This window comes from Carya illinoinensis, chromosome 15 (assembly GCF_018687715.1).
Source record: "Carya illinoinensis cultivar Pawnee chromosome 15, C.illinoinensisPawnee_v1, whole genome shotgun sequence".
Taxonomy (NCBI): Eukaryota; Viridiplantae; Streptophyta; class Magnoliopsida; order Fagales; family Juglandaceae; genus Carya; species Carya illinoinensis.
In genome coordinates this window covers 31,792,813-31,853,760 of record NC_056766.1, presented here as the reverse complement: position 1 = coordinate 31,853,760, position 60,948 = coordinate 31,792,813, and the positions used below count along the sequence as shown (strand labels likewise).

At 34.1% G+C, this 60,948-nt stretch overlaps 4 protein-coding genes and 1 long non-coding RNA gene across 19 annotated transcripts; 2 read left to right on the top strand and 3 right to left on the bottom strand.

Moving 5' to 3' along the window:
* Window positions 1-2,895: 2,895 nt before the first annotated feature.
* Window positions 2,896-9,524, bottom strand: LOC122297672 (disease resistance protein RPV1-like). Of its 3 annotated transcripts, XM_043107812.1 has the most exons (8): window positions 8,795-9,524; window positions 7,043-8,141; window positions 6,461-6,742; window positions 5,676-6,384; window positions 5,159-5,454; window positions 4,393-5,072; window positions 4,015-4,254; window positions 2,896-3,938 (listed from the first exon to the last, which is right to left on the bottom strand). In XM_043107812.1, exons 1-6 carry the CDS (start codon window positions 9,310-9,312, stop codon window positions 4,563-4,565), a joined length of 3,414 nt encoding a protein of 1,137 aa, XP_042963746.1. In that variant the 5' UTR covers window positions 9,313-9,524; the 3' UTR covers window positions 2,896-3,938; window positions 4,015-4,254; window positions 4,393-4,562. The 3 variants fall into 3 exon arrangements, with proteins under 3 accessions (XP_042963746.1, XP_042963747.1, XP_042963748.1); XM_043107813.1 differs by having other exon boundaries at window positions 4,015-5,072; XM_043107814.1 differs by lacking the exons at window positions 2,896-3,938; window positions 4,015-4,254 and having other exon boundaries at window positions 4,779-4,911; window positions 4,943-5,072.
* Window positions 9,525-16,253: 6,729 nt separating this feature from the next.
* LOC122296565 lies at window positions 16,254-18,043 on the top strand. The gene is made up of 2 exons (XR_006238594.1): window positions 16,254-17,030; window positions 17,792-18,043. It is a non-coding gene; the product is annotated as an uncharacterized LOC122296565 (long non-coding RNA).
* A 161-nt stretch (window positions 18,044-18,204) lies between these two features.
* On the bottom strand, window positions 18,205-39,625 carry LOC122296563 (disease resistance protein TAO1-like). Of its 5 annotated transcripts, XR_006238586.1 has the most exons (4): window positions 39,178-39,625; window positions 20,866-23,295; window positions 19,494-20,247; window positions 18,205-18,661 (listed from the first exon to the last, which is right to left on the bottom strand). XR_006238586.1 is itself a non-coding variant. In XM_043106365.1 (3 exons), the coding sequence occupies exon 2, from the start codon at window positions 37,339-37,341 to the stop codon at window positions 36,163-36,165; it is 1,179 nt and encodes a 392-aa protein (XP_042962299.1). In that variant the 5' UTR covers window positions 37,342-37,346; window positions 39,178-39,604; the 3' UTR covers window positions 35,731-36,065; window positions 36,126-36,162. The 5 variants fall into 5 exon arrangements, 3 of the variants coding, with proteins under 3 accessions (XP_042962301.1, XP_042962299.1, XP_042962298.1); XR_006238585.1 differs by lacking the exons at window positions 18,205-18,661; window positions 19,494-20,247 and adding an exon at window positions 20,549-20,766; XM_043106365.1 differs by lacking the exons at window positions 18,205-18,661; window positions 19,494-20,247; window positions 20,866-23,295 and adding exons at window positions 35,731-36,065; window positions 36,126-37,346 and having other exon boundaries at window positions 39,178-39,604.
* On the top strand, window positions 19,605-32,728 carry LOC122296564 (phosphatidylinositol transfer protein 2-like). 9 transcript variants are annotated; one of them, XR_006238592.1, is made up of 12 exons: window positions 19,605-19,747; window positions 19,913-19,984; window positions 20,134-20,202; window positions 28,870-28,930; window positions 30,007-30,068; window positions 30,199-30,342; window positions 30,651-30,735; window positions 30,862-30,869; window positions 31,319-31,407; window positions 31,550-31,586; window positions 31,659-32,220; window positions 32,370-32,728. XR_006238592.1 is itself a non-coding variant. In XM_043106368.1 (10 exons), exons 3-10 carry the CDS (start codon window positions 30,048-30,050, stop codon window positions 32,392-32,394), a joined length of 456 nt encoding a protein of 151 aa, XP_042962302.1. In that variant the 5' UTR covers window positions 20,072-20,202; window positions 28,870-28,930; window positions 30,007-30,047; the 3' UTR covers window positions 32,395-32,728. The 9 variants fall into 9 exon arrangements, 2 of the variants coding, with proteins under 2 accessions (XP_042962302.1, XP_042962303.1); XR_006238591.1 differs by having other exon boundaries at window positions 19,606-19,747; window positions 19,910-19,984; XR_006238588.1 differs by lacking the exon at window positions 19,605-19,747 and adding an exon at window positions 25,943-26,008 and having other exon boundaries at window positions 19,842-19,984.
* Window positions 33,171-33,617, bottom strand: LOC122296821 (disease resistance protein Roq1-like). The gene has a single exon (XM_043106619.1). It carries the CDS (start codon window positions 33,615-33,617, stop codon window positions 33,171-33,173), a length of 447 nt encoding a protein of 148 aa, XP_042962553.1.
* Window positions 39,626-60,948: the final 21,323 nt, after the last annotated feature.

Here is a 60,948-nt window from a genome sequence, read left to right as displayed (position 1 = left end):
GGATCTACATATACGACTGCAAACTTGTGGTTCAGTCAGATCTCTTAGCTACACCACCACTTGGAAGATGGTTGTGATGACCCTAGCAGACTATTATCTGATATGGCTAAGAGGATACTTACCAAATATAGTAAATATTGGGGGCAAGTTGAGAAGATAAATAGATTACTCTTTATAGCTGTGATCCTTGACCCCCGAGTCAAGTTGGCCGTGATAGAATATTGGGCAAATTCCGTCCTCAGGGCAATGAATGCTGCATTGTTTATTACAACACTTAAAACTGATCTCGATGACTTGTACAAACACTACAAAAATAGTGGACAACCTTCATCTGCAGTGGATACCTCACACTCGACTCCAACACCTCCCTCCGATGACCTTAGCCCAGATGGATGATTGCATCGACGCCGTTGGAATTACGATGTTATGAATGAGTATCATCAGCTCGTTGCATCGAAAAATATTATGGGGTGTACTTTGCAGGTTGAACGGTATTTTATGGAAGAGGTCGAGACACCTAGTCCTGCATTTGATATATTAATTTGGTAGAAGGCTAATTCCACGAAGTATCCAATCCTTTCTCGTATTGCCCGAGATGTGCTAGCCATTCCTATTACTATGGTTGCATCTGAGTCGGCATTTAGCATTGGAGGTCGAATATTTGATGCTTTTCGGAATTTATTGTCACTATCAACCATGGATGCTCTCGTTTGCATACAGAACTGCATCAGTGATACCCCCATTAGACTAGATAGCATTGACGTTGATGATGAGAGTTATATGCTTGAAGAAGGTAACCTTATTGTACTTGTTTTTATTATTATTATTGATTATTTAATTATTATTTTTATGATGTTCATAAATCTATTTAATTTATATTTTTTTATTATTTCACAGATGTAATTGTGAACCTTATTATAGTTACCAATGACTGATGGAGTATGGATAAGGATAAGTTGATATCAGAACTAACTTACATTTTATTGGTATTGATGGTAATTAAATTATACTTTTACTATGTTCAATTTTTTGAATCTATTTTGGTTACATTTATTGATTGACCACTTCTTTTATCGTAATTTTAGATACTCCGAATGACCAAGTACGGTGCTGTAGATAATGTTTTTCTTTTTAGCTGAATCAATATGTTTATTCTCATAGACTGTTATATCAAACTTTGAAATGGACTGTTATTTCTATTATCAATTATTTAGGACTTTCTGAATTATGTATAATAATTAATTATACAATCTAACGTGTTCAAACATATTTGAGCTTTTGGGATGAAAATTTGTCCCTAATACTCGTTTATCGAAGATAATTTTCATTTGAACAGTACATATTGCTATATAAATTCCATTTGAAGTTTGAACGGTAAATAACATTGTAAGCTACCCAAAAAAGTTTTGCTTAGATAATGATTACATATTCAAACTACAAAAAATAAAATAAATCCTATTTGTTTAATTGAGAAATATTAAACAAGAATAAAATCTATATAAAGTGAGTTTTCATTAAACAAGAATAAAATAAATTTAAAACAAGAATAAAATGAATGACTTTTTTCCGATCGGAAGTCGGAGCTCCGACTTCCGCCGGAGTCGAGCTTCGATTCCTTTCGAAATCAGAATCGGGGGATGATTTCAGTGTTAGAATTCAGAAGGCCCGGTTCTGACTCCGTCGGAGTCGGAGCACAGGCCTAGCAAAACGGAATGAATAAAGTGGAGTTTGTGAGTTGCATAAGGATAAAAAAAAAAAAAAAAAAAAAAAAAACAAAAATGGGTGTGAGAAATGGAGTTAAAAGTGCGAGAAATGAAAATAAGAGCTGGGAAAGACTTTCATGGCGAAATGGAATTAAAAAAGTGGAGTTGGAGAGAGAGAGAGAGAGAGAGAGAGAGAGAGAGAGAGAGTATTTGCCTGATCCAAATGAATCGGGTCGGGTCAGTTTGTTTTCAACAAATATGGATCCAAATGGGTCGGGCCCAAAAGCGGCTTGGGCAAGTCATGTTGAAGGCCTAGATGGAACCGATGCCTATGACTCGATGGGAAGTGGCAAGGTGATGGCTCTATGCTTGGAACAATACTCTTTACATAAACAATAATCTTGCATGCACATATCCTGTGTGTATATTTGGAATCTTTAATCTCTGATTTATGCTAAACTAGTCCAATCCCTCGTAATAATAGAGGATGTTTGATTAATTAAATATAATATTTATTTTTTATAATATTCACTCTTTTTAAGTCTTATAATATTCCCTTAAATGTTTTAAAGATGCATAAAGTATTTTAGATTTATTTTATATTATATACAGCAAGAAATCAAGAAAAGAGTTGAGGAACTAGGCATGCATCTTTGTGAAATTAAACCATTTTTATTACAATCTCATCTATTAATGGTTTAATTAGATTTAAATTATAAAATCTTTTGGATTCATTTAACAAATGAATAGCTTGTGAAATCAAGAAACAAGTCTAGGAATCCAATTTTATACAATATTATCATATATGTAGTCATGTGTCTATTAATATTCTTTCTCGGTTTTATTTTTCTATTAATTTATGAAACAGCATAAAAAAACAGATAAAGTTCAAGAAATAAGTTTAAAGTTATAGTTAAAAAAGGTTGGACTTGTACGTTGCCCTTGATCTTTAAATCATGGAATGTCGGGTCAAAGGATTCAACCCAAACAAGAAGTTATTTAGGCCCAAACTCAATGGCCCAATCTATCCTCTAGCTAACTATATAAAGATGAAATGAACACAAAAACCACCTTTAGTATCATAAAACCAATTTGAAATTTTCTTTGTGTATTCCTAATTATAATTTTTTTTATGATTAGAGTATTTCTCATTTATAAATAGGTGCTGATGACTCAATCTTAACCAATCCCAAAATATAAATTGGTATCAACATGTGAAGAAGGAATATGTTAATCCAAAGTATTCATTCAACAGACTCAAATAGCACAAATCATTTCTCTTTATGACTGATAAATCTATTAACAAACACGCTCATTCACACGCCTAATACATCAATTAATTAAAAAGCCTTCCTTCCAAGTTAGACGGTCATGCCTTTGGCCAGAAGCTGGGGCTAGCAATATCCCAAATTTCATACGATCCTTAATCCAAAGTATTCATTCAACAGACTCAAGTAGTTCAGGAAGAGCGTAGGCCAATTGAATGAGGTTCAAGTAAAGCATTTTGTATTCTGCTTCAGAGTTGATTTTAGATGAGACCACTGATATATGCAGCTGCCATCGAAACTTGTCGTAGAAATTCAATGACAGAAAGAAACCTTCGAAAATTGAGAGACTCAATGATATATTTCCTCACTACATCTTAGTTCCACTTTATCGTGATCACTCATTTACCCATTTATTGCATTTCCTCTCTTACTATTTAAAAAGGACCATTTGTTGCATAAGAAATTTGCATTTAAGAAAAAACATGAAAACCAGTTTCTTCTTACTTCTACCATTTTCTCTAACCAGTTCTATGCCCCCTTCCACATAACATACAGCCATGGAAGGAAATCAAATAACTATTGTTCAGCAATTTTTTTTTTTTTTTTAATTAAATTTTCTTAAGAGTTAGCTTATATGCCTTGGTCTAGACTGTGATTCAGTTGTCGATGCTGCTGCCGGTTGTTTATGCTTGAGAGGTCGCAGCTGGTGTTGCTTGTTGGGGTCCTTCATTTGGGATGAGCAAACTCCTTCCCTGTGCTACAATGAATAGAACTCAATATAAAATGTTTATGATTTCAATATGTCTAAATATAGTTGTTAAAACTCAACAAATTCCTAAATTGGAGATTGTAGAATATGTTGATATGTTTTTGTTTAGCTGACTTTTGTTCCTTGTTCATCTGCCTCTAGAATCCATACGCTGCTCTCATGTTCAGCAGTTTGTTTGCATAAATCTTCCATGTGTAGCTACAATCCAAGAACAACCAAGTGTCAAAAGAAATTCTAATGGTTAGTTCTCTATATCTGGTCGTTAAATACTTACCATTTATTTATATGCTGGAGACTAGCTTTTGAGATCTTGTTCCAATTTTCAGGATCCGCCTTGCACATTTCAAAGAAATCAACAATCTTGTGGCTCAATGCATCACCATTATAGGTTCAATGTGAAAGCCTGAGATTCCATCAACATTAATTTCTGCGGGGCCTCCTTAATCTGTTGCCAAGGTGGGTAATCTGCTACTCATTGCCTTCACAATTGTTAGTCCGAAATTCTCGTACAATGCTGGATGCACAAAAGCTCCTTTTGTATCAGCAATACAACAATATAGCTCTCCATAAAGAGATAGTTTGAGTTACTACTTACTATCCATCTAATAACACCAATAATCCATCAACTGCTATATCAGAAATGAAGACTTACCAAATGAAGACCCATCTCTCACAGCGATAAACACAACGGTGGCTAACGCGTCTCCATTTGCTAAAGATTCTCCCAATCACCCATATGGCGACCCATCTCTCAAAACAATAGCCACAATGGAAAATCTCACTTGAAATTCCAGAAACAGGCCACTTGGCCTATTATTTAATTCAATCCATTTTTCTTCTTTTATGTGCTCTGCTTTCATACTTGTATACGATATTGGCTCCCCAACTCCTATAATACTGTCCCCACAAAGGATGAAGTTGAACCCTCAAATTGTCAAAAACCTTTAGCTCAAATGATTCTAAATCGGAGTACCACACCATTACTTCATATCCGCCTCCAAATTTATTCGTTACATCACTATTAGACAAATATACCCCTTGATAACTATCGAGTTCGCATATATGATTTGAGCTTTTAATGGTTACCACATAAGTCTCATTACTAGGATCTATTTTAAAATACATAAAGGCATACACCACAAGTCCGCTTATATCCTCCAAATGGAGTGGCCCCTCAATATTTATTACCCATTCTTCATCACCCCTGTTCACAATTTCATCCTCTGATAATTCTTCATCCCCCCTGTCCACAATTTCATATTCTGAAAATTCTTCATCCCCCAACTCTGAAATCTGATTTTCCAGTAACACAGTGGCATTATAATGCCCGGCCTGTTAAACCATTATCATCATCATCATTTATTTTAAAGTCATGCATCCTATATCGAATTCAGAGAGAGGATGAGACAGATACATACCTTCCATAGTAATGGATTTGGCACTTTATAATTCAAAATCTTCTCATGCATTTTGTCGCATCTGCTCAAGTCAATAATACCTAGCGATCTGATGTGGCTTCCATTGAATTCCATTATTCTTGATACTTCTGGAAATCTTTCTAATGACTTGCATCCCTGAGCTTCTACTAATGTTATATTTGGAGGAAGTTCTAAGATTTCTTCAAGTTTCTCACAATACGACAAGTAGAGCATTTCAAGTGCAACAAGGCCTTTGATGCTCGTGGGAACGCTAATAAATTCACTTCCCGATAGATTTAAAATCAGAAATGATTTGTGCAGTCGGGAAATGCAGTCGGCGTGCAGTCGGCTGTAAAAAAAAAATTAATACAGGACTTACATGAAAAAAAAAAATTATTTTTATAGCTTTTTATAATTCATGCAGGTCCCCCTGAATATAAAATAATTTTTTTTTATTCATTCCGTACAGCCGACTGCACGTCGACTGCGTTTCCCGACTGCGTGTAGCAAAGCCCATTTAAAATAGTCAAAGTGGTCAAAGAATTAAACAAAGTAAAGAAGCTTGATATTGGAAAGAAATTTGATTCTGATTGGAAACAATTTTGACGATTCAACACTTGTAATGCACTACTTCCATTACTTGAATTCATTGGAGGCACCAATTCCTGGAGTTGTTCTTCATTCGATGAAATCTCATCTTCCAGTCTTGTAGACCCAATAGCTAGAATGGATTGTCCATCATACCCCATCTTCTTTACTAGATTTGTACAACCACCAAATATCCCAAGATCGGTTAAATGTTGCAACCGAAGAATAATGTTAATTGGGAGACGCTTAAGGTTTTTGCAGCCATGTAGAAATAATGCATCAAGCCTATCAAGATTGCCAATTGATAATGGTAGTTCTTCCACTGCAGTGCAAGACAGAGATAATTTAGTTAAAGATTTCATTTCACACCCAATTTCAGGAAAGCTACGAAGGCTTGAGCAATCATCAAGATAAAGTTTGCGTAAAGATCTCAACTTGAGGCTTGCTGGAAAAATTCTGAGGTTAGAGCATCCGTAAAAACTCAATTCACAAAGATTCTCCAGGGATCCGACCGAATCATGCACCTCAACTAAACTTGTACACATTTCAACAGATAATTCCTTCAAATTTTGGACGCTTGAAAGATCTGGAACTTTTGTTAAGGAATTACAATCATTGAATTCCATAATTGTCATATTCTGTTAAAAAAAAATGAAAGGAGTTTAGCACATAGATTAAAGAAACAAAGTTATTGAAGATTATAATTGTAGATACCTTAAACTTGATGACGCTTAACTCCTTGATGAAGCTGCCACGCATTTTAAAGATAATGAGTTTATTTCCATGGAAATTGGGTGGCAAAGATTGTAGCGGATATTCAAACCAATCAAGTACTCTTAATTCGTTAGAGAGATAATTAGGTCCACTTGAAAAACTTGCATTACGATTGATAAGCACTCTAAGTCTTTTCATCTGTACAAATGCTTCGGAATTCAACCTTATCACTTCCTCGCCTTCGGGCATTTCTATTATCATGCCTGCAACTTTGTTTGTGCCCTGGTACATAACCGAATGCACAAAATTGTTAGCAAAATTACTGCATAAAGTTAAGCATCAATTTTCTAAAAATATATTAGAAACGAAAAATGACATTTAGATATGATACTTTTATTCATTAATGATCTTAGTTAAACAAAATCTATTATACATAACCACAAACTCATTTTGATTTACATGATATATATATGTTTACATATTCATTTATATATTAATTCATAAGGCCAAAATTTTCCATTAGATTTCACTTTTAAAAATGGAAATAAATGTGAAACTAAATATTTTTATTCTTACACTTACCATGCCTTCTTCCAACACATGACGGACATCCTCATGAAAAAACAATCTACTACGTTGACCAGGTTCATTGGGTGATTCTAGACGAACAATTTCTCGGCCCATATCTTGTAGCAAGTCATGCATCCGAACATATCTACCTTCAATAGTAATAAGACACTTGTCTCTAAGCCTGTCCATACCATCATCCGGAAAAAAACCACAACTGTCAAATATTTTCATGATATTAGCTAAAGGTTCTCCTTTGAAGAAACATGCAATATCAAGGAACATTTCCTTCTCATTATTATCTAATCCTTCATAACTCACTAAAGGTACTTTCTGAATATCTCTATTGGGAATGTTTTTATACTTATCCAATGCACTCTTCCATTGATGTGTACTTTTACCCTTTAGATCCGAACCTAGCACTACTAAAGCCAATGGAAGGCCTTTAGCATATTGTATTACTTGTTTAGCGAGGTCCACATACTCATCAGATGGTTCATCTTTCCCAACGGCATGCAAGCTAAAGAGTTGAAGAGCTTCACTGTCATCCAAAATCATCACCTCATGTTTTGAATCAACTTTAGCATTATCTAGTAAACGTTGATCTCTCGTTGTTATGATAATTCTACTTCCCAAACCAAACCAATCGCGATCTCCAACTAATTTTTCTATTTGGACCAACTCATCCACATCATCAAGAATTAGTAGAACCCTTTTAGAGCAAAGTCTGTGCTTAATCACATTGATTCCTTTGTCAGTATCACGAACATCCAAACTTGTTCCTAAAATATCAAAAAGAAGGGTATTTTGCAACTGAATCAGACCTCCTGCTTGTTTTGATGTTTCTCTAACGTTTTTCAAGAAACAACTTCCTTCAAATTGAGAGTAAATCTGGTTATAGATATCTTTTGAAATAGTCGTCTTACCAATTCCACCAGTTCCAAATATCCCTACAATACATATAATATCATTCCTTTCAATATTTAAATGCTGATAAATGTCTCGTTTACGACACTCTATCCCAACTGGATACTTGGCAACGCTTAGAGTTGTTTGGTTTACTATTCTTGAGTTGACCCATTGAATGATTTCCTCAATAAATTCTGACTCTTTCCTATCAATAAAATAGAGAAGATAAATTAATGAGTAAAAGTACTTTTCACTGTAAATGACACATGAATAATAATAATAATAATAATAATAATATAATATATGTTTTCCATGTTTTTTTCTTCATAACAAAGTGATAGTAGTAGTTTACGATGTCAAAGGGTAGCCTTTCTCCTTCCTTAATTTGAATATTTATATATTAATTTGTACATTTCTCATGCCCTTGTTAGACTTACGTTTTCATTCTCTTGTGTGTATAAACAAACTTTTTAATTTTTTTTTTTTTGTCCATTCTTGGATTTCCCTTAAATCTAAAACTTATAATTGAAGATCAGAATTTATGAATCTTTATATCTAGAAACAAATTGCAACTAAAAAGCAGTGCTTATTTAAAGTTGTTTTATTTTTCTAAGAGGGTATGATTTCACCTCATAAGAAATAAAAAAATCCCTCTCCTTTTTCTTAATTATTTTTTTCCACTTCATTTAGTAGATTTAAATTTGTATTTTTTATGTTCTCAGTTTCTCCAATAAACTTTAAGGTGAAATTAATGCAGTAGTACCATATCTTTATCAATGCCCAAATTGTCTGAGTTTTCTTCATAAAGTTCGCTTTAACATCACACACACACACATATATTCAAAGAATTAGAAGTACCTGTAATTCTTTAATTCGACCCCCGATAGATTGGCTAGTTTTTCTAAAGCTGCCTCCCACTTCAGCACTTCTTCATTGCCCTTGAACCTGTCTTTAAGTTTAGCAAATGCTTCTCCAAAACTTCCTTTTTGATGTCTTACATTTGATGGATCTACGTCGTAAAATACTGGTAGAACAATTTGTTTTACTGTTTCCATACACTCAAGGATCTTCAATAGTTCGTTTAAGCACCATCTGGATTCTGCATAGTTTTTAGATAGTACAATGATGGAAATCATTGAACCTTCGATAGCTTGAAAAAGTGCTTGCGAAATTTTATCTCCTCTTTCGAGCTTGTCATCTATGTAAGTGTTGATTCCCCTTTTATACAAAGCATGGTATAGATGAGAAATAAATTTTTGGCGAACATCTTCACCTCTAAAGCTCAAGAATACGTCGTGAGTCCATGGATGGACGAAAGAAGAAGAGGACCGGAGAGAGGAAGAAGCTCCTTGTAAGGCCATGGAAGACGTGGTCATCTTCTCTATATGTGTGATAAATGTTTCACAAGAAAGGTGCAATTATAGAGATGTGGGTCAAAGAAAGGAGAGAACTGGGGATGTTCCTTTGAGTTTGTAATTGAAGGTAAATTTGTAAGGGAAAATGTGTTCTTAACTGATCAATTCGATCGGATAAAATATGGAAAATGTGTTTCCTAGTGATATACTTTTGTGAGTACTTGCCATGTGCTTTGACATGAAAGCAGAGAATAATGAGTCATGTGTATCCAGTCTAAAAGCACTTAAAATTGGAAAAAGAAAGAATTGTTGTTTCCCACTCAAGAGAATCAATAAAGAGAACCCAAAGTTTAGATATTGATAGTAAGGGTTGTTCAGAAACTGCGTATGTAGGGGGTCCCAGTCCTTTATTACTAAACACTACTCTTGCATGCACCTGCCAGCTTGCAAATATTTAGAATCTTTAATTTAGTAAGATGTAGAGAAGTGGGTCAAACGTGTTAAAAGGAAAGATTGAAACTTTTTGGCAACTTTTATAAAGTGTAATTTAATAATTCGGTATAGATGTTGGACGATCAATTTCAGTCTCTATGGAAATAATATTTTATGATTTATTTATTTAATTTTTAATACTTAAAAAAATAAAAAATAACAGGAATTGGATTAAAGTTCACACTGCAAGAAATTGAAAGAAAGTTCCCACAGTTGTACGTACTGTCGCTCCCGCGCCCCCCCCCCCCCCCTCTTCCGTAAACATGTTTGCAATCTTGTTCTTTAAAGTGAGAACTTTTATTATTTATAATAGAATGATATGTTTATAAAAAATTTCTCCACTTAAAATCAATGAAAAACTAAAATATAGTTATTTTTCTTCAAGTTGGATAATAAAAGAGTATTAATTGGTAATTTAAATATTTTATGATTATGATAGATCTCACCAACAAGTTTGCAATTGGCAAAAACTCCGAATATTTAAAAATCGCTAAATCATATCTTCAAATGACGTTACTAGTGTGGAGAGATTGAAACGTGTTGAATCAAGACGTGATAAATCTTCAATCCTCCTACGTCAAAAAATTCCAAAATCTAAAGTTCATGCGGAGAATTAATTAGTGAGGATCTGGTACGAAAATTTGTTTTACGCAGAATGACTTTATTTCAAAACCATGTAAATGGCTGCAAGTTGGCTTACCCAGCATATACTTGGAAGGCATGTTTGTGCTTGGAGAAGATAAAACAAGTTTAGGTATTGTCAAAGAACATTCTTGGAAAGACATAAGAAGCTCTTGTCCTGACTGTGTATTAAATATACTATGCACCATTTGTTGTTGGCATGCATCAGCTTTAGTGTTAAACTATTCAGAAAATGATAATGCATCATATCTTAATCAATTTGCGAACTCTTAGAGCACTCACAATGTATTTTCTATCCTATTCTTTAAAATACATCACCAAAATTCATTTTTTCTATTTTACATATTGACTTTTACAATATACCATACATCAGCTTATCTATTTTTTCTTCATTTCATTTAAATATTATACTTTTTAATATTTTTTATTCATTTCAAATATTTTCTCTATTTATCAATGATATTTTCATATCTCTTGATATTTGTAATATTTCTATATATACAATGTCATATAATTATGAACTATTTTAAATTAATCCAAATTTATAAGCTAAACTAAAATATAAATTATATAATAAAAATATATAATAAAAATATATATTAAAATATCACCACTAACCAAATAATTAATATTCAAATTATTAAAAATATCACATTTCCAAAGACAATGGCAGCCTGACTAAGTTGCCTCCGGTTTGTATATATGGATATGTGAGAAATGAATAAAAAATTGTTTACAACCGTGTACAGGCTCCTCCAAATGTAGCGGCTTCCCTATAGCAAACTGTATAGTCCCTTTAAAATAGAAGATCGGATGGAAGGTAATTTTGAGAACTTTTCTCTATATTTTAAAGAAAAATACATTATAAACATCCATTAAGAGTGCTCTTAGACTCTCCCATAAAATTCTCTTTAACATCATGTGTAAACAAATATAAAAAATAGCTCACTAAATAATTATAGAAACTTGTCGGCAACTTCTTGGGAACAACCACTTCATTCAAAGGGATAATGGGGATTGATTAATTAAAAGTAGACTTCTTTGGTTCTTCCCACTACTACTTTTCATATGCGCTAGCTGGTGAATGGCCCTACCAATACTTTTCATTTGTTTTATTCGTTTTTACTTTTTCAGTAAAACCTGAGCTATACGAAGAATGCATTCATGATCTCAACAAAGATGCATGGGCAGAACTAGTTAAGTTCCCAAACTGCCACTAATATCATGGATCCCAATCATAATTCTGGAGTGCTGAAGTATTCTATTTATTCCATCCAGCTTGCAGAAGATCGACCCTTCATCAAGGCTTGATTTCGAATCCAAGATATACTCAGCTTTGTTTGATTCCATTGCTTTCTCATGACCTCCAAGTTCCTATATTTCGGACCAATACAACTTAACGTGTGGGCAAATGCTTCAATCAGATTAAAGCGTATTTGATACCTATCAACTTGCTTGATCGATAAAGCGATACATTCATTATTGATGATAACTTTATTCGAAAACTGTACTGCAAGTAATTAAAGCTGTGAACAGGTTTCAATTTGTTTTGTTTTTATTTGTTTTTATCTTTTCTTTATTTTTCAAATTCTCACGGCAAATTCAAAGCCCATATTTTTCCTCTCATTGTATTCTCTTGGGCCTACAGGTGACAATTAAGCATATCTAGATTAATAAGATGTATTATTTTTCATTTAATAATTCATACTTAAATGTACATAATTATATTTATATATGATTGTTATAGACAAGTAGGTCAAACGTGTTAAAAGAAAAAACAGAAGGAAACTTCTTAACAACTTCCGTTAAGTTTTATCTAATAATTAGGGATTGATATTGGATGATTAATTTCTGAAATAGCAGTACCAAAGTACATATAAGTGTCAACAAATAAGATGAGATGATTAGGTTTCGTTTGGTTACACAGTTCAAAAGAAATGAGATAAGAGATTTTGTTGAAAGTTGAATAAAATATTATTATAATATAATTTTTTAATATTTTTTTTATTTTTAGATTTGAAAAAGTTGAATATTTTATTATATTTTATATGAAAATTAGTAAAAATTATAATAATTATATAGGATGAGATGAGATAGTTTGGTCTTGTGTAACCAAACCAGCCCTATTCATTATTTGAAGCATAAGAACAAATTAAGTTTATTGAAGCATAAGTGCTAAAACTTTGATTCTATATGTTAAGATAAATGAAACTTAAAAAATGATACAAAGTTTAATAGTTTGTGATATAAAGCATTTCGGTCCCTGTGGAAAAAATATTTGAAGCTTCGGATCATGTCTAATATATTTGGAGTACAGTACTTGAAGAAATCAATAAATTAAGAAGAATCAAAGGTCTAAATGGAATTAATTATCAGTAAACCTGAATATATATATATATATATATATATATATATATATGTATATATATATTTATATATATATGGACTTGTGTTTTTGTTCGAAACCGTGTTGACTACTGGGGATGTTAATCCTGATCAAGTAAGCCGGCCAGGCTGTTGATCATCAATTCGATCCAAAGGATAGAGCTGAAAACTTAGAATATGTGTTGTGTTGACCAATCATTATACTTTTTGTGACTTTCTATGGATGGATGGAAAGAAAAAAAGAAAAAGAAAGAAGGATGATGAAGAAGAGGAAGAAGCTCCTAATTGATTGAAAGGCCATGGAAGAAGCTGTTATGCTCTGAGTATGTGCGATTACTATTTAATTACCAAAATGTCGAATTTTAAAGTACTTTTCACAAAAGAAGAATGCATTCAAATGTGTTTCCAATGATATACTTTTGTGACTTTCCATGCGTCTAAAAACACTAATAATTAGAAAAAAAAAAGAAAAAAAGAAAAGAAATTAAACAAAAGAAATGCTGTTTTCCACTCAAGAAAATCAATAAAGAAGAACCCTAAGTCTAGAAATTGATAGTAAGAGAAGTTAATCAAGTGTCTACATAAGAGAAATTCGTTTTGAAAGTTAAAAGACTGTTAATTCAGTTTTTTAAAATTAGTAACTTGATTAAATATATTATTTTTCATCTATAGTTTTTGTTTTAAATAAAAGTTACTAATCTAATAAGATGTATTATTTTTTATATAATAATCCACACTTAAATGCACACAATATCTATATATGATTGTTGTAGAAAAGTGGGTCAAACGTGTTAATAGGAAAGACATAATAAAACTTATTGACAACTTCCATAAAGTCATTTAATAAGATGTATTATTTGTCATTTAATAATCCACACTTAAATGGACACAATATCTATTTATGATTGTTGTAGACAAGTGGGTCAAACATGTTAAAATGAAAGATAGAATAAAACTTCTTGGTAACTTTCGTTAAGTCATTTAATAAGATACTTGTCAAACGTGTTAAAAGGAAAAACAGAATCAAGCTTCTTGACAACTTCCATAAAGTCATTTAATAAGATGTATTATTTTTCATTTAATAATCCACACTTAAATGCACACAATATCTATTTATGATTGTTGTAGACAAGTAGGTCAAACTTGTTAAAAGGAAATACATAATGAAATTTCATGGCAACTTGTGTAAAGTCATTTAATAAGATATCAAACGTGTTAAAAGGAAAGATAGAATGTAACTTCTTGACAACTTTCATAAAATCATTTAATAAGATGTATTATTTTTCATTTAATAATCCACACTTAAATGCACACAATATCTATATATGATTGTTGTAGGCAAGTGAATCAAACGTGTTAAAAGGAAAGACAGAATGAAACTTCTTGGTAACTTACGTAAAGTCATTTAATAAGATGTATTATTTTTTATTTAATATGTGTTGTGTTGACCATTTAGCTCGTTTGCTGACTGGTTCGTGCCCTAGAAAGTGGATGCAATTCGGTGATCTACCTCACATACTCAGCGGCATCCTGAAAATAGATAGCATAGGCCTTTCTAGCGCCCTTCGGTTTTTTGGTTTTTCTATTGCAGAACATGTAAATTGGCTAGTCTTTTTGTACGAGGGACCCTCCCCTTTATTGAGGTTTTTAATACAAAATCACCCCTGATGGGTTTACCTTAAAAAAAAAAAAAAAAGTGTTGTTTTGTCCAATGATTATACCTTTTGTGACTTTCTATGCTCTTTAAAGTGATTGCTTCGAGCTATTATTTACTATGTTCTTTTTCTTTAGCCAATCCATCATCCTTCATTAATTCATCCTGTTTTATTGTGCTTTCAAAAGGAAGTAAAACTAGTGGGATTGAGTCTCTTTGAATTTAAATTGCAAGTTATTTAAGTTTATAGATAAATTTAAAAAAATTGAGTCTCTTTGAGTGTTACAACTGAAAGCTGAAAATACACATTCAACCTATGTAGATTAAGGGAGTTTTAACATCAAATCCCAAATGACAACCTTAATTTCAGTGGCAAAGATAAAATTAAGTCTTGAATTTCATATTTTATTGAAGTCTAAAGAGTGTAGTTCTATGATAAAGTCACTATACCACAATATAAATTGGTATCAACATGGCGCAACAATATATCTTAGATAACAAGTCAATATTTCTTTAAGCAAAGGTCATAGAAGTAGTGGATATGCGAAGGAATATGTTTATCGAACTTCAGACACCAAGTTCATGGGAGGCTATCTTGCTTGTGTCCACCACCAACATATTCTGGTTCAGAGTTAGTTTTAGATGAGGCCACTGTTAGTTATATGCACCTGTCACGGAAAATTGTCTTAGAAATTCAATGATTTACCAAACTTCTTAGCTTCTCGTTCTTTCCTTACCATTCAGTCAGTCCAGTAATGTTTTTCACTGTATCAAGTAGCAGCCCTCCAAGTCAATCACTTGTAACGATCTCATGTGGTTTCCATTGAAGGACGGAGAAAATATGGAATATTATACTTTTTGTGACTTTCTATGCTCTTTATAGTGACTGGTGATTCGGTCTAAAGTTCACACTGAAGGGAATTTAAAATAAATCTAATGGTTTTTTTTTGTAAAATATAGTTATTTTTCTTCAAGTTGGTTAATAAAAGAGTATTAATTGGTAATTTAAATATTTTATGATTATGATATGTCTCACCACCAAGTTTGCAATTGGCAAAAACTCCGAAGCAAAAATTTCTAAAGCATATCTTCAAACGACGTTATTAGTGTGGAGAGATCAAAACGTGTTGAATCGGGACGTGATAAATCTTCAATCCTACGAAAAATTCCAAAGTCCAGAGTTAATGCAGAGAATTAATTATTGAGTATCTGCTACGGATGTTTGTTTTATGTAGAATGACTTTAGTTCAAAACCGTATAAATGACAGAAAGTTGGCTTACCCAGCATATACTTGCAAGGTATATATGTTTATGCTTGAAGAAGATAAAAACAAGTTTAGGTACTATGGTCAAAGAACTTTCTCAGAAAGACATAAGAAGCTCTTGTCCGAGTATCAAATATACTATGCACAGAGTAATCTTACAGAGGTTATAAGCCTAGGTGCATTTTTATGGTAAGTTTTGGCACAACATGCAAAAAGGTAATTACTACATGAGGGAGGCTGATGTCGGATGCTGAATTTATATAGAAAACAGAGCAAAATACAGAGACATTACGATAAGTATAGGTTATGCATCTCAATGCATGAGAACGGCGCTGCCCTTAAATGTGGAGTAATAATGTTTGATTTCAGATGAGATGAAGTCAAGAAAAATGCATCCCAGTTCCCAAACTGCCTCTAACATCATGGAAATTTTAAAATGCCAAAGTTTTCTCTCTGTGTTTAATCTATCAAGACTTAAATTGACAGAAAATGAGATATTAAATAGGTGCCAATGAGCCAATGATCTCAAGCTCCCCAAAATAAAAACTTTTTACAGAAAAAGTGCCAATTCTAGATTGTCACACTACTGATTCCGTTGCTTTCTTATGACCTCCAAGTTCCATTGGGTTGAAGGGACTTGGTTCTGAAGTGTGTCGATTTTCTTGTATTGAAAGTTGCTCATGGAAGCAGGAGAAGTGGCAGCTACAAGATCAGGAGCACTTGGTTGGCCATGTCGCTTCTTTCTCCTCTTTTGGAAAGAAATGCAAGTTATTTTGAAAAGAAAGAGAGACAGAGAGAACGGACACATTATTTCTGCACCATCTGTTGCAGGCATACATCAGCTTTAGTGTTAAATACATTCTATTGGCCTCTGGTTTTAACGCAGGTAATGATACCCTTACCATTACATTACTACTGGTTTACTACGCATCCGACGTGGCTTTATTTATTTCTTTTCGTTTGTTATCTGCTGCTAGACGCCTCTAAGATTGGGATGTGATTTGCTCCCTGCAATGTCAGAATGATGTAACTCTACACAGTACACAATTTCACTTTCAAATTCAAATCTTACCTCTACACGGAATTATTTGCTTTCAATTTCGCTGAGCTCTCCCCTCCTCTCAAATATCTCAGCCCGAATGAACCTCTCATTGTCGCAGGCCGAGATCAAACCTCTTGGCATCGTCGAAGGGCGAACGAACCTCTCTATTTGTCTCAGGTATGGGCGATTTGGACGAAATCATACCAGGGTTTGACGCTGCCGCCGCCGCCTTGCACAGCCGACCCTCCTGAGCTGCTAGGTAACCCAACAAAAGTCATTCCATCGGGCATTATCAATTGTGGTTTTGTTTTATTTTTTTAGCTCTGTTTTTGGGAAAAAATTGTATGCGGTGTTGTGTGGAGATTCTCTGTTTCTTTTCTTTTTTGAAATAAGCTTCATATAAATTTTGGCTACCTCACTAAAGTTGTATTTTTGGTTTTTATTGAATTCGGTCGTAATGGGAGCGAGTTTAAGCCGTTATGCATGCGTCTGCCTCTTCAGTGATAATTCTCGAAGCTTAATGGAGACTCCTAACTCTACTACATTTCGAATTTGTTAATTGTGAATAACTTTTTGAAGGTGTGAGGTTTTCAGCTTCAAATGTTGAACAAATTTGATGGGTCGAGTATTTTTTGATGCATAGACTTTAGAAACTATATCAAACATTTTATCTAGTTCGTGACCGGAACAGGGGTATAACTCCCACCCTGTGTTTTTTGCGTTAATATATAATGCTAAAATTGGATGTTAATGATGAACCGTAACTTGTTTTTAGCATGCGTGCTTTTCATTGTTGCATCTAACTTCATTTAAGCATCCTGTTTCTCTAGAAAAAGCCTATGAATGAATATGAAAATACTAATACTAAAACATAATTAATACAAGTATAATTGCAGCTCATAACTATGGATTTTGTTGATCGTCTTGCTAGAATTTCATCTTTTAATTTTAAACAGTTTTTTTCAATGTGTACGTCAAAAAAAAATTCATGAATCGGTTTTTTATGGGTTTTGAAACCAGGTTCTAGTTGTTTCTACTTCAAAGACAGGCAAGCATGGACATGCAAACTGCCACTTTGTAGCAATCGACGTATTTAATAGGAAGAAGCTTGAGGATATTGTTCCAGTGGCTATGGCTGATGACAAATGAATACGTTTGCTTTTATGTTTGACAGGGATGATATCTTCTGGGTATACAATAAGTTTTCCATAAGATGGCCATTTGACGTTGTATAAATTAGTATTTAGATGTGCTTAAAATCTTGTCTTGTAAGGCTTGTGAATGGGGAAAGAGAAAGGGATCAGCTAAAAAATTACGCAGAGAGAATAACTACCTAGTAGTAGGTGAATAACTAAAATACGCAGGCTCCTCGTTCAGTTCTCTCCCTTGCATAAATTCCTCTCCCTTTAAAGTTGTATTCAAGGTACAAAATCTTGAAGAAAACTAATTATATTGCAAAGGTACTGCTAGTACACTTCTCTCCAATTACAAATAATTCCCTCATAAGTTGGGTCTAGAATTGCCCAACAATATTGTATAAATTAACCCCAATGAATCTTCAACAAAGAAAACAATGACTAGAAGGGAATTCAAGAACCATTGTCATGATGGATCCTTACCAAACGACAAACTGCCATATATATATATGAGCCAAATCCCCAGAAGGTAACCATCAGAGAGAGAATTTTGAAACCTCTCATGGGTTCATCTAATAATATAACGGCTGCAATGCTTGTGAGGAGTATACCCTCATTGCTGCAGTGCCTAGAAATAGAATAATCTAATGTGAGATCGGCTTCTTCTTGTATGCTTCCCAATCCATCGTCCTAAAGGCGGATATCTTGCTCCAAAATGAATCAGGAGTTGGTGATGCCTCCTCCATTTGATCACCTGATGGTGAAACACAACAATTAGAGACTTAAATACAGACACATTTTTGTTTTTCTGTTGTCATAAAATGATGGTAGCTGGAGCCCCCACCCCCCCCCCCCCCCCCCCCCCTCTTTCCCCTCTCTGGGGGACTTTTTATGTCAAAAATGGAACAACAAATTGATATGGCCATGTAAAACTCCCAGCTTTCTCATTCAGTCAATAGGATCAATCATTAACAACATAATTATTTGATAATATAAAACGTAAATTTCATCCCAGAAAGAAAGTGAAGTTATGTCTAAATGTTTACATTTAACTCTTACTACTTGGTTCCTGTTATTGAAGATAAACTCAAAGAAAAAACTATGCAAAAGTTAAAACTATCTTGCCAATCCCCATATTTGATTGGTACATCAGAAGCACTCCATAAGCAGGACTCCCCAATAGAGGGTAAATACAATCCCACACAAATAGTTTGCAAGTACCAGGGTCCAAAGGTTAGTATAGCCCAAAAATTTTTTAGCGCTTCTCTCGATAAAACTAAAAATCTGGAGAACACTCAACTGCACAAACCCTTATTACCAATCGGGTTTTCACATATTTCCATTAAAATACGTGGATGAGCACAAAATAGCAAAGTAGATAGCAAAGTTAGAGAAGATCACAATCTTCCAATATAGTGCTGGACAAGAAAGAGAGTTTGATAATCTATATAGCAAAAATACATTTTTTACTCATAAGTCACTCCAAATTCCGAAATAAAATTCACACAGCGAACAAGTTTTGCTTGAGAGAGAGAGAGAGCTAGTGTGGGAGAGAGGTTCGGGAATGGGTATGGTGTTTATCTCACCTTCGATGACGCCGTTGTTCTCACGCTGGGAGTGGAGGAGTTCGTTCGGCCTGTCTGGTGCGTTTGACTTCGCCGTTCGACAACGCCGGGAGAGGTCTGCATGCCCTTCAACAACGTCGAGAGAGGTTCGTTCGCCCTTCGACGACGCCAGGAGGTTTGTTCTCGGCCTGCGACTATGAGAGGTTCATTCGGCCTGAGATTGAGAGGAGAGGAGAGAACCCAGCGAAAATGAAAGCAAATAATTCCGTGTAGAGGTAAGATTTGAATTTGAAAGTGAAATTGTGTACTGTGTAGAGTTACATCATTCTGAAATTCCTAAACAGGAGATTGTAGAACATGTCGATATGTTTTTGTTTAGCTAACTTTTGTTCCTAGTTCATCTGCCTCCAAAATCCATGCACTGCTTCTATGTTCAGCAGCTTGTTTGCACAACTCTTTCATGTGTAGCTGCAATGCGTAAGAACAACCAACTGTCAAACGAAATTCTCACGGTTAGTTCTCTATATCCCGTCGTGAAATTACTTACCATTCATTTATATGCCAAAGACTAGCTTTGGAGATCTTGTTCCAGTTTTCAGGATCCCCCTTGCACATTTAAAAGAAATCAGCAATCTTGTGGCTCAATTCATCACCATTTCAGGGGTCAATGTGAAAGCCTGAGATTCCACCAACAATAATTTCTACTGGGCCTCCTTGATCTGTTGCAAAGGTGTGCCTCCATGACTGTTAGACCGAAATTCTCGTAAAATGCAGGCTGCACAAAAGCTCCTTTTGTATCAGCAATATAACTATATAGCTCTCCATAAAGATATCTATCAGTTTGAGTTACTATCCATCTGATGTGGCTATTAAGTTCGTATTTCTCTATCAAGGCATGCATCTTTTTTACTGCAATTTCTAATAACACCAATAATCCATCAAAGGCTATATCCAAAAATGAAGACTTACCAAATGAAGACCCATCTCTTAGGGCAATAGCCACAATGGCTAACGCATCGCCATTTGCTAAAGATTCTCCCAGTCACCCATATGGCAACCCCAATCCATGCAACAACTAATTCTAACTTTTTCAACTTTGTATTATTTCATTTCCGCAAGTTACCTTGTATAGACACAAGTCTCCAACGGTACAATGTCTCTTATATTGATGCAATGCATATTATAAATAGAAACAGTAGACTGTCCATGCTCTCAAGAGGCATTTTATCAAACACCCTGTGTTCAGTTTCTTATTTGTCCTTTGATTTGGATGGACAGAAAAATCCTGCTACAGCTACAAGATTTACCAAACTTCTTAGTTTCTTGTTCTTTCCATACCAAATCAAGTCTTAAAGACCAAAGAGCACAAACAAAAATGAAAGGAAAATCTCACCTGAAATTCCAAAGGAATAGTAGCAAAAGTCCACTTGACCTATCATTTAATTCAATCCAATTTTCTTCTTTTATGTGCTCTACTTTCATGCTTGTATACAATATTGGCTCCCCAACTCCTATAATATGGCATCCGCAAAAGAGCACCATCACCAGGAAGTTGAAGATACCTTTAGCTCAAATGATTCTAAATCATTTATTCGTTACCTAACTATTAGACAAATATACCCCTTGATTAGTATCGAGTTGGCATACACGATTTGAGCTTTTAATGGTTACCACAGAATTTTCATAAATGATTAGCATCGACTTGGCATTCTTGAAAATGATCATTTTAGAAAAGAAAAGACAGGTTATCAAAATCTACAAAAGAAATAAAGACAGGTTTATCCATTCTTGAAAATGCAAAAATAAATGAGTGGTAAAATCATTGAGCTAATAAATGAATGGCAAATATAAGACCAAAGAGAACAAACCAAAATCTCCCTTGAAATTTCACTTGGGCTATGATTTAATTCAATCATTGGCTCCCCAACTTATATAATAATATCGTGACCAAAGATGTTCCCAAAGAGGATCCCTAGGATTGGGAGGAATACAAAGTTGAACCCTCAAATTGTCCAAAACCTTTACCTCAAATGATTCTAAATCAGAGTACCACATCCATACTCGATATTGGTCTACGCCTTTGTCATAATCCGGTTCATCAGTATCAGAAGAAGCTGGAAGTTCATTAGAGAAAAGTAGACATTCTTCACTATCAATATGGCATACACAATTTGAGCGGATACCGTTATTTCAACATCAGGATCAAAATTATCATGCCTAAGATCTTCGTTAAAAAATGTAACGAGATATATTGCAATTCCGCTTATTTCCTCCAAATGGTGTGGCCTCTCAATATTTATTACCCATTCTTCATTTCCTTTCAATTGGACATCATCAGCCCCTCTCTCAGCAATTTCATTTTCTAAAAATTCTTTATGATACTGTAACCACTTTGGAATCTCATTTTCCAGAAACATAGCGGCATTATAATGTCCCTGTTAAAACAATATCATCATCATCATTTATTTTAAAGTCATGCATCCTATATCGAATTCAAAGAGAGAGAGGGAGAGGTTGAGACACATATATACCTTCCACAGTAATCAAATTTGGCACTTTATAATTCCAAGTCTTCTCATCCATTTTGTCGCAGCCATTCAAGTTAATATGATATAGTGAGCTGATGTGGCTTCCATTGAATTCCATTATTCTTGATCCTTCAGGAAATCTTTCTAATAACCTGCATCCCCAAACATCTACCAATTATATATTTGGTGGAAGCTCTACGATTTCTTCAAGTTTCTCGCAATACAACAAGTAGAGCTCTCTTAAGTGCAACAAATCCTCTTATGCTTGTAGGAAGGCTAACAATTTTACTTTCCGATAGATCTAACTGAGTCAATCTGTCTGAAGAATAAAACATGTTAAAGAAACATGATATTGGAAAGGAATTTGATTCTGATTGTAAACAATTCTGATGATTCAACACTTGTAATGCACTGCTTCCATTGCTTGAATTCGTTGGAGGCGCCAATTCCGGGAGTTGTTCTTCTTTCGATGAAATCTGTTCTTCAATTGCTGTAGACCCAATAGCTAGAATGGATTGTCCATCATACCCCATCTTTTTTTTTTCTAGATTATCACCAAATATCCCAAGACTTTTTAAATGTTGCAACCAATGAATAATGTTAATTGGGAGACGCTTAAGGTTTTTGCACCAAGTTAGTTGTAATTCCTCAAGTCTAGTAAGATTGCTAATTGATAATGATAGTTCTTCCACTGTAGTTTGCGTTAGAGATAATGTAGTTAAAGATTTCATTTCACACCCAATTTCAGGAAAGCTGTGAAAGTTAGAGCATCCCCAAAAACTCAAGTGACAAAGATTCTCCAAGGATCCAATGGAATTATGCACCTCAACTAAATTTTTACAATTTATGGCCATCAATTTCTTCAAATTTTGGATGCTTGAAACATCTAGAAATTTTGTTAAGAAATTACAATTACAGAATTCCATAATTGTCATATTCTGTAAAAAAAAATGAAAGGAGTTTAGCACATAGATTAAAGAAACAAAGTTATTGAAGATTATAATTGTAGATACCTTAAACTTGATGAAGCTTAACTCCCTGATGAAGCTATCACGCATTTTAAAGATAATGAGTTTATTTCCATGGAAATTGGGTGGCAAGGATTGTAGCGGATATTCAATCCAATCAAGTACTCTTAATTCATTGGAGAGATAATTAGGTCCACTTGAAAAACTTGCATTACGAATGATAAGCACTCTAAGGTTTTTCATCCGTTCAAATGCTTTGTGACTCAACCTTATCACGTCCTTGCCTTTGGGCATTTCTATTATCATGCCTGCAACTTTGTTTGTGCCCTGGTACGCAGGAGAATACACAAAAGTGTTACCAAAATTACTGCATAAAGTTAAGCATCAACTTTCTAAAAATAACTAGTATTTTCTCACTATTGAAATGTTAGGATAATGGAAATGAAAAAGGACATTTAGATATGAAACTTTTGACTAATCTTAATTAAACAGAATGATACATTATATATAACTACAAATTCATTTTGATTTACAGGATATAATATATATATGTTTACATATTTCATTTATAGATATATATTTATATATTAACTCATAAGGCTATAATTTTCTGCTTGATTCCACTTTTAAAAATGGAAATAAATGTAAAACTCGAGTTTTTTTTTTACTCTTACCGTGCCTTCTTCCAATACTCCACAGATATCGTTGTGAAACCAGAGTCTACTACGTTCACTAGGTTCAAGGGGTGATTTTAGTTGAACAATTCCTCGACCCATATCTTATAGCAAGTCATGCATCCAAAGATGTTCACGTTCAATAGTAATAAGGCATTTTTTTAAAAGCTTGTCAATACCATCATCCTGAAAAAAATTGTACCTGTCAAATATTTTCCAGATGAGCAATGCTACGGATCCACAACTGTAGCAGGAGCACACTTGCACACCATACGTGGCATCTAATATTTTTTTTTTTTAAAAGTCCGTTTTTTTGATGGGGTCAGGACGGTTTGCTTTTTCCATTTTCGATTTCGAAATCCTCCCGCGAAAGCCCCCATTCGTCGCCCGCATGACAGGTTCCTCCGCCCAGCACCACCGGCGACCCGTTTCTCTGCCCAGAAACATCGAGCATAGTACTTCGTCTAGACAGAGCTGCCGGTCCTTGGGAAACCAAATAACAGAGCAACCGGTAATTTTTTTGAATCTGCGAAGACCCCCCCTCGCCGGCGCCACCTCGTCTGCGAAGACCAAATTAAAATGAAAATTCAGAGGAGGGTATAGAAAATGGAGATCTTTCTGTTATCTGTCATTTTAAGTTCCCTCTTTACCTTCTTTTGTGAAAAGTATGGAAGAAAGTGTCCCCCGTCTTTTGCAAGAAAAGATCAAATTTGTAGGAGAAAGTTTATTCATATTCCCTCTATTTTTTGGTTAATTTATTGACGCAGACCGTTCTCTCTCCTTCCTTTATCTACCCTGTGAAAGAAATGAACATACACTGCCATAGCCCACGAAAAATCAATGACAAGTGTAGACGATATTTGAGGAAAAAATACTCTGTTTTCTTCATCAGATCATCAAGTGGAGCATTTGCTCCCACACCGGCAGCAGAAGCTACCGCCGGGGCATCACTCTGCCCAGTGTGTAACAACTCAAGCCCACCAAGACCTTGAGGTTTCGATACTTTTGTGGGACCCAAAAGAAACTCAGAAGCATCCAATCCTCCACCGAAAGGCGCATCATTAAGCCTTTGAAATGAATCATCCAAGGTTGCCGCCTTCTCATTTCCATACGCTACTCCACCGAAATCTCCTTCGAATCCCTCGACTCCAATATACGTCGATTGGGTCCGCCTCCGCGGGAGGCAACGGCGTAACCTCGAGCCCCGCCAATGCCAAGCGATACTATTAACCAGCCGAGACGATACACCACGCGGTAGCGGCTCTCGACGTCGACGATGACCTGGCCACTGGAAGCGGCCAGGGGGTCGTCGCCGAGAGAGGCTGCGATGGTATCGGCGTCGGCATCAGAGGATGAAGAGGTGGAGGGACTGTTGTTGTGTTTGGAGGCGGCGAAGGCGAGGCGGGTTTGGCCGAAGGCGGAGAGAGCGACGAGGGCTCTAGCAGGTGGGAATCACTCGCGAGTCTGGAGCAGGATGTCGGATCCGTTGGCCGGTTGCAGAGAGAGGGCTAAGCACGACATGGTGAAGGTGAAGAACTTAAAACTCAAAGACTGATTTGGATCGAACTGGTGGTTAATCTGTTCATGGGAATGTGAGCTTAGATTCTGTTCCGTTCTAGGGTTTGGATTTAGATCGGGTGAGAGGACTCTGGGGTACGTCCTGAAGGATTAGAGATCGGGAGAATTGGCTCTAATCACGGAACGAGAGAGGGAACGGAGCTCGAGCTACATTTCTCAAAATGAAATGTTTGCCAATACTGAGGGAGGGAACGTCCTCTGGGGAGAGTTTGGTCATTTCACCCATGCCACGTGTGGTGTGCTCGGCTATTCTCAAACAGGGGTTACTCCCAATATTTATTCTTTCCAGATATTAGCCAAAGGCTCTCCCTTAAAAGAAAAATGCGATATCAAGGAACATTTCCTTCGTCCTCCTTTCCCCCGATACCTCCACCCCCCGCCCCCCCCCCCCCCCCCCCCCCCCGATTTCTTTCGTCCTCCTTTCCTTCTCTACTTCTCTTTGTTCCTCCCTTCTCCAAGATCGCACGAGCACCATTACTCCACCCATTTCAGCCGAACAGCATCTCCATTTTCGCCACACCACCCCCACCCCATTTTCCTCCCACGGAAGCTGAACCAGACTCAATCAGCCTTTTCCTCTATCATCTTCGTCTCTCTCTCTCTCTCTCTCTCTCTCTCTCTCTCTCTCTCTCTCTCTCTCGTTCTACCCTCGTTCTACCCTCTGACTTCGAACCCTAACCCTAGGGCCTTCACAGTAGACCCTCTCTCTCTCTCCACTGCAGATTTCTTGTGGGTTTGGTGCTACGCATGTTGTGGGAGTTCTTGGAGTTCTGAGTTGCCGATTGCTGGTAAGGCCCTTCTCCTTCTTTGCTTCTCACAAACACACCCACATTCACTTCAAGTTATAAATCAGATGCGCTTCTATTTTATCCCAGTATTGTGCATTTATTTTATATCCAAATTGAACAAATAAAAGAAACTGGGAACTAATTTTAAATAGATGGTCACTTTCCATTCTGAGAGTGAAAATTGCAGCTCAATAATTGGATAAAGCTAGATTTTCCAAATGGTCTATAATGGCTTTAGTGTTTTTAAATTTATGTTGCTGGCCTGATGTTTGTATTTAATTATCTGATTTTATCACTATGTTCCATTAATTAATCCAGTTTCTTAGTTTGGTCTATGCAGCGAGTTTCTAGGGTTTTTATTTGAAATATGTGCTTCTCTGAGGGTTGTATTTATCTAATTTTCTCACTTTGTTCCATTAATTGATCGAGCTTCCTCGTTTTTCAATGATTGTTGGGTTTTGATTGTTGCTTTACCTTAGGTACGTTGGTTGTATCAATTGCTTGGATTCGGTCCCAGACATTTCTGAGTTCTCATCTGTTTCTTGGTGGTTTATATTTTCTTGTTGCATGGATGATTTGTGTTTTATTGGTTTGTTTTTGCCGCTGTTGATGGTGCTGGTGGTGATGTTGTTGGTTTTGTTGTGATCATTTTTCCTAGCCTGCAAAAATTGTAAAAGGTCCAAATTATTTATTTATTTATTTTTCTTTTAAATAGGTATGATTTTGCTGTGAAGTATAAAAGAGATAGTATAAAAGATTCATCTGCATCATTTTACTTTTTATATTCCATACAGATCCATTTCTATGTTAGGATTGGGCAAAGAATCTTTAGTTTATACTAAGGGGGCTTTGAAGCGATAATTAAGCATTGTTTATAAGTGTTAGACAAAATTATATAAATATATATATATATATATTATGCTAAACATGTTGGTGTTAGAAATTAGTTAGTGAAATTGAAATGTTCGATTAATTGCTAGCTAGACATTTTACAATCATTACTTTTTAAGTTTTTAACAAAGATGAATGATTACCCTTTTGTGATTACTGTAAGTTCATGATCACTAATATGCTTGAGAAGAGTCTTTGAATCATTTAAAAACCGTGATCAGCAAAAGAGTACTCACTTTGCATCATGCATTTAGGACACTGATAACTCATACATAGACACATAAATTCTATATTTTCTACATTATAATATGTTATAGACATTTTTTTTTTTAGAGTAGGTTACACTTTTTTTAAAAAAAATTCCATGCTTTTAAGTACTTTATATTTAGCATTACTCTAAATATAAACAATGCAACATTTCATAAGTTAGCTCCTTGGTCATATTGTTAGTAGGGATATTTATTGAAAGTCTACAGCTTTTATGGTAAACCACTTTTGCTCCCTAAATAAACATAAAAACACACACAGACAGACACACACTACATACACGCACTCTCTGTAGATCTCAAATAGACTTGGTCTTGATTTGGCTGAAGATTAAAATGACATATTAATTGTTTCCATTTGTATCAATAGACGGTAGGAGTCATACTAGATCATCAATATTCTTTCAAGTTCTCCCAAGATATAAATTCACTCTAAAAAAAAGTTGGTGGGTATCAGCACCACTACATATATCAGGCATATATATATATATATATATATATATAATATAGTCTCAATGGTACCCAGCTTCTACTTGAAACTGCATGATCTTCGTCACTCTTATGTCTAAACAAATGGATGAGGTTTATAATGTCAAGGATATTGTTATCAACCAGTTTAAGTAATATATATGATTGATATAGCATGACCATGATCAAGTACTACTATATATACATCAGTATTATATAGTGCTGGCACCACTGTATATTCCATTTTCTCCCTAGTCTATTCATATTAAAAAATGGAAATGTAATAAAATTATTCTTTAGAATCTAACAAATTTCTTGAGAAGGAAACCTTTACTGCCCTAGCATGTTCTGGTAGGATACCAAAGATTGTTGCTGGTGGGCATAAGTGGGGGATTTGAAAGTACAACACTAAACCTGAAAGTTTGATTGGAATTTTGCATTCAGGTTTGTGGGTAGGTAGGGTGAAAAGTTTTTTGAATATAATTTGCTTTTGGGTAGATTTACTTTTTGTTTTGGGTTAAAACCGCTAATGTTAGTCTCTCTACAGGTTGTCTTTAGACTAATTAAAACAGTGTTGGGCGATAATAAAGGCACCCATATAGAAATGACTAAGGTATTTGAATTCAGAAGGAAGCTCTGAAATGGGATAATAGTTCTATTTCGATTATGATGTATAAAGACGGGAGAATTAAGTAGGAAAATTACCGACAAAAATTCTGCTGATCTGCAATATATTAATGGAAATAGAATTTTCAAGGTCATCTGAGCACCAAATGTTTAACTTCTTTCAATGTAATTGTTGCAAGACAATTTTGTATGATGGTCTTCACACCCTACCCAAGAGCACCATATGAAATCATAGAGCCTAATTATCACAAAATGAAGCTCCTCTTGCAATAAGAATACTGAAAGTCAGATTTACAAGTTGGGCATATTTTCTATTTATCTCAATATTTAAAATCCATGTGTTATCCCCTGCTTGATTAGGGAAATACTGTGGTAAATTTTGCAAAAAGAGTGGTTAGTAGATGAACTGCAAAGGCCTGAAAAAGGCAGTAGCTGTGATTGGAATTTGGGCATTGTTTATACTTATCACAATATCATAGTTGAATATTCTTGAATTTCAATTGATTAGGTAGCCGTGTGAAAACCCCAATTTACACTTCAATGATTCTTTGACACGGATGATGTTTCTAAGTTCTTCTCATTTCCTGACGTTGTGATGGTTGTTTTAAGATCCTTGCAGATGCGTCACCCAATTTTCAAAGTCTTGTTCAGTTGCCTCTCATCTTTGATTGTAAGTGGGTATTTTGCATGTCTCACTTTAGTTTTTATGGTTTTAGTTCTGATCTTTGATAAGCTTTTTAAAGCCCCAATGAGCTAGAAACATACTTGTTTTGTTGAAAATGACTGTTCTTTCTGCTCTTGTTGGCTGGGCTGCTCCAAATCTTGTAAGAGTCACACTTTTCTTCTAAAAATAACTAGTCCTTGTATATTAATTTCTTTATGCTTGAAGAAGCAGTTCCGATCGATCTCTGATAAGTGTTTTTTTTATACTTGTAATATTAATTGTTTTGTGTCATATGCTGAATGTCAAACAATATTAGATAATTAGTTAGTTTCGCATATGTTATGTTTGCTTGGAAATTGTATATTTTGGAAGATAATGAGAGAATATGAGGCATATGGCACTGATAATGAAAGAATATGAGGCATATGGCACTTAAAAAAAAAAAAAAAAAAAAGGAATATCAGGCATATGGTAATGGCCTAAAGAGGGAAAACTTTCCGATCTTCCTTTTCTCTGTTGTTGTGCATACAATATATTTTGCCAGTTCGGCTAGAAATGGCTGATATTGATTTTTCTTGAGTTTGCGAGTTTCCATAGAATTTCTTCCTATTGGACATGTCTTGTTCACGATTAATAAGGATCATTCAAAACAGTAGCCCACTGCTCATAGGGTAAATGTATTTTATCGCATTGGGTTTATCTTTCTAAACCTTGTAAAAAATACTGAAGGAAATAGGTGTGTAAAATTGGCTGAAACCTTGGCGAGCATCATCAACACCTCTTCATGCTCAAGGTTGTGATTGGTGATTATGTGATAATACTAAGCATAATCAACAAGCTGGCCGAAATTGTGTTGCTGATAAACAGACCAACAATTCTGCAGTTGTTACTGAAAACATAAGGTGGCATTAGGTTACTTTTCTCCATGACTACTTTAGGCCAATAATGTTCTGATAGTAAGCACCCACAGCACTTGATGTTAGATAGTGCAACCTCAAAGATCGTTTTCACAACAATCAGTGGGGATATATCAGCCAATATACTGGCGAATTTTGACACCAAATGTTTGTATTTGTCTAAAGGTAAAAACTTTCGATGGGGGATGTTCTGAAGTCGGATTGTCATGCCCGTTTCGCTGGAAGAGGTAAACATCACAAACGATGTTAACATTTCAGTCACAGTGATACCAATCTCTTCTCTGACAGCATTGTGATTTCTTTCTGTTTAAAGTTTTAACCTTTTCAAAAGCAAATTCGTTTGACTTCATATTGCAGTACGGGATAGCACAGATGTACATAGTGACGAAGATGCAGCAAAAGAACACGACTAGTACTGAAGGGATTGAAGTATTAGAGAGCAGACCCTTTGAAGATAATGTGTATGGAACGGGTCAATACACTAGTTTATCGTCTGCAAAGGTAAATTTTGAGTGATGAAAAATGCTATATAATGTAGTAGAAAATAAGTTGTAATCCCATAGGTTGTGTATTGAATACGCAAATGGTTTTGTTCTATTATTTCTGTTGAGCCGATCATGCCTAGAAAATTGTTAATTTTTTGCATACTGAACTCAAATTTTGATTCCTAAACCATACTTGGCATTCAGGTATCCACTTTACTTCTGCTTTCTTTATTATTGATAGGAGTTCTCTGGTTTCTTTGAATAGAATGTCATAACTTATAGACTTACAGATATTATACTCTTAATCTCAACATCTTTCTGCAGCAAAGTTCCTTCTTGGCTTACGAAAGTTGCACCAGCTCATGCTCTCGTCGAAGCCGTTGGAACGCATACCCAAGATGCAAATCAGGTTTGTCATGTCTCTAGACATTACTCATCGGATGTTTCTTTACTTACTTTTATTAACATCTTTTTGCCTTTTTTATATATATATATATATATATATATATCTGCAAATGGATGCCACATTACCCAGTACTCAAGGTAAAAAATTTCTCTTAATTCCAATCAAACTTCAATTTCATTAATATTTCTGGAAACACTACAGTTCACAGCAGTGATATATTCTTTGGTTTTTTTGTTTTTTTGTTTCTTTGAATCTCTTTGTTTCCTTTGTCCAAGTTTGTACATCTCAAAGCTTTACCTTTATGTTAATTGTTAGCAATTGCATGTATCATTGTATTTAAGGAGTTCGTCACATTCTATTCCTACCGTTCTTTTCTTTCCGGTATCTGTGCCCTCATATGCTAACGTTTGTGTTTAAATCTTTGTTGGTCTTGTTGAATATATTGATGAGGACCTATTTAATCACATGCTTTGCAACTTCTAATCAAGTGCATGTATCTTCTAAAGTAATCTGAAACAGATCTTGGACCCCTGTGTTGTCTTTTGTGTTCTATTCCACAAAAGCTTTCTGATCGTAAAATGTGCAGATCTCTCGTAAATGGACTCATCACATCACAACATTGTTGTTCTTTGGGTTTGGGCTGTGGTCTTTATGGGATGGATTTACCGAGGAAGGGTAATGATTTATTTCTTTCATTCTTTCAAAGTCTGCTGCTTTTATCATGAAAATGAGTTCTCATCTCAAATATATTTGTATTGGATTCTAATCCTGGTTCACACTCACTTATTTAAATGTACTTTTTTCCAATTGGAAACAGGGAGGCTGAAGAGTTGGCCGAGGTCGGAGCAAAATTGGTGGGTTTTCTTCTGTCAATTAATCTGTAATATTTAACTCAATGCCTCTTTTGACCTTACCATTATGGTTAGGTTGCTGATTGGAAGGCTGACACAGAGACCACGAGAAGAATAATAAGATACGGCTTATTACAATCTTATATATTTCAATGGCCTAAACCGATTTCCCCACTCTTGCTTCCATGTTTTCATTTTAGTGACTGCTGCTATTGCCATCTGTTATTTCACTAAAAAATGGAAACCATCTATTGGAAATGTTCAGAAGATAGCTACTATACTCTTTACATGCGTGTTTAGACTTCAGACATCTTTAATTTTGGCACTCTGTTTTGACTATAGGATTATGCATTAGATGCCTCTTGAACTTACAGGTGAGCAGATATATCATGAGTCATGTTTGGATAATTTATAAGCTTTTTTTCATCGTTCCTTGCATTGCATCTATGATTTGAAAAAGTTGAAACGGCCATTTCTCTCACAATTCTTTTCTCCAATCTTTATGAAGGTTATACTCCTATGGCTTATTATAATAAAAACAAAGCAGGGATAACAAACGCCTAACCAGTTTCATGATGTTCATACTGCAGGCATTTTCTATTGTGTATTTTCGATATGATGGGGCAACAAGAGCCAGGTAAGCGTTAGCTAGGGAATGCATCTTGTGTCTCCATGATTCATCGTAACTTTGTCGTTCATTTAAAAAAAAAACATTTATATTTCATGTCATTGTAAAATAACTCACCTGCTTTAGTAATGATTGTTTCGTTTTCACTCTTACATTAGGCATCGAACAATACGGATGTTCTGACTTCATGCAAAAGATCAGAAGAGTAATTAATTTGGTGGGGTGATATGGCTAGTTGCTGCTTGGGCTGAGCAGCAACAATGTCAGTTTGCTATCTTCAAGTCGCCACCTTTCTTGATAAAAGTGATATGTAGGACTGTGGGTGCAACTGTTGATGAAAAGTCCCACTTAAATAGACATGTGGAACTTAGTAGCTGTTTATTTTAGTGATAGTAGAGTCTTCAAATAACTTATAATAGTGATATTTATCTATTATATAATTAGTAGGTCAGCTTATACTTGATATGATCAGTATAATGCACCACCCAGTATAAAAATATATATGAGCTTGGTTGAATTGACGCATTTAGAAATTATTGAATTGAATAGAATGGTTTTAGATATTTTTGTTGATGTATGGATAATTAGTTGATCATGTCAATCAGATACATTTGGATTAATGGAGGAACTTAAATGAGAACTAGAAACCCAGTAAGAATTCTAGGTTACTAGGTTATTAAAATTTGATTTTCAGATTTATCCATTTTTCAATCGCCGTCAATAGTTTCAAAAAACCACGAAATCCTTTGGAAGGGATTGAAAAACATTGGAAAATGATTTACCAACAATTTTTCAATCGCTAGCAAAGGATTTTGAAACCACGAAATCCTTTACCAGCGATTCAAAAATCGCTACCGTCGTAGTATATCTGAAGTGGAGGAATAATACTGGCGAACCTGTAGTGAGTTTGTAGTCGCCGAAATATGTAGTCGGCGGGGATTTTGACTTTTTCCAGCAATTTATAGTCGTTGGGAGAAGTCCATTATGTTGTAGTGAATATTTTTGTGGTGAACGCTTTTATACTTTTCCAATGCACTTTTCCATTGAGGTCTACTTTTACCTTTTAGATCCGATCCTAGCACTGTTAAAGCCAGTGGAAGGCCCTGAGCATATTTTATTACTTGCTTAGAGAGTTCCACATACCCATCAAGTGGTTCTTCTTTCTTGAAAGCATGCAAGCTAAAGAGCCGAAGAGCTTCATCTTCATACAAGAGCTTCAACTCGTATTTTGGATCAACTTCAAAGATTTTTAGTAATTGTTGATCTCTTGTTGTCACGATAATTCTACTTTCCAAACCAAACCAATCGCGATCTCCAACTAATTTTTCAATTTGGACCAACTCATCCACATCATCAAGAATTAGTAAAACCCTTTTAGAGCAAAGTCTGTGCTTAATCACATTCATTCCTCTATCAGCATCATAAATATCCAATTTTTTTCCCTAAGATCTGGAAATGAAGTATTTCTTGCAGCTTAATCAAACGTCCTACTTGTTTTAAAGTTTTTCTAACGTTTTTCAAGAAACAACTTCCTTCAAATTCAGAGTAAATTTGAATATAGATATCTTTTCAAATAGTCGTCTTACCAATTCCACCGATACCGAATATCCCTACAATATGTATAATATCCTTCCTTTCAATACTTAAATGCTGATAAATGTCTCGCTTACGACACTCTATCCCAACTGGATAATTGGCAACGTTTAGATGTGTTTGGTTTACTATTCTTGAGTTGACCAATTGAATAATTTCCTCAATAAATTCTGACTCTTTCCTATCAAATAACAGAGAAGATAAATTAACGAGTAAGAGTGCTTTTCACAATAAATGACACATGAATAATAATAATAATAATATATGGTTTTCATTTTTTTTTTCTTCAAAATAAAGTGATATCAGTAGATTACGATGTCAAAGGGTAGCCTTTCTCCTTCCTTAATCTGAATGTTTATATATTAATTTGTACATTTCTTGTGCCCTTGTTAGACTTACATTTTCATTCTCTTGTGTGTATAAACAAAGTACTTCTTAATTTTTTTTTTGTCCATTCTCGGATCTCCCTTAAATCTAAAACTTATAATTGAGATCAGTATTTATGAATCTTTATATCTAGAAACAAATTGCAACTAAAAAGCAGTTCTTATTTAAAGTTGTTTTATTTTCCTTATAAGGGCATGATTTCACCTAATAACAAATAAAAAAATCCCCATCCTTTTTCTTAATTATTTTTTTCCACTTCATTTAGTTGTTTTATTCCTAGATTTAAATTTGTATTTTTTATGTACTCAATTTCTCCAATAAACTAAGGTGAAATTAATGCGGTAGTATCATATCTTTATCAATGTCGAAATTGTTTGAGTTTTCTTCAAAAAGTTTGCTTTAACATCACACACACATAAATATATTTATATATATATATATATATATATTTATATTCAAAGAAATCAAAATACCTGTCATTCTTTAATTCGACCCCGACATATTGGCTAGTTCTTTTAAAGCTGCCTTCCATTTTAGCACTTTTTCATTGCCCTCGAACCTATCTTTAAGTTTAGTGAATGCTTTTCCAAAACTTCCTTTTCGATGTCTTACATCTGATGGATCTACTTCGTAAAATATAGGTAGAACAATTTCTTTTACTGTTTCCTTACACTCAAATCTTCAATAGTTCATTCAAACACCATTTAGATTCTGCATAGTTTTTAGATAGTACAATGATAGAAATCAATGACCCTTTGATAACTTGAAATAGTGTCTGAGAGATTTCCTCTCCTCTTTTGAGCTTGTCGTCTATGCAAGTGTTGATTCCCCTTTCATTCAAAGCACGGTGTAGATGAGAAATAAATTTTTGACGAACATCTTCACCTTTAAAGCTCAAGAATACTTCATGAGTCCATGGACGGACGGAAGAAGAAGAGGACCGGAGAGAGGAAGAAGCTCCTTGTAAGGCCATGGAAGAAGTGGTCGTCTTCTCTGTATGTTTGATAAATCCTTCACGAGAGGTGTAATTACAGAGATGTGGGTCAAAGAAAGGAGAGAACTGAGGATGTTCCTTTTGTGCCTTTCTATGCACTTTGATGTGCTAAATTCGGTCTACAAACACTAAAAATTGTAAGAAAAAAAAAAGAAAGAGGAAAGACTGTTTTCCACTCAAGAAAATCAATAAAGAAGAACCCAAAAGTATAGAAATTGATATAGCAAGGGGGCATGTTCAGAAACTGTGTATGTGGGGTATGTGGGGGTACGAGTCCCAACATGAGCTCCCCTGTCCCTCCTTTACATAAACAGTACTCTTGCATGCACATGCCCGCTTGCAAATATTTGGAATCTTCAATTTGATCTTTGACTTATAATATTTAAAAATGAGGAGGAAGGAAGAACAAAAGAGAACATATATTTAAATATGAACAGAGTATGTGGTGGCAGAGCTGTCCAATGCATGAATGCTGTACAAAAATGTAAACATGATTGCAAAAATGAATAGGCGATAGAACCTGCCTGTGTAAATGTATGCTAAAATGATAATGAAAGTAAACAACTTGTATTGAATATAAACAAGTTACAAGTAAACAAGATTACAACAGGTGGAGAGACTAGGGATGAAGAAGAAAAGAAGAAAGGAGAGAGAGAAGAGGCTCTGGGAATGATACCTAGAGTCGTGAAGCAAATGCCCTAATGAGTTCTGCCTAAGTTTGAAGTTAGGCGTTCCTTTTATAGAGCAATGAAGCACTGTATACAATTATTAAAATGATACAGTGAAAGTAAATAGTGAAAGCATTACAGCGAAAGTAAATAGTAAACAGTATTGGTCCGTGATTGAACAGTGTATTCATCCACGTGGAAGAATTGTGGCTGTCATTCAATGTCTTGAGTTGTCAGCCTGTGAAGCAAGATTGGATCAGTCATCAGATAGTCTTAGATGTCTTCTGAATCGTGTCCAAAGCAGTTACTCTATGAGGCTATTGAAGATGCTTCTGAATTATCTGAGTCAGAATTATCTTCTTTCACCGATTGTTGAAGCAAGTAAATCAGATCCTTTTTTGCAAGAACATTCTTCTTTTTGGACTTAGAGGATTTAACAGATTTCTCAGAAGAGGAAGCAGTTGCTTTCTCTTTTGTTGAAACAGCTGATACCTGGATTAGCGAATCTCCAGGTGTTGATGATCGGTAAATAGCAGGAAAATTTTCAGAATTCTTTAGATCTGGAGCAGTCTGTAAGAACTCTTTTATAATAGTGTTAATAATGTTTTGCATGTGAGGGAACTTGTCCCACCACTTGACAAAAGTGTATCTCATTAACATATCTCCATTTTTCTCATAAGACCATTTTAAGATCCATGGAGTTCTGAACCATTTGCAAAAGTGAAGAGAATATGGAAATTTTGCCATATATCTATCCAATCTTGCAGGAATTTCATTTTGGAAGCATTTGAAGGCTTGTTGAAGCTCTTTAGGGAAAATTTCAGGAATAAGGCCAAATTCATGCCACCATTTGTTGAACCATAATGGAAACTTTCCTTTGAATTTTTGATCAAAGTTAAGAAACCATGAATGAGACATGTCAGGGGTTTGGAATAACATAAATTTGAACCAGGCATCGATATAATCATAATAATTGTAGATTATATCAGAATCAATGAGTTTTTTAGAAGTAGAGGGGTGTGCACCCCAATCTTCTTCAGTGATGAGTTGGGAAATATAAGCACTATGATAAAGTAGTTTGGATTTGTCAGTTTTATCATAGATTGGTTTTATAACAAGGGAATCAGTGTGAATCAGAATACTGAAGTAATATTGGAGATTCTTGATTAGATTCTCCGGGATCCAGTGAAAGTTTGGGGGAAAATATCTGGTAGCAATTTTGTATGGGTCTGTATCTATTGATCGGTTAGATTCAATATAGAACAGATTCCATGAACACATTTTTCTGATGTAAACAGTTTTTGAAGATGCAAAAGCTGCATAAGGATCATATGTGGTGGAAAGAGTTGAAGCAAATGAATCAGGTTTAGAGATACTACCTAATGTAGTAAATCTATTAGCAAATTCTTTAGGTGAAGCAGGTTTGGTTGAAACAGGTTTTGGTGGTGCTACAACGATCTGTTTTCCGTTGTCCTTTTTCTTGCTCATTGTTGCTGCAAGAATTCAAGAGTAAGGAAATCAGGAATAGAATTGTCTGAACTTTTAATATATTCAATATCAAAATCAAATATACTTAAAATAGCTTGCAATCGGACAAAAATATGTTTTAATGCAATGTTTTCAACATTTTTTTCTAGAACATATTTAGCACTCTTGCTCAATGCGTAATAAAAAATTTTTGTTTAATAAATCACTTTGAAATTTGGAAATACATAGTACTATAGCTAATATTTATTGTTTAATAGTACTATAATTATGCTGTGCATAATTCCAAACTCCAGAATGGAATCGAACAATTTGTTCAGATGAGCCTGGTGAAACAATTTGTTTCAGAATGCGACCATAACCGATGTCTGAGGCATTTGTTTCAACAATTTTGAAGGAATCAAAAGTATGAATACCAAGGTATTGAAGAGTTTTGACATGTCTTGATTTGTTTAGCAAGATTTAGTATGAATATCTGACCAAACAGAAGGATTACTATGTAACCTTTAAAACAATGATTTACATTGTTTACTCATGTTTTGATAAAATTTTACAACATAATTGAGTGAACCAAGAAATTTTTGTAATTGATTTTTATCAAAAATGACATCATGGAATTTGTCAACAAATTCTATAGCCTTGTTGATGGGTCTAATTTTGTTTTTAGAAATATCATAACCAAAGAATCTGATCTTGGTTTGAAACAATTGAATTTTCTTGGTTTGAAACAATCTGATCTTGGTTTGAAACAATTGAATTTTAAAACAGCTTTTGGATTTAAAGTTGCCTTTAAAACCTTGTAATAAATACAGTAAATAATAGCAAGAGGTTTACTACCTTTGACCATGTCATAACCAGAAGTAACAATATTTAAAGTTAAAACCTTTAAAATGTTAGGATCATCCTAGAATCATCCAAAGCAAGAGGTAAATCAGGAAAACAATCAAAATAAACAGGACCATTGAATAAAGAAGATTGAATAATCATTTCAAGAATGCTAGTTTCAAACTGGTTGTGCCTAACATCTCTTAAACAAAGTAAAATAGAGGCGTTGATGCCTTTCCTTGTTAAAAGTTTGACAGCAACTTGAACAGATCCAATATGTAAAAACTTGTATCCTTTTGACTGGAAATTTTGTATGGATTTCCTGTTAAAAAGACAACATTTTTCTTGGGAAGCTAAAATGGCATAAGTTTGTTCAACAATTTTAACTTTCAATTCAATTCTAAATTTAGACTGAAACCAGTTTGTTTGGTAAATAGTGTTTGGTTGGATCGGTGGAATAGTTCATCGATTCAAATCAACAGAATCAGTATCTTCAACAGAAAAGTCTTCCTCATTAATGATATCAGGGGTACAGTCTTGGAACTAATAGTTGAATTAGATCTAAACATTCTACTCATTTTGTTATTAATCAAAACAGTGCATCACACCTCAGAAGTCATAGGTACTCTCATATCTTATCTCACCTTGGCGTCTAATTGCCCTATGCTCTCCTAGTAATGGGTCTTCCAAAATAATAGGTCTCTTGATAAGTCTGAGGATAACTAGACAGAGTAGGAACTCGGTCTTTGGTTTGAAGAACAACAAGACAAGTGAAATGAAGAGAAGTAGTTATGAACTATTAATCCCCAAGAGCCGAAAAAGGGCTCTGATGCCAAAGAGGAGCGGAAGTAAGAGGAGAAGATGAAGGATGAACAAAAGAGAACAGATATTTAAATATGAATATAGTATGTGGCGGCATCCAATGCATGAATGCAATACAGAAATGCATTCACTATTTTTAAATATTATAAATGGAGGTGATAATCAATTCAAGGTTAGCGATGGAGGTTTTACCAGAGACACCGGCGGTGCAGTAGACAAGGACGAAGATTATGCCTCCAAAGCCCAAGCCACATCGAGAAGGCCGACGCTGTTACAGGGATCGGACTTCTTGTAGCCGATGACGGTGGCTACGGTGATGTAGAGGAAGAGGAGGGTTGCGATGAACTCGGCGATGAGTGCTCGGTAGAAAGACCAGAGCTTGAGTTCTGCCATGTCAATGAGAGGTGGGGATGGAGGCCGGGTCGACGTAGTCTTTCGCTCACTTCCTACGATATCTTTCACACCTGAGTTACAATTACTCTTTTCCCTCTGCTCGCTCTCTGTTTTCCCAACTTTCTGTGTCTCTCTCTCTCTAACCTTTCTTAGTGTGTGAAGAGGGCGAGGGAGAAAGTCTTCTTAAAGAGCAAGAGGAGGGTAGGGAAATGGTGCATCATCGTTGCGTTACAAGATAGTATTCGGTGCCAGCTGCATAGGGTGATTCTTGGGCTGTGACGTAATAACAGTTTCCTTGTTGTACCAGTGCTCCATTTAACCGTTTAGGTAACTTTTTTTTTTTTTTATGTAGTAAATGAAGATGTGATTTTAAATAGATTGATTTTATAAAAAATGTGTTCTTAACTTGATCGGATAAAATATGGGAAATGTGTTCCTAAGTGATATATTTTTGGAGCGGTGCTACTCTATTGTAATAGTATCGTTTTTTTTTTTAAATTTTATGATATATTTAAATATTTTTAAAAAATAAAAAAATATATTAATATATTTAAAATTACTTCTTTAACTATTAAAAAAAAATTAACTAAATAATCAAATAAAGCGCTGTAACTATTACCACGTTACAGTCCAAAAATCACGCTATGGCAGCTGACATTCAATCTTATCTTGTAACACAATGAGTGGGTGCCAACTGCCATAGCGTGATTCTTGGACTGTAACGTGGTAATAGTTTGCCCTATCAATCTAAAAAGCAGCTACCAATACTTTTATTAGAAAATGGTAAGGTTATTATCATTTTACTACTTATTTATTATTTTTTTGTATTTAATTTTTTTTAATTTTTAATTTTAATTAATAATTAAGGAAGTGATTATTAATAAAATTATATATATTTTTTAATTTTTTTTAAAAGAATACTGAAAAAAATAATAAAAAATAAAAAATTTCTAATAGCTTATAAATAATAAATGGGTAATAATAAGATAGTAAAACCTAAACTATAATAAACACAAAAGAAAACAGAGCTACGAGAAGAATGCATGATCTCGATGGAAAAGTTATTTATTTAATAAAATATATTATTTTTTATATAATAATCTATACTTAAATGCACACAATATTTATATATAATTGTTATAGATAAATAGATCAAAGGTGTTAAAAATAAATACAGAAAAAAAAAACTTCTTAACAATTTTTATAAAATTAATTAATAAAATATATTATTTTTTATTTAATAATTCACGTTTAAATGCACACAATACGTGCGATGTTAATCCTCATCAAGTAGGCCAGGCGGTTGATCATCAATTTGGTCTGAAGGATGGAGCCGAAAGCCTAAAAACATGGAATATGTGCTGTACGTTGCCCAATGATTATACCTTTTGTGACTTTCAATGCTCTTTAAAGTGATTGCTTCGGTCTAAGCGGTAATAATGTCTCGTTTGAATAGCAGTAGAAATGAGATTTCTTTTGAAAATAAAGCCTCGACGAGATGTGAAATATATTAATTTTAATAAAATAATTTATAAATAATAATAAAAAAATAATCTAATAAAATATATTATTTTTTATTTAATAACCCACACTTAAATACATTTAATATTTATATACTATTGTTACAAATAAGTGGATTAAACGTGTTAAAAAAAAAGACAATTAAACTTGATGACAACTTACATAAAATCATTTAATAAGATCATGAATTATTTTCGTTTAATAATCCATACTTATATATATATAATTATATTTAAATATGATTGTTGTAGACAAATGAGTCAAATGGGTTAAGAAAAAGATAGAATGAAACTTTTTAATAATTTCCGTAAAGTATGCGGTTATCTTCTCTATATTTATGATAAATATTTCATAAGAGAGGTGCAACTATAGAGATGTGGGTCAAAAAAAAGGAGAGAACTAGGATGTTTCTTTGAGTTTATAATTGTCGGTCAATTTATAAGGGAGAATATGTTGTTAACTTATCAATTCGATAGGATGGCTATACTTTTGTGAGTACTTTCCATGCGCTTTGACGTGAAATCTGTTTCCCACTCAAGAAAATCAATAAAGAACAGAATCCAAAGTTAGATATTGATAGTAAGGCTGTTTTCCCACATGTAGCACCCGTGACCCACTTTTTTATTTTCTGTTCTCTGGGTAATGTATTGTTCCAGGACACCGCGTTATGTACTAACTGTTTATGACTTGTGGACTATTGCAAGATAAAAGATCAGTTGACGGAATAAATATTCATCAACTGGAGCCAAGAAATAGATGTTAAAAGAGATAGATGTTAAAAGAGACTAACTTTTTGCCTGAAATGGGTGAATATCTTATCTGAATATTTGACGCTAGATAGAATAGCGATTATCCTGTAAGTTAATTCTAACAGATGATTCACAAGAAAGAACAAGAGAAAATCGTCCAAAAACACAAAGAGAAAAGTCTCTAGGATTTAACTGAATATTATCAAATCAAGCAATCTCTAAAATCAGTCCACAAGCCAAATTGTTATAGTCAAAAATCGTGTTTATCCAAAATCAGCCCACAAGCCGACGCCCGTAACCAAAGTTATGGCCAAAAGACTGAAACGAACTCAAAATGGCCCCAATTAGAAACATATCACAACAATTCCCGCATTTGCGTTGATCTGCCAACTCATGGTATTTCAGCGCCATCAAGGTGCAATCTGACAGCTCAGCATCATCTGTCTCGGATTCCCCTGCATCAATATTCCTAGCCATGCATTGAAGCTGTAAAAAAAATAAAAATAAAAATAATAATAATAATAATAATAGAAAATATATAATATATAATATTAAAAAAATGTATCTTAATTCAAGATTACAAGTTTTTTTTAAAACAATATATTAATTTTTAACTTATCAATTCGATAGGATGGCTATACTTTTGTGAGTACTTTCCATGCGCTTTGACGTGAAAGCAGAGAATAATAGAATCCAAAGTTAGATATTGATAGTACGGCTGTTTTCCCACATGTAGCACCCGTGATAGCAAGGGCCCTTAGAATTCATGATCATAATTATAAAAGCTAAAATGCATTGCAAGCCAGTTGTTAATGTTTTTTAAAGCAATCATACCCTGAAACTTTTATATAACATAGATCCCAGGCATTAATAGTCATGTTAAACTGACAAAGTGAAAGAAAAGCAACAATTAAAGCGAAAAGTAGAGACGTCGTAGAGAACGTATAGGGGCTATATGTATTTTATCCGTTAATAATTTAGTTGATGATATGAAAATTGTCATTTCATTTTCAACGGTTAAGGGCTATATTAACTTTTGACTCATCAACCAAAAGACAAATAGAACAGTGGAAATGGGATGGCGGTTTTGAAAAAACTGTGGTCTGTGATTGTGATATTTGATATTGAGAAATGATATTTGTAGTCGTGATTGTTTTAGTACTGTATAGTCTATTTAAAAAAGTGAATTAATACAGGATCCATTTGAAAACAAAAAACTTTTTAATCATAAACTCTAATCTTTTTTAAAACAATTACGCGATATTTATACATTCTACTCTACGACTATATGTAACATTACTATTTAATTTAATATTTGACAACTAACTTTTTTGTTTGAAATGGTGAAAATCTTATCTGAATATTCCTAGCCATGCATTGAAGCTGTAAAAAGAATGAGAAATTATATTAGAAATTATATAATATATATATATATAAGATTAAAAAAATGTATCTTATTCAAGATTACAAGTTTTTTTTAAATATATTAATTTTTAGTATTTATTACTGGAGAGAGAAAAAAATTAAACATTTGGAAATAAATTAAAAGAAATTAAAAACAAATCAAAAGACATTATAAAAATAAATAAGATTTTAGTATATTTTAATTGAATTGTCATTCACTTTAAAATTCTAACTAAAATTTTAATGTGTTTTATTTTATTTTATTTAAACTCAAGTTCTAGATCTCGTGTGGCCGCATGTGTCAGTAGCCTATATCAATTTTTTGGTGCGTAGTAATGCAACTTTTACGATGTTTAGGAGCTTTTATGATGTAAACAGTTTTTTCTTTCGCTTTTTACTTTTATTTTTTAAATTTGTGATGATAGGGTTCCGTTGGTCATCGTGCATTTAGAATATGCTCTAATATCATTTAGAACACTAATAAAAGCCAACAAATGATATATTAACCAAACTTTATTTAAGAATTTAATTAATGCTAATGCTATTACAAATTAATCCGACGTCACCGGATTAACCCGTGATGAAATAAAACAAAATAATTATGACAATTGAAAAATATTATAAATATTATATCTCTGGACAATAAGGTAAATTTTAAACGAGAAAAATTAATATGAGATTTAAAATTAACATCTTATATATATTATTGATTTAATTTATGTTCATTTTAATAATTAGATTTCTAGAAATTCTATAAAGTAGTCTTACATTGCACACTTCTACTTTGTGATTTGTCATTTTTTTCTTATTTATACACATATATTTAAGCAATAAGATAGAATGTAAAAAATAACAAATTATATATTAATTAAATAAACAGAAATGATTTGTGCAGTCGGGAAATGCAGTCGGCGTGCAGTCGGCTATAAAAAAAAATTAATACAGGACCTACATGAAAAAAAAAATTTATTTTTATAACTTTTTATAATTCATGTAGGTCCCCCTGAATATAAAATAATTTTTTTATAATTTTTTTTATTCATTCCGTACAGCCGACTGCACGCCGACTGAATTTCCCGACTGTATGTAGCAAAGCCCTTAAATAAAATTGTGTGATATAAGGTTTTCATATAAAATTTTCTTCATTAGACCTTAATCCAGAGTATAGAATCAGAGTTTTGAAATTATTATTTATCTTAAAAATAAAAGCAGATAAAAGATATATTTTAATTATTTATATTCTTCAATTGGAATTATAGTAATATTCTCTATTATTTTTCAGTTTCACTTTGCTTGGCCTAGACACTCCCAAGTGAACTACCAGTATTTAAGTTCTATTTTTTTTTTTTTAAAGGATTTACGTTCTATTTTGAAACCATCCACGATTGAGTATATCCGTATGATAGAGGGACTTGTTTTCTTGATTTTTTCGAAATATATTTGCGAACAGTTTTTTTAAATGCAATAAAAGAAAGAAACATCTGTTAGGTAATGGCCACGAAATATTTCTTTTACATATATTACTTTTGGAAAAATATAGTTGCAAGTATAGTTGTGTACTAATCTGTGCATTAATGTGATGTGATTGGTCAAAAAATAAATTTTATTAAAAACAATGTTAATTTAAATTTTAAGTATGAATAAATCAGTATTGGTACACAGATTAGTGTGCAACTGTGCTTGTATGTAGCAAAACTCATTACTTTTTGATCGGAACGAAGGCATTTTCCTGTTAGGTTGTGATTAGATATTAACCGAGTTGAGTTGAGCTTTTTTATAAATAGTAATAAATTAAGATAATAGAATAAGTTTCATAGAGCTCACTTAAGATAAATTTATATATATTTAGATGTTGGATTATGGTTAAATTTAAACTCAATTTAGATGAATTTAACTGTTTTTATGTTTTAAATGTATCTTTAAGTTGCGTTTGAATGTTAAGCTGAGTTGAATTGAGATAAAAGTTAAAAGTTGAATAAAATATTGTTAGAATATTATTTTTTAATACTATTATTATTTTGATATTTAAAAAAATTAAATTATTTATTATATTTTGTATTAAAATTTATAAAAATTATAATAATTAAATGAGATGAGTTTAAGACGAGACTAACGGCTGCCAGTAAAGAAAATAGGGAAAAAAAAACAATATTTGTGTCGGTCAAGTCCAAAGCTACTTTTTAATCATTTCAATTATAAAAAGAGGACAAAAAATGATAAAAAGAAAATGGTAAAAAAGATTCCAGAAAGAAGACAGTATTTCACATCGGATAACGTTAGTCGGCCGCCTGAAGGTGACCGCATTTAATGACCGCTCGACGTGGAAAATATATTTTAGTTCTGACATGGCAAGTGAGAAAAATACTTTCCCGCTGCTTTGGTTTCTCCTAGTACGTATAGTGTCTCCTCCCATTACACACGTCTCCCCTCCTTCCCAAGAGGAAATCAATATCCCATCCATCCACTAGCCCCCAACTTCACAGCACCGACCACCACCAAACTCGGCCCATCTCCGGCGATAGAAGGTCCCACACAGTAGTTCAAAAACCTGGAGGAATCCGAAAGAGGGGACCAAAAAACCCATACACTCTGTTTCTGATTCAACCCCCCGACAATGCCATTCACTCCACGGCAGGTTCAGGTAAAATGATAGTTCACTGCACATTGAGTGTTACAAAATTTTCGTTGTAAATGAGTATCAATATCCCATCCATCCACTGATTCCCATCTGTGATTTGCTCTCTGTAAATATTCTGCTATAGCAACTCTGTTTCTTGGGTATAGATTCCGTAAAGGCCGTTGTTGTATATGTCCTTAAATAGCCACATTTTTGTATTAACGTACGTAAAGGTGCCACCGTTTAGTTTTCAAGTTATCCTTATGAATTAACGTACGTAAAGGTGCCACATTTTAGTTGAAGTTGTGTTAAAAAATCTGATGCTATATTTCATCTACGTTAAAAAGGTTTGTGTAGGATGTTTTAACTGTAAAAAATTTTAAAACCATGCATCTTGTTTGTCATAAAGACAAAGAAGCTGTACTACCAAATTGGGATGGCAGAAAAAGAAAATCTCAGACTTATTTACAGTAAAAAAAATCTCATTTATTTTTTTGTTTTATTTGTTAGTATGGTGATGTGATTAGTTACCGAGTTCATGGTTTTGAAACAGAATATCAGGTTGATAAAGTAGTAAAAAGTATCTCCAATTTAGTTTCATCATAGTTCTTTTACGTGCTAATGCAATTTGATTGAAACCAATGAGCATCTAGTTGAAACCATTAGAGGATATTCTACAATTTATACTAGGTCGTCTCCACCTGCTTCTTAGATGGGTAGCTTGTATTAATTAAATAGACATGATATTTAATAGGTCAATTATTATAGTTAATGGTCAAGCACCTACACTTTATGTTTATATGACATAAAATGCAAAATAAATCTTCGGATACTAATATAAATTGTATACTAATATAATCGTATTTATAATTTCTCATGTCAATAATATGAGGGCATATAAAATGATATGCTAATTCAATTATCGATACTAATTGTAGGTTCTCTAAGGCTGAGTTGATATGACTTCTTTTGTACAGTTGACGGATGATGAGTATGATGAAATAGTGGTTGATGATGGGCCTGATAATAATGATGGTGTCGAAGAACCTAAGGCTGATGATGATGTCGAGGAACCTAATGTTGGAATGACTTTTTCTAATGAGGAAGAAGTCCGGTCTTACTATATGAAATATGCTAAACATAAAGGGTTCGGGGTTCGCAGAAGGAATTCTAGACAAAGCGAAGATGGGAGGGTTCGATGGTTTACATTGGTATGTGCGCGGCAAGGCACAGCAAAGAGTTAGGCTTCCAATATCCTAAAGCCAAGACAAACAGAGAGGGTAGGGTGTAAAGCAAGAGTTAATGCAGTTTTGAATGAGGATGGCGGATATACCTTGTCTAGTGTAATCTTGGATCACACACATTATTGTAGTCCAGGGAAAGCAAGACACTTTAGATGTTTCAAGAAGCTAGATGCTCGTGTGGCTAAGAGGTTTGAAATAAATGATGAAGCCGGAATACGTACGTCTAAAACTTTCCAGAGTGTAATTGTTGAAGCGGGGGGGTATGAGAATGTGCCATTTGGGCAAAAGGAATGTCAAAACTACATTGAGAAAGCACGACAACTTTGCCTCGGAGTTGGAGGCGTTGAAGCTCTAACTAACTACTTCCAAGATATGCAGAAAAAAATGCAGAATTTTTTTATGCAATCGATGTGGGCCCTGACATGAGGTTGAAGAATGTGTTTTGGACAGACGCCCGAAGTAGAGCTGCATATCAATCATTCGGGGATGTTATCACTTTTGATACAACATACCTGACCAACGCTTATAAAATGCCATTTGCGCCATTTGTGGGTGTGAACCATCATGGTCAGTCAATCCTATTCGGGTGTGGATTGATATCCAATGAGGATGCAAATACTTTTGAGTGGTTGTTTGAGTCATGGTTGAAGTGTATGAATGACCGACCACCAAATGCAATCATTACAGACCAAGATAAGGCAATGAAACTTGCAATTGCGAGGGTGTTTCCATCTTCTAGGCATCGCTTTTGTTTGTGGCATATTACGAAGAAGCTTTTGGAGAAGTTTGGGTCACATTCTCGATATGACGAGATCAAAGATAGTCTACACAAATGTGTGTATGACTCATTAAGTGAGAATGAGTTTGAAGAACGATGGGCATATTTGATTGAAACCAATGATCTTCGCGATAATGCTTGGTTGGGGTCGCTTTATGCTGATAGGCAGTTTTGGGTGCCAGCTAGAACAGTTGAAGTCCGAGTACCCGGATGACGATCCAAATGTAGGTACTTCCATAGCTGGTGAGGTTACTCCCATGGATGGCACAACAGGCAAAGTTCTTAGTCCGTTAGTTGTTCGGAGTAAAGGGAGACCCACAACTAAGAGAAGAACACACCCCGTTGAGAAGGCTCTCAAGAAACCTAGTACTAGAAGGAGACTGTCCACAACTGAGGTTGATTATTGTATTAATATTTTTTACACGTATATTAATTTTTGTGATACTATTAGTTAGTTCATAATTTCACAACTGGTCTAGTTGAATCATGTATTGTAAGAAGTATTTTATTTTTCCTAGATTGCCTACGTTATTGGAAGTTCCAGCTTGATAGTTTAGAAAGGAAATTTTTTTTATCTTAGGCCTAAAGATATTATTCTCTATATTTGTTGATATGCATAGAGGAGTAGTCACTTATCAAGAGAAGATAGACGAAATTACAGTATGAGCGACACACAGCATGAGGTTCCACAAACTCAGGTACTTACATGTTACTTTAGTGATATTTGTGTTTTTGCTAAGTATTATTTTCTAGATACTTATATTTATATATAGAACCCAATAATTGATGTTTGAGCGATAATTTTTTTAGGTATCCTGACTACATGATCAAGAAAGCCAAGTTTGGACACATGCGCCTGACTTTTTTTGTACTCCCTCAACTGCTCATCCACATCCAGTACAATTGCAACCATTGGATCAGTTGAATGCCTCGAATCAGGATGATCTATATCAGCCTAGATGGTGGCAGCCATGATGGTGTTGTATTTATAGTGTGTTGTCCAGCATAAGTGGAAATGAAGTTTTAAAGAATTTTGAATTGTGGGATGATCATTTTTTTTGTAAATGAACAACTTTTTGTATATAGGAGGGGCTGTTGCATGTATATTTAGCCTAGCTTTTGTAATGTGATCATCCTGACTTGTATTTGAAATATGTATAACTTGTCGAATATACAAGTGGCCTCAACTGCCATTGGCTTAAAGAAATCTTTTTGTATATGATAACTCCGTTTTTCATCTTTAACATCGTACCTGCCAGTTGTTTATTTTAATAAGTGGGAAGATTTTGTATTGTAGCTGTATATTATTTCCAGCAACACATTCATTTGTTTAGTTGGTGTGAAATTAGTAGGCTGAGTTATATTCGTATATTGATGGGCATGGTGTATTTATCTTGTATTGTGATATTGTATTTATATTGTTATCCATGTATCTTGTATTGTGATATTGTATTTATATTGTTATCCATGTATATATATTGTATAGTGATATTGTATTTATACTGTTATCCATGTATATTGTATAGTGATATTGTATTTATATTGCAAGGAAAGAACCAGTTGGATGATATGGTAGAACATCCATATTATAATATTGTTATAATATTTGAATAAATGAAACTTCCAGGTTTTTAATGAAATATTCTGATATGATGTTATTTATTTCCACTAGGCTTTTTGGTTTGTTGGTTTGTTGGTTTAGGAGTAGCTGTTTATAACAAGATATAATATCAACATCTAGTTGAATGCACAGATTCAGTCTTCAAGAAAGGGCTAATAACAAACACTTGCAAATACAAACTTCTTTTTCATTAATATCAACAAATACACATCGTTTTCACAAAATACAAAGAGCTTCCACAATGATACTGTGTTCTAGCTACAACTTACAACTTTCCAGCAACATCAACACAAGACCTTCCACAAAATACAAAGACCTTCCACATACAAATAGACTTTCCAAACCAAAATACTTCTACAACTATATTAACATTTTCCTTTGAACCAACCACAACTAGATATAAGCAACCCAACAAAGAAAAACCACGACAATGAAATTGTTAACACGTATGTAGCCTTCTCCAGTTGCCTCTTGCGCTTCTCAGCCTCTATTTCTAGTCGATGATTCAAACTTTGGATATCCATTGATGCTTGGATCTTCTCAACTTCAACTTTTAATTTATCAATTGAGTGTTGCAATCGTTTGATAGTTTTTTGGCAATATGATGGTATTTCAGGGTCATACCAGCAAAAGTATCCACAAGACTTCCCAGACTGCAAAAATAAATTTCCATTTAAATTTAGGCAAACAACACTATCAACAGCCATGAAATATGTTATAAGGGCAACAAGAGTAAAGTAAATCTCACCGTATAGTTTTGGCATCCAAAAAACCGCCGCCCCTCATTTTCCCCGTATGCGCAGTTCTTTGACAAGCTTTAATTTCACAGTAACAAATTGGGTACTGAACTGCTGACTTTCCTGAGCTTGAGCAATTTTCACTACGTGACTCAAGCATTGCTGTTCATATACAAAGAGAACACGAAAAGTAGTTGTCTAGCACTTTTAAAAAAAATAATAACAGCGTTTTGGATTCTTTAATATACTCCTCCTTCTGGTAAGAAAAAGCTTATAAACAAAATGGTTGCCTATCTACTGCACAGGTTAGAGATGAGATGAAAATATTCGTATTTGGATTCTTATATAGCTAAATATAATCAGTAATGGCCAAAATATGGCATATTCAGGTATTTAGGATTCTTGTTATCAATTTGAGCTTACCTAAAGTGTGCAAATTATTCAGCCATTATAAGCAGAATTTTGCTTTCTAAACAGTTGTGTTCAAAGTACCAGAAATTATTGATTCTCATTAGCATTTCCTTAAACTATGTTTCATAAAAACCACTTCACACTAATTAATATAAGTCTTACAAACTAAACGGAATTTTTTTTCCTAAACGTTTTTACAAGAAACACCAAATGAAGGGCCTATAGTTTTTCTAAACCAAGTCCCCTGTTGCCTTTTTCATTCAAGCTAACATACATTTTCTAAACCAAGTACATAGAAATCTCAGATAAAATACTACAACTGGGAAAAACTCACAGTCATTCAATTCAAGTTGATTCTAGACTAAAAATAATTTAACAAACCGAACCCAAGAAGCAAGTCATCCTGTTTTCAGCAAGCACCATTATTGTAATCTTCCTTCATTTACAAAGAACATGAAAAAGGTAAAATTATTCATGCTCGATTAAACAATGGTTTAGTTTTTCTAAACCAAATCCCTTGTCGCGTATTTCATTCAAGCTAACATACATTTTCAAAACCAAGTACATAGAAATCCCATTCAAAATACGTCAAATACGAAAAACTAGCAGTGATTCAAGTTGATTCTAGACTAAAAAAATTAAACAACCCGAACCCACTAACAAGCAAGTCGAAAGCTTTGTGTTTTGGGGAAAAACATTATGCATCATACGCCTACCTATGGAGAGAATATTAGGAAAAATGAGGAGCAGCTCATAGAGTTTACCAGAAATTAAAAAAATAATGAAGAGGGAACCGGTGAACCGGCGATAGAAGCTCTGAACAATGGCAGGGACGAAGCTCTGAACCGGCGATGGTATGGTGCAAATGGGTTTACGGATGACAGCTTGATCCCTTTTCTAGGTGACGGTGACGGCGCAGGGACGGCTGGGAGGAGACGGCAACCGTAGGGCTCCTGGGTTTGCGTTTTCTGGGTATGAGAATGGCTTCACTCACATAGCAGATTCATCCCATTATCATTTCTGAACGTTCGTTCGTTCGGTTTTTTTTTAATATATTTAATGCCACGTGGCGTGACACTTGGCGTGCCACGTCAGGCGGTCAAAAGCTGCGGTCACAATGGAGCGGCACAGTAGCGCGACCCTTTCACATCCCACCACCCTGCAAAAGCTGAAGGTAAAAAAAAAAAGGTTGGCCTTGATTTGTCGGTCTTCAACGACAAATGCCACGTGAGCACATGCAGGCACTAGTGTTGCCTATGTTTCCTTTCCGTGCAAAAATTCCGAGGCTTAGATCTGAGTATTTAAATAATTTGTAAATAGTTAATAATTTACTTTGATTATATATTTTTACTTAATATAATAATTTTTTTTTTATTTTATACTCATGTTTTGGCTTAATAACAAGTATAAGTCTATGCACATCCTGACCGTGGCAAAATGGGGACGATGCCGTTTCGTTGTCCAGCAAAAGTTAAATAGTAAAGATAACAAAATTCAGTGCCATCTTGGTTTTTATTATAAAAAAAAAAAAAACAGAGAGAGAGAGGAAATCTTGGTGACAATCTTGCAAGATCTCCATCTCTTTTTGAATTAGAGGCTTAATTCAGCAGAAATTGCAGATCACAGATCAGAAATTGAACGAAAAGGCAATAAGCCACTCTTTTTGAGACGTTATCCATTGAGGAGATATTACACCGTGATGTAATTGATCATGCATGTTGCATTGTGATGCAGGATGATTTGCATTGGATGACAGATCATTTAAAAGTGATCATCAAAGAAAGTGGGAAACGAGGTGAAGTTTTCTTGGAATTTTCCACGTATATACAAAGAAGAAAAAGCAGCACATATAAAGAGATAAAAGTGATTGACAATTGGTCAAACAGATATTGAAAAGGGACACACGAGTGCGACATGCAAAAGCACCAGAAATTAAAAGATATTGACGATGTGAGAAAGAGATACCTGCGGTCCTAGAGTTCTAAGCGTGAGGGTGAGGGTACACTGTGTATGCATGTGCAATTATTCTTCTTGCTTTCATGATAAGGTGTACGTCCAATATTCCTATTTTTTATTGACTGATTTTATTTAAATTATTATAATTAATAGTTTTTTTTTTATTTCAAATTAAAGATAATTTTATAATATTATTTTATGATTTTTAAATTATAAAATTATTTTAACATGCTTTTTTGTTATTTATTATTGTTTTGTATTTAAATTATTTTTTAATTTAAATTAGTTAACTTTAGGCTTTAAAATTATTGCGTTTTTAGATTTTATTATTTTATTTTATCTAATCACCTTATTTAAATTATTTTATTTAACTGACTGTTTTGAAAATAATTTTCGTTGAATCAATTTAGTGACCCAAGTTGTGAGGGTTTGACCTCATTTCTTTCACTACCTTTTTCTTTTTCCCTTTTTCTTTTTCTCCTCTTTTCTTTTTTCTTTTTTTCTTCTTTCTTTTTCTTTTTTTCTTCTTTCTTCCCCTGCTTTTCTCTCCCCGTGTGCGACCCGTTTCCCTCTCTCCCTCCGTCCGTTTGTTTCCCCTCACCTAGCATTGCCGCCTGCACCGCCGTGTACCACACCACCCCCACCGTTCGATCCCCCACCAATCGGCGCACCAACCCACCAATTTCCACCCCTCCCGCACCGTCGTTAACCTCCACGAGCCCCTTCAAGCAGTGGCGCCTATTTGCTCTAGTGCTGCTGTTGCTCTACCTCCGACCACTATTTCTTCACCACTTTATAATCAACCTCTTGCTGACCTAACCTACCAATTTCCGGCTCGGATTCGTCGCCGAAGCAACCACCATGAGCTAAACTCCGTTTGGACTATTTTTTACTTCCATCGCCACTTTTGCCGCCACCCACGGCCAACCTCCACCTCCATTAGCCTCACCAACACCTCTAAGTCCTTGCCTATCAATCCCAAGTTTTAATTTGTCCACATTCAAAAGTGGATATTTTGTGACCCATGTGCTTTTTGCACTATTACGTTACTTTGCTGTTACTTTCTGCACCTCCGTGATCATTCGAAAAATATTTTATAATGCTGTAAGTATTTTTTAAACTTCTTTTAAGATTTAAATATATTTTTGTTTTAACAATAATTTGTAATTGGTTGGTTGTACCGAACTTAGTTCGAGAAGTCGGGGGTCAGATGAGTTTGAGGATAGAGTTATTTTATGTTTGGGTGATATTGGATATTTGTGTCTTCTCATTTGCATTGCATGGTGCATGCATGTACATGTGTTGGAAATTGAAAACTGGATTTCAATTGTTAATGGATTTTTGGATGCGAGTGTATCATGACCCCAAGCTGGGATGAGGCATTATCTCGATAGAGGTCATCTGGTCACTCGGGAGTGGAATATACTGAGTGACGTCTTCTGGAAAGCGACAACGGGATCGGACGGGATAGTAACGCTCTCGTGCCGACTCTGTGGCCCCTCTGCTGGCAGGGGCTAGAGGATACTTGACTACGTACGCACTGGGGCGCCGAACTGGGTATCGCTTGTTACGAAGTCACATGCATGGTCGTTATCCATGGTGTGACGAAGGGAGTTAAGGTATGCGGATGACCCCTAGAGGAGGTCATGGTGCATACTGTTAATGAAAATGGATATTGAGTTGATATCTGGATTTTAGGCCATTTCTGGAAAAATAGCGAGGAAAAGGTTTTAAAAGAGATATTTTGGGCCAAATGTGAGTTTTGGCATGAGTTAGAAAATGAATTATTTTTTAGAAAAGTTTATTTTTGGATATCGTGCATATGACATCCTGTTTATGCATATTGTTGAGATTTTAATATACTTTTATCTTGTGTGTTGTTTGGATTAGTACTTAGATGCAGTACCGTCTTTGGCACCGTAAATTTTGATGCTGAGGACGAGGAGGGGATCACTCGTGGATTGTGATTTATTTCCTGCTTTTGTTTATTGTTTTTTATTTGTATTATATTTATGCTGGTTAATTGTAATATTTTTTGTATGCTTATTTTTAAGCGAACTTGTATTTAAACAAATTATGATACTTAGTTGGCCGACTTTAATTATTCCGCTGCGTTCTTTATTGTACAAGTGTTGTATGTTCACACATTTAGCACTTGGCGATGAGATATGTGACCCATGTTGTCATCATCCCGATGCCTCAATTTCTACGTGTCCATATGTGGGAGGTCGGGGGCGTCACATCCATGCTTTTCTCGGTTTCATCTGCTTCTTGTGGGGATGTAATTGATACCATAGCTGAGGTGAGATCTATCTTCGATGAACTTAAACTTTGTCGAAGGCTGCAGCAGCTGGAAGTTCAATTAGAATCTGATTCATGGGTAGCGACTTCTTTGTATGTGGAAATGGAGACGTTCATTGGGTTGATAGTGACAAATTGTAAATGGAAGCATATTTTCTATTATTCATTTTACGTAGAAAAACTTGAAATATTTACACGTAAAATAACAAAATGGATAAATATTAATTCAAAACTAAAATAATCTATAAGATAAATGAATACAAAATTTGGATAAGTGATATGTTTGAGCTAATTCAATTAGGATAAGATTTCTTATCGCAATACTCCCCTCAAGATGAGTGGTAGGTGTTCAAGACAACTAGTTTGGAAATCAAGCTCTACATATGTGTGGCTGGCTTCGAGTGCTTAATTTGGTGAATAGGTCTCTGACATTGTTGGATGATGATACATGAGAACTGCTGATGAGACCAGATTAATCAAGGTGTTCTTGAATGACATGGCAGTCAATGTATGTGTTCGGTACGTCCTTGGCATACTGGATTCCCAACTATGTGGAGTGCAGCTTTGTTATCACAGTGAAGTGTTGCGGGTTGAGTGTGTGAAATAGTTAAATCACGTAAAACAGAAATAAGCTATTTGATCTCACATTCTGTGTTTGTCATTACCCGATACTCGGCTTCTGATGATGATAGGTTGACTATGCTTTGTTGCTTAGATTTGGAGATAGGAGAAATATATCCAGTCACGGAGTCACCGCAACTCTCCATGCAACTAGCCCACCTAGAGGAAAGAGGCCCAACTTAATTTTGAATGTTCTATACGGCTTACACCAAGACACGGGGACCGGGCGTTTCCTCTTTCTTTCTTAAAGGTCTTGTTCTTACGCCCACTCTTCCATTAATTCTATTTGTTCAGAACCAATTGTGGCGTTGTCAACGTGATGCCATCCAACCAACATCCCTTCATTCTGTTTCCCTCTTTTAATGCCCATAAATAGTAACTATTTTTGAAAGGATATTGCTACGGAAGATATCCACCAATATTTTCTACCGATCAGTTAAACTTTTTTTTTTACTTTTTCTTTCACCATTTTTATACACTATTTATATATTTTTTAAAAATAAAAAAAATCACATAATCATTTAAAAATACTTACTTAATCAGTAAGTAAAAAAAATTAAAAAAAAAATAGCTGTCATAAACAATTTTGGTAGAAATTATCTGTCACTAGTGTTTTCATTTTTGAAAGAGTAATGCAACATACAGTCGTAGAATATGAAAATTTTGCGCAATCGCTTTGAAAAAGAGTGGGGTTCACGATTAAAACATTAGTTTTTTTTTTTTAATGTGGATCCCGTATTAATTCACCTTTTTCGAAGAGGCTGTCGCTTGCACAACCACAACTGCAAATATATTTCTCTTTTTAAAATACTCAATTAAATTGGTTTGTTTGGTACTGCTTGTAAATGCACGTGATCCCTAATCTCTGCATCAACATGCATACTTCCTGTACTCAACAATGTCAACATTAATATTCTTGGTCATCCAAAACCCCTTTGTCTAAGACTTCGACTGATAAAACAATAATGCTTAGTCCACCGGTGGATGGATTTATTATTATTATTTTTATTTAATAATTAAGAAAATATTTTTTTAATGATATTGTGATATTTTTTTTAAATATTGAAAGGTATAAAACAAAAAGAAAGAAAAATATCATTTGGCCTTGTTGGTAGTACCCATTGGTGGAATCCACCTGTGATATTTTTTATAATTCTATTTAATGGGCTTCATTTATATCCATATTCATTCTTATCTCTATAATGTTTTTATTTGTATCAATAAAGGACAAATGACAAATGTTTATCGAGACTACACAAGGGAGTTTGAAAATGATATTTGTAATCGTAAAATATGCGAGCACTGCATAATTTCTTTTAAAAAAATAAAAAAATATGGGATTTACATAATTTTTTTTTTTAATAATGGACCTCACTCTTTTTCAAAACGACGCGGCGCTTGCGAACTCTACGACTGTATGTAGCATTACTCATAAAAAAATAATGGCTGAGATTTAAGAATTATTTTTAGTATAAAAGATAAGGATCAAGTGGATGCTGGAGGGTATTTTTTTTAACTTTTTTTTTTTTTTTAGAAGACATTAATTTATCTTGAAGGTCCTAAAAGGGGTTTTGGTGATTGATAAAACAGGGTTTCCTATTTTGAGACATAGAATCTAAAGGTTTTTTAAAGAGAATTTTACATGTATTAATAATTACTTTGTGTGTTTTGTGTCATCGTTTCTAATAAAATAGAGATTCTATCTAATTATCCAATTAAATTAGTTGGTTCAATTGTATGGTAGCAGGACATGATCAATAAGGAAAAATATAGTGCAAATGAAGACGTTAAAGCAAACATGCAATCCAATAAAAGTAGACCGTACTTGTAGAATTAAAGGGATCATAAACACCATAACCAACCTTATACAATTGATCTGATAATAGCATTTTGATTAACTAAGACCTTTAGAGCTCAAATGCATATTGATGTAGCCAGAAGCACCTGTTGTTAATGCATCAAGCTAGCCATGGAAATGCTGTTAACTGCAAGAAATTACAGGCAGGACAGTAATTGTTTACCATAATTTTATTATAAATATCATCCTCTATCAGAAATCATGATTGAAACTTGAAAGAGTAATGATACATAGAAAATCTTTTGAGTTGGATCTCCATTCAATGAAAAAATCATTGGATGTCTCCATAGATAAGATATACTTATTTATCTTAACTATTTGGGAACACAACGATTCTCAGATATAAAAATAATAATATATGCACCATATCATCATGTAGATCATCATTTGAAGACTTGATAAAGTGTTATCTTAAAATAATTAAGCACATGCAATGGCGCTATGCCACTCAAAATTTAGTCAATAACAGAGCTGCGTAGTACAATTCAGACCAGCATGTACTGTGCTGTAATAATCTTCACGGACATTTCTGTAAATTTTTTATCCTAAAATCTTAGCACTAAATTTTTTTACCCAAAGTAGTCTTAATTAGCTTAAAATATTTTTAATGTTTTATTTTACTATCTATATTGCCTTTGAAAGGGCTAAATAATGGAAGTAGGCTATTGCACAAGTCCACGTACAGGCCGAGAGATTTTTCATCAACTCCTACGTGTACTATCTATATTTGTTGGCAGATTCAAGAAGCAAGGTGAGAAAATATGAATGTTTTTATTTGAAATTCTTTACTCCATATATACTATCTACAAGCAATAATTTAATTAGAAGATAAATTTTAAATTTTAAATTTCAAGTGTAAAAGCATTCCAATAGCATGACTTGAAAAAAAAGTAGCTTCTATTGATGAGAAAACATTGGAGTACTACACTAACTGTGTAACGTCCTAATGAAAAACTCAAATTATATGATCTATATTTTAAAAAGACTAGTCAATGATATAATTGGAACCCCATTTAAATTGTATAAAGAAAGAAAATTTCTTCTCAAACAATATGAGATCTTATACATCATTTACCCTTATCCTTATCGGTATCACAAACTGACTATCTTATACACCATTTACGTTTTCTTTTTCTTTCTTTATCACGCTTACATAGTTACATAAACTGATAGCTATATATATTTATAAGAAAGAGAATTTAGATACATCAAGTCAATCTTGAGAATATCAAAAGTCCCATTTTGGAATAATTGAAGTTCTTTTATCTAAAAATTTCCTTAAAGGAATTACAAATTAACTTCTAGCAACCGTCTTTAAGGTTGCAACTCAAGGGATCAACGTATCCTCCGGTCAATAAATAATCTCCACTAGACATTCCTGTTATCATACGGAGTGCAGAAATGGCTTTTTGCTTCCTCAAATTGATATTTAGCTCGTCTTCATCGTACAAAAGATGGAATCCACACTTCTGCACCATCAAGCATAAGAAATCAACTGCATTCATCCATAAAATATGGAAAAAACCGGCGTGGTATATATGGTAAATACTGTTAAGTTGTAAAGTTACATTTCAGTCCTTTATTGTAAATAGACATTTAGTTACTTTACCTTTCTATTTTTAGTCCTTTAACTGAGAATTAGTTTTTTGCATCTTGTAAAAATAGGAGGTGACTTGATGTACTATACACATTGGATAATTCAGAAGTAATTTTCATCTTTGATTCGATCTTTATCTTCTTGGTTGAAGTTGTTAGGGTTCCTCTTTCCACTGCAAGAATGGAAACACCTTATGTTTCATTAGCTACAGAAGATTCTAGTCCGTATCATCTCCAAAATGGAGATTCGCCTGGTTCGATTTCGGTGTCTAATCTTCTTACCGAGGATAATTACAATAGCTGGTGTAGATCAATGATAATGGCATTGAAGGCCAAGAATAAAATAGGTTTTGTCAACGGTGCAATTACTTAGCCTGTTGAAATAGATTCCTCGAATGCTAATTGGGACCGATGTAACAGCATGGTGTTGTCATGGATTCTCAACTCTGTGTCCAGAGATATTGGGGAAACCGTTGTCTATGCAAGAACAGCTAAAGAAACGTGGGATGAGTTGAAGAATCAGTTCTCTCAAGGTAATGGACCACGAATTTCCCAATTGCAATAGGAACTCTCTTCTTTATCTCAAGATCAGACCTCAGTGACTGTTTATTATCGAAAGTTCAAATGTTTGTGGAATGAGCTTATGAACTATAGCCAGATGTCTAATTATACATGTGGAGTATATAAAATTTGCACCTGTAATGCTGCATGTCTGTTTTTAGAATATCAATAGCGTCAACATGTAATCATGTTTCTTATGGGATTGAATGAGGAATTTGCACATTTTAGGGGTCAGATTCTATTATTGGAACCTTTACCATCAATTACCAAAGTTTTCTCTTTAGTCATTCAAGAAGAGAAACAAAGAGAAGTTGGTTCCATGGGGAGATTAGGGTTCGAACCTAATGTTGCATTCATGAATAAAAGAATTGAAGGCTCAAAGATCAATCCTGGAAAACAACAATACAGAAGAGAGAAGGTTTTGTACACTCACTGTGGAATGACCAATCACACAGTGGACAAATGCTACAAACAACATGGATATCCTTCATTTTTCAAACAAAGAGGAAAAGTTTCATCAGCAAACCAAGTCATGGCTCAACCCTCGAGTACACCCTTTGATCAGAATTGTATAGCTTTCTCTCAAGAAGAGTATCAACAACTACTTGCATTAATTCGACCACATCACTCAACTGAACCACCAAAAATCAACCATCAGGCAACTAATGTCATATCCAAGCCAAATAATTTGCCTCCTGTTTCAGGTAAAACAGTTTGCCGTTCAAGTTTTTCTTCTATGAAAAATGATAATTCAAAATCTGTTTCTAGCACTTGGATCATAGATACAGGTGCTACAAACCATATCATTTATTCTATAATTTTTTTCACCACAATTACACAAGTTCTTAATACATTTGTTAAACTACCAAATGGAGAAAATGTTACAGTAACAGATCTTGAGACTATCCATTTATCAGATGGCTTAGTTTTGAAGGATGTATTATGTGTACCTAGTTTCGCATATAATCTTCTTTTTGTGACTAAACTTACATTTGATCAGAATTTTTGCTTTATTTTCTTTCCTGAGATTTGTTATATACAGGGCCTTACCCCATGGAAGATGATTGGGAAGGGTAGAAAAGCGACTGGTCTATATTTCCTTCAACAATCTTCAGCCAGTGCAAATTCTATTCTTTCCTCTGTAAATTCCATATTTGATTTTACTTCCCAACTGTGGCATAATAGATTAGGCCATCCATCCTCATCAAGATTGTTAGCTCTTTCAAAGTCAGTTCCAAATTTCATTTCAAATAAGTTTGTACATGAACCTCATTGTACAGTGTGTCCTTTAGCAAAACAGAAAGGCTTATCATTTCCAATTCATTTTTAAAAACCTAGTTCTTCTTTCAATCTAATCCATTGTGATATATGGGGTCCTTTTTCAATACCTACTCATGATGGCTTCAAGTATTTTTTAACAATTGTTGATGACCATTCTAGATCAACTTGGGTATACTTGATGAAATCCAAGTGTGAGGTTAAACATATTCTTATAGCTTTTTACAATCTGGTCGATACACAGTTTCAACAGAAAATAAAGTGTATAAGAACAGATAATGGCTTAGAATTCCAAATGAGGGGATTTTTTCATTCAA

Bases quoted from the DNA above. Each gene is read 5' to 3' on its own strand.
- LOC122297672 (XM_043107813.1), bottom strand. From the start codon at position 9,312: ATGACCACGTCTTCCATGGCCTTACAAGGAGCTTCTTCCTCTCTCCGG. The intron at 8,142-8,794 runs GTACTTCTAATT...TTTTATTGATAG, and splicing joins GTCGAATTAAAGAATTACAG to GAAAGAGTCAGAATTTATTG. The intron at 6,743-7,042 runs GTAAGTGTAAGA...GTTATGTACCAG, and splicing joins ATGTGTTGGAAGAAGGCATG to GGCACAAACAAAGTTGCAGG.
- LOC122296564 (XM_043106368.1), top strand. From the start codon at position 30,048: ATGCCCGTTTCGCTGGAAGAG. The intron at 31,587-32,173 runs GTGGGTTTTCTT...TTCATACTGCAG, and splicing joins CCGAGGTCGGAGCAAAATTG to GCATTTTCTATTGTGTATTT. The intron at 32,221-32,369 runs GTAAGCGTTAGC...CTCTTACATTAG, and splicing joins GATGGGGCAACAAGAGCCAG to GCATCGAACAATACGGATGT.
- LOC122296821 (XM_043106619.1), bottom strand. From the start codon at position 33,617: ATGAATGTGATTAAGCACAGACTTTGCTCTAAAAGGGTTTTACTAATT.
- LOC122296563 (XM_043106364.1), bottom strand. From the start codon at position 37,341: ATGAGCAAGAAAAAGGACAACGGAAAACAGATCGTTGTAGCACCACCA.